The sequence below is a fragment of the Schistocerca gregaria genome, chromosome 5 (genome assembly GCF_023897955.1).
Source record: "Schistocerca gregaria isolate iqSchGreg1 chromosome 5, iqSchGreg1.2, whole genome shotgun sequence".
Taxonomy (NCBI): domain Eukaryota; kingdom Metazoa; phylum Arthropoda; class Insecta; order Orthoptera; family Acrididae; genus Schistocerca; species Schistocerca gregaria.
Genome location: NC_064924.1, coordinates 291,174,223 through 291,246,311, shown reverse-complemented (window position 1 = coordinate 291,246,311; position 72,089 = coordinate 291,174,223).

Below are 72,089 nucleotides of genomic sequence, written 5' to 3'. Positions count from 1 at the left end.
CTGATCATCGTACGGGTCTTTTGGTTCTCTTCTATTATACTGCATCACGGTTTGGATTTCTGCCGTATAATAAACAATGACGCCCTAGGAATTTCAACATTTTGGGAACATGTTGTCACAGCCACCTCTCATCATGATACAATGATCAAAAGGAACTGCACGCAGGGAATAGGATGGAGGCAAATAGCCATTGCTGGTAGTTCTCAAATTTAAATTCTTATTTATAATACTTAGCAATCTTGAGTTGATGAGTAGGGTCGACAGAAACATCCCTTCACTTCACCCGTATCTGGGACGCAGAACAATTTATAAAATATTTTGTCATTGCACTCTTTTATTACACTTGTGCCAATATTTATAAACTAGTACCTCCATTTCATGCCTATTTCACTCTCAACAATATCGATACAGAAATCGACCCTGCATTACCCTTTGGTCCTACAATAAGTTTTCTTTACATATATCATCCCACCATAATGTTATCACGTTTTTAATTCTGAAATTTAACTTTTTGCGACAGGTGTCTCCAGTGACCTGCCTGGCAACCACGGAGGCTCAACACTCCACGCCACGCAGCTATTCGTAGTCACCAAACCTTATGCTGCCTGTTGGGGTCGCCGCCGTCAACTCGGCGCCTGGAGAAGAGTCACTCCAGTGGCCTCCCTGCCAACCCACGGAGGCTCAACAGTCCACACCATGCAGCTCTCCATAGCCGCCAAATGTCATGCTGCCTGCTGGCGGCGCCGTCGTCACACTCGGCGCGTGGAGAAGACCATCTGGCTGCTCAACTGTTCGACCCCGATACCGTGCTCAATACCACCTGAAACCAAAGTTGACGAGTCAATAAAACGTCGGCTTAATGGGATAATACAATCTCGTTATTTATTTTAGTTCTAGTGAGATGGCATTATAGGAACACATGAGGCTCGCATTTGGATTCACAGTGGTACAAGTCAATAATCAACATCTAGGGTTTCGGTGGTTTCTCTAAGTAGATTATGGAAACCATAACTATGGTTCCCTCGTAATACGGCTCATACTATTTTCTAGACAATACGAGCCCTCTTAGCTATTACCTCTTCTTCGGTGGACGTTAGGTCCGAATAACTCCTACATCTTTTCTTTATTGAATAAGTGATTCATTTGAGCAATACTTTTTTTAAAAAAAGCTATTGTGGTATTGGTGTGCCAGTAAAAGCATTTAGAACCCACAAAACTTGCCTTTCAGTATTTGCTAAGTAAGTTCATCTGCAAACTCATTGAAAAGAGTAATGTGACTAAAAGTCCTCTGCATCTAAGAATAACAAGTTAGTGCCTGTCATCCCGACGGTTACATAATAACTCAGTGCGCTACATGTAAAATAACCATAACTATGCAGAAACTAAACCATAATCAACATCATCATTATACACAGTTATCGGCAATCGGTTAATTTGTTTTCATTAGTGACCCCACACTCGTACCTGCAAAACTATATGGGTGAGAAATAGAAGATATGTTGACACATTTAGCAACTGGTCATAAAAGTAGCATTTGCAACTAGGAAACATAAACTAAAGCACTCTTAGCGTAATCTAACTGATGCTGCATTTCATTGTATTCCATCGTGCGAACAATAATTGCTTAGCATTGTGACGCAACTACAGACGCATGGCTCAGCCGTAATTCCTATAAACAATTCACAGAGCATGCGTGACCATTGCCGCTTATACCGCGGGCGTCGCTTCTTATTACGTACGCCTTCCCCTGTGGTTTCTAATACTTTACCTTTCACTGTAGTAGTGTCTGAGAAGAAAACTATATAGCAGGAGACTCATTTTTACTTTTTATTTCCATTTCCTCGAAAGTAATGTCATGGTGCACGTCTACGGAAAATAGCAAGTATCAAATGTGGTGGGGAAATGAATATGCTATCGATCTGCGCAATCTCAAGGAATAAGTGGATCAATGTTAATCACAAGAGAGCTCTACGTTCGATATACTAACACTGACCCACGTACCTTTTCCCATATTTTAATTAAAAAACATTGATTAACCTACTTTATTCCATGAACCAAAAGAAAAAAAGAAAAGAAACAAAAACATTGATCCACACAGTTCTTCCCACGATTTAATTAAAAAACATTGACTTAATTAAAAACATTGACTTCATTAAAAAACATTGAGCCACATACTGAGTGTGTTCACACTATTGCGTAGCAATAGGAAGCACAGAAATACTTCACAACATTTTATTGCATATCTTGGGTTTTGACGCTTTCCTTGGTGTGGAGAAACCAGCACCGTTTAAATAGCTACGACTCAAACACTGAGCAAATAAATCTATAATCCCCTTTTAAGGCAATGCTTCACCCTTTCTTCCGAAAGTATTACCTTGAAACACGTTTTCTGCCTGCTAGTCTCTCATTGGCTGTGTAACATGAACAGCTGACACACCTTCGTTTGCTCCCATACTACATCATGGCAAGCACTGGCAACATTTCTGCTCGAAACACGTAAGTAGAGCACTGGCACTATTCTAAACTTTTCCTGCAGAAACATCAGTCGACATATATATAACTTAACTGAAAAACCAGTCACCAATACAAGGAGAAGAAAGTGATACCAATACAGAAAGCCAAAAATTGATGCCACTACATATGGCTAAAAGTGGTTGGAATTGACGGAACGCGGTAAAAAGAAGAACATTTGGGATTACCGCGCGTTACGATTCCACATGTCTACTTTGACCAAAGAAGTTATATCGGGGATATAAAGCGTAATTTATATATTATGACAACCACAGATTTAATGCTGTAAGACTAACATCATTATAAGAGAGTCACATAATAGAAAAATAACTCTCACTCTCACTCTCCAGAATAAACCCAATCAAAAAGTATAGAATATCTATCTAGACCACGGTAGCTAAAACGAACACAGTGATACAAGCCCTCCCCCTTCCCCCACCTTACGTCAATGAAGGAAATCCATTATCATCAGTATTCGAAAATTGCACCTGACATACATAGCTGAAACGAAGACAGTGATGTAGACAGTTCCCAACCAACAAAGCTAATAAGGATAACGAATTTTGCTATTTCTACACAGCGCTTGTGAAGGCATCAATACCATAACTCCCTTCTCCCCGCCCCCCTCCCCCCCCCCCCTGCCCCCACTCACCAAAAATAAAACTAAACAGACACAAATCTAAGAACATCATTTCAAAGAAAAGTCCTTTCCATAAAGCAACTTCAATCTCACACTAAACAGAAGATATCGTAAAAACGTTCTTCACAATCACAGTTCAGTATTGCTCTATATTCAGTTGGTATTAGTATATTTGCTTCTGAAAGTCCTGCGTCGTATTTTGATGTATCAGAAACGTCCTAACCATTATTTAAGCAATGAAAAATGTTACGTTGTGGTGTAAACCATTTTAAACCTTATCCGTGAAGATGACTGAAATCAGTCGAAATATGTGGGTTTAAAATAAAAGCAGCTAATGGTAAAACATTTTATACATTTATTTACGGCCATTAATGGTCACGTTCCAAAAATGTTTAACCAAAGTGTGCCCAAAACACACACACACACACACACACACACACACACACACACACACACACAAACACAAACTATACTGCAAACAACAAATTATCTAAACACAAATCCAAGGAAAAACTCCACCAAAATACACAACTTTCACTCCAGAAAACCAAAATGTAAATTAAAAGAAACAGTTCAAAAACCAAAAACAATTAGATAACTAGTAATTACTAAAGACACGTTCTCATTGAACTGCACCTTTACTGTAAACCGAATCACAATCCTAAACGTCCACCACAAACATTCCTGCAACTGCTTACAACATGTCTCTTACAAAAACAATCCATTTGGAATATGCCGCGTGTCCATGACGTCACATTCGAAAAAAAATCTTTAAGAATCAAGATTATAAATATAATCACCACTCGTTTCTCTCGTAACAATCTAAGCTGTGTTCCTAGGTTCGTATGTAACATCTCCATCGACAAACGTGCCAAATTTAAAAAACAACTAAATATTTCTCGGAATTATGGCAAAAAAATCACGAACCGTCTCTCGCGCAACAATTTAAGCCCTGCCCTTCGTTTCCTGCCTAACCTTACCTTTGGAACTCGTTCCACATACGGAAAGAAACAGCCAGACATTTGGGGATTGGCGCGTGGTCTGATTCTACGAGTTGGCATTGAAACATGACTTCTTCTTTGGAATAAACAGCATATACAGTTTACACGAGTCACTAAGCCCAGGCCAGTCACGTCCTTCGCATCCGAAACTCAAGTGTCACACACAACGTCACTGGTCAAAGCAATGGAAAAAACGCTGTATCAAAAACATGGCTTCACCAACACAGGGCAATTTAAAACAGCAAAATGACTTAGATGGGAGCTGTACGCCCTAATTCGGACCTGGCAATGGTGAATTACTTTATTCTATCACTCTTTACCGGATTATTGGCTGTCTTACTCAGGTAACTATGGTGCAGCGCTATAGACAACTTTCAGTTATTTATATCACATTTTTTACACTTACGTTAAAGTAGCCAATTATTATTTAGAATGAAATCTCTGCAGACTTACGCATTTCGTACTCATCAAAGCATCACCTTTTCTATTTGAGTAGTATTACGATTAATGTTGATTTGAAAAGTTGAGAAAAATAAATAACGCACGAAAATGCTTTTACAAGTAATTCCTAGTACACATATGTTGTTAATCATTGTTTACTCTCGTTACTAAGATAATAATAATAAGATCAAAGATAATGTTTAAGCTCTGTCTGATTAGGAGTGCACGCAGAGTCACAATCGAACATACACAGTCGTGACACTCCACCTCTTTCCTGTTGCGCACTGTGATTGCAGTGCCCCAAGCGGCCACCAAGTTAAACTGTTGAGTTTGCCGTGATTTTGTGAAGGCGAAAGCGAAAGTTAACTGTTTATATTGGTCTGTAGAATGGGTTTTACAAACAGGAGTGTCTGCACCACAATAAGTTGCAGCAACAAGAAGAAGAAGGCAATATGTTTGCCATTTTTTAGGTTTCTTATCAACCCTAGTAGGTGTGAATCACTATGTCACAGAACAGTTTATTTACGGATTTCTTCTAACCTAAAGATATTTTCTTGAGAATGTCGTGTTACTTAAGAGCAGAAAAAGCACTAGTAAACAGCAGTAGACCTGAACTTTTGCCGAAAAGTGTCGTCTGTTTGATCAATAACTTACGTTTTCTTCGCTACGCTTCCATCCAAATCAGTGAATATGGAACAAAAGAAACCAGTATGGAATCCATTTATGTGTTAAACAATCGATGAAGTGTAAGACTGTACGAAACATTAGGTTCCACAAAAAGTTGTTACATGTCAAGGAAAGTGTCTGGCATATTACGAACAGACAAATAAAATATCGTTTTAATGCGTAAAATGAGTGTTTGTATTGTCTTGTTTTCAGTGAAGTAAGCTGCAATTATACAAATAATCAAAAGTATTTCTTTATTATTATGTTGTAGCTAATGTCACTGAATCAAAGAGATTCGGTCGTTTTTACATGTATCAAATGATCATTCATGTCTTATAATAACTTAATAATTATTCAGCTAATTAACCAGAAAAATGATTAAAAACGAACTATAATTTTAACGCTGCTTTGTCGCCTCTTGGGGCGCTAGAGTCGCACAAAATGTCAGATGGTAACAATTTTCTCAGCAGTGAGTGTAGTGTTAGACAGTGGCAGAGTAAAGTGTAAACTCATTATTTTCTGTCAACTGAACTTGTGGATTTAAGAACGTGCAAATATCATCAGAATTTGCAACGCTCTCTATGAACCCAATTCGCACTACAAGCAGGGTATAAGCTGACACTACTAGCACGCCTAAACGAAACAAACCCTCGCTCCGCACACGTATGTTATTTGCCACGCCAGGACATCACAGCTCAAACCCGACGGGCGACATCGAAGTCTTAAGCTGAGCCAATTACTATGCTGTCGTATTGCCTACATCCTATCTTTTCTACGGCAAATGATTGTACCAGTCAAGCTAAAGCGAAAATTCTGTAGCTCAGCACTGCAAAGAGTTTGATGACTGCTGCGTGTCGACGGAAGGTTCTATCCTGAAACAACCCCTATTCTTTGCAGCTCACGCACTTTTTCCTTTTAGACCGCTGTAGACCTCCCTCGCTTTTGATTGTTTGAGGATAATGGGAGGCATATGATGAGAACGATGAGTCCTGCCGAAATTCCTAGGGCAGGCCGTACAATTCTGCCATTCCCCTGCTTATCGCTTCGATCTACATGTTACCGAAAGGCTCTCTACGCGTAATTTTGTTTCTGTATGCTTAATGCCAATTTTTTATTTATTTTTTGTTTTTGTTTTTGCGTCATGTTGCTGTTGCTTCAACCATTTCTAGTGTTGCATCTTACTAAGAAGTGAAGAATTCCAGAAGCAATAAACCAAATCAACTTTTCTAGTTTCATATAATCGCTCAGCTTCAATATAAGCTTCCCCATTGGACCATTTTTTTTACAACTGCGCAGAGCGGTGAGAACTTTCATATCGGAAGGAACCAAGGGATATCTTTACTGCATGCAAATTTTTAATACTTCAAGAACAGAAATCACACACGGGAACACATTCAGTCTACAAGTTAATTACAGACGATAGTACCTATTCTAACAGCAGCTTATCGCAAGTCGCTGGAACAGTGAAAAGTACTATTCCACTGAAAAAAGGGCTGGTTAAACTGGTTTGCAAGAAAACACCCACAACTGTAGGCCAATATCACTGACGTTATTTCGTCGCATTATTGTGTGTGTAACGTTTTACGATCAGTTGTTACTTCCATGTTGGGCATCAGGAAACTCTTCTCTAGAAATCAATATGCATTCCGCAAACATAGATGTTTTTGTATCCCGCCAGGAAGGCGGCGAGTGAGTCTGCTCCTGTAAACGGAATGGTTAGGCCGAATGTAGGAAGTGAGTTGGAGCAGGTGAGATGAAATTCTCGGTACAGCTTTTTACGTGAAAGTACATTTAATTCCGTATTCCCGTTGTAAGTGGATACATAATCTCAACAGCAAGCTGAGGTTGAAGCGATGTTTCCAGGCCGTCTGCTATTGACGAAATGGGCAGAATCTGGAGCGGATCTCTTAGAGCTCTCCCGCTCTTGCTAGAGTGCGCTGTCTGACCTAGTTCCAACCTAGCAGAGCACATTTACGTTGTGACATCGTTGCTATCGATGCCACAGATGTAGTGAAATTCATCTCGCTATGATAGTCCGTGAGATCCAGAGCGCCGAAGAATACGGTGCCTAGTGAACGCCGTTTCCCTCGACTTCGGTACAGCCCAGCACTGTACTTTAGTGAAGAAAGTAGAGCTTGTCGAGCAGCGGACCAGAAGGCTGGTTTCAGGATGTGCTAGGAGATGGAGCCCCAAACGTTTTGCTTAAGGTCCAAGGGAGCTCCACAGGGCCGTTACTGTTTACAGTATAGAGGGTGAAACGGGTGCAAGTCCAGGTATTTCTATTGGTGACTGTGGATGGTGTGCTGAATGGCATTACATCAGTGCATGCATCATTTACAGACTCGTAATTATAGTTTGTAATAGTAAAAGCCAAGATCGCTCCATGTGAAATAGTATATTTCATCACCAAACTCGACAATAAGTAGCTGTCACCCTGAGATTCTCAGATCGCCCAGAAGTATAATTATTCACGATTCAGTCGACGTTCTGAGATCACGCTCAATTACAATGACAGGTCCACATTTGTTTGTAAAATACATAAAGCAAACCGGTATATAGCTTTATTATTATATTTGGAGAAAGTTCGCAGTATATCGATTAATTATGTAGCCGAGCGGTACTAGGCGCTACAGTCTGCAACCGGGCGACCCCTACGGTCGCAGGTTCGAATCCTGCCTCGGGCATGGATGTGTGCGATGTACTTAGGATAGTTAGGTTTAAGCAGTACTAAGTTCTAGTGGACTGATGACCTCAGATGTTAAGTCCCATAGCGCTCAGAGCCATTTGAACCATTTGAGCCATTTTTTTCTACGACGCTGTTTGTAGGCTATGCTGGTTGTCTATGGACAGGCTACATCACCAGGCAACTTCAATTAATGGAGTAAGACCTGCAAATTATTGAAGATTGGTGTAACTTACTCTGATCACACAGAAATGTAATGCATAATTCCAGATATCCATTACTTTTCTGTTGCACCTCTGGCTACAAATCAATGGATACAGGAAAAAATGGAAAATACCAGAGAATAGCCAGCAGATGACAAGCTGTCTGTTGGAGCAACTTGAAGAGAACGTAACTCTTCAGTGAAAGAAGTGACTTTCAAAACAATATAATGATCATTTCCTGTGTATCGTTCAGCAACATTCGAAATGGCTCTAAGCACTATGGGACTTAACATTTGAGGTCATCAGTCCCCTAGACGTAGAACTACGTAAATCTGACTAACCAAAGGACGTAACAACACACATTCATGCCAGAGGCAGGATTTGAACATGTGACCGTAGCAGCCGCGTAGTTCCTGACGGATGCGCCTAGAACCGCTCGATCACAACGACTGGCCATCAATATTCGATCACTACCAGTTGCTAGGAAAGAGAAAGAAGATGCAGTGAAGAACGACGCGTTTTGCTGGTAAGCGCGAGATTTAACTGAAATACTTAGAAAACTGAAGTGGAAGGCATTATAAAAGAGTCCTTCTGTGGCACAGAGAAGTTTGCTGTTGAAATTCTGAGAGCATACATTCGAAGAATAGTCGTACGCCATATTTTTTTTTCAGATAGAAGCGCCACGAAACGATGGAAAAGCTAGAGAAATAAGGTTTGCAGCAAGGTGTTCGTCGCACGTACCATTCGAGAATAGATCAAAGAAAGAGAGAAATGATAGATGTACCACAGGTACCTTCCGCCACACACGATAACTTAGTTTATAGAGTACAGATGTAGCGGTAGATGGTTCGTTCAAGTTTCTTTGAATTTCCCGCGTTTCGCAAAGAGCATTCAAATGATCAGATGACGAGGGCTCAGAACGCCACAGACACGTAGTTTTGTTTAACGAATGTTACCTGGTGATGTCCGAAATTATCTTCCACACTTCAGCGGTAGTATAAAATACAAAAAAATAGAGGGTATCATCAAGTGTTAAAAATCACACATATAAGATTAATGTTATTAACTGAGAATTTTCTCTGTATTGGTTAGTTCACTAATTTCAATGGTACATAATATAACACACGACACCGTACTACTTTTACAAGTTCAGTTCGTCACAAAACAATCCCGACAATCCGATAGTATAAAACATCTCAGCAGTGTCCTTCACTGCTAGTTCTCGTAGTGCGTTAGCCAGAAACGTGACGACGACAGTCAACGCAGCTTGCAGCTGTTTACGGACAACAGCCAATTTTCCTTGTGTCCACTCACAATAATCACATTGACTAGCCTTATTGTAGCGTGTAAAAGAAAGACATAAGATCTCAAATGGGGCTACTGAGTTTGAAATATATGTTAATAATAAAGAGGAGAATAAAGAACACCAAAAACTGCTGTGAAGATTCCTCGTTACACTCTGAGACATCAAGCTCTTGAACAGAAAAAAAAATTTCTACTGAAGTGGACGTGTCTACAGCTACCTCTTACTAGAAGCTCTGCTTACCAATAAAGCAAGTGCACGAAATAGGTATGAAAACTAGAAAGCAATGATCAAAACTATTTGCCCTGTAACATCACGAGATTGGAACTTAGTGGCTTGACGTAGAGCTTGTGGGGGGGGGGGGGGGGGGGGGATAATATACACTAGCATGCCACCTCTTAAAGGGATATAAACCAAAATTTACGCAAAAGCAAAAACTTAGGTTTATTTGTAAATCACTAGTCTACACAGAAAACTATACAGGTATAGATAACAACATTGCGCATGCTTGTGAAAACAAAAGAAAACAGAAACTAAACTAAATTTGCAGACCGTATTCATGTTGTACGAGAGAATTAGCTTTCAACAGAATCAACAAGTCTTGAGCGGCACGATGCTATATATCTTTCATGATGGCCTAACTGCACAATTTTAACATTTTCAGCCATGCAGTTGCTGTATCATGAACTTTTAGTGTTCTGCTGGTGTTCGTTCTTATTTTTCAAGTTTTTTTCCCTTAAACCACTACCCATTCTTGAAGCATTCACGACTTATTCTGGTGATTATACTTTTATTGTGTTCACTCACCTGAGGCAAATACAACCATTCGTTTATTTATTTTGTGTTCACTACTCAGTGAGTAATTCATATCTTGATGCTTCATGGTAATAAACCTGAGTCTTACAGTGATTGCATGTTTCTGTTACAGATAAAGAGCCCCGCACAGTAATATATCCATCTGTGGTGTGATACCGATACAGACACAAGAGTATTTTTTATTTACTTGCTAGTTTAAATGTAATTTATATCTTTTTGGAAAATATATAATATAGAATATGTTGAAAATATTATCAGTTACAATGCAGCGGACCAGGGAGAATGAAACGAACGATCTTTCTCAAATTAATATTCGTGTTTTTACTAACATTCTTCATCTGTCACCTTCCTCTTCATCCATTCTCCTCAAGGCCATGGTGAGCTAAGATGTATGTGCCATTGTAAATGTACTGGCGCAATTAACTGTCTATTTTGCACCAGTAGTGAGTGGGAGATTTTACATTGTTGCGATGATGACAGCCGACAAAGCTAACGACTAACCGCGCTTTTGTTCACTGTCAGGTTTAGATAGAAATCTGTAAGCAATGTCCTGACATTCCAATAAAAGAAACCCACTGACAGTATACTGCCTGAAATGCACCTACGTTATGGCCACTGTTTTGATGGCTGCTTTTACCCCTGCGACCTAAAGGAACTACACGAAACTATAGGGGCGGGAGTGGTAATATTCCACAATGTTCCACAATAACTTGCACATTTTTAAAATGAAACCGGCTGTAAAAAATGTATTGCATTGCTTACTTAACGCCCGTCGAAAATTTTACGAGTTCTTTGTTTCGAGGCTGGTTAGTACCGAAAAATATAGGTGGCAAGAGAAGCCATTAATGTCTATGTCCCAGTGTCAGGTGTTAAAGTGTGGACACGTGGACGCGAAACGAGTTATCAATATGACTGGCGATGTACGTTTTGTGGTGTAGTTACTGCAAGCAGAAAACATCAGATTGTAAAGTTTGTTACGTGTTTGTGGACAGAATATGTGATTCAGAGAAAAAACAACCCACACGTTTATGTGTGGACGTATTAAGGTATCGCACATAAAATTATCTGTACTTATACCTGTTACACCCTGTATGTAAATGGTATAGTCCATAACGACGAAAGATCTACTAGGCTGTTTGCAGGCGATGCTGGTTGTCTATCGAAAGGCTGCATCGCCAGGAAACTTCAATTAATGCTGGAAGACATGCAAAGTATTGAAGATTGGTGTAACTGACACTGATCACAAAGAAATTTAATGGGTAATTCCAGATATCCATTACTTTTCTATTGCACCTCTGGCGATAAATCAATGGATACAGGAAGAAATGGAAAATACCTGAGAACAGCGAGCAGATGAGAACGTGAGGTCTGTTGGTCCAACCTGAAGAAAGCGTCAACTCATCGGTGAAAGAAGTGGCTTTCAAAACATTATAATGATCATTTCCTGTGCATCGTTCGTCTATATTCGAAATGGCTCTAAGCACTATGGGACTTAACATCTGGGGTCATTAGTCGCCTATACTTATAGCTACTGAAACCTAACTAACCTAAGGACATCACACACATTCATGCCCGAGGCAGGATTCGAACCTGCGACCGTAGCAGCCGCGTTGTTCGGGATGGAAGCCTCTAGAACCGCTCGAGCACAGCGACCGGCCATCAATATTCGATCACTACCAGTTGCTAGAAAAGAGAAATAAGATGCAGTGAAGAGGGACGCGTTTTGCTGGTATGCGCGAGATTTAACAGAAATACTTAGAAAACTGAAGTAGAAGACATTATAAAAGGGTCGTTGTGGGTGGGGTTTGTTGTTCAAATTCTGAGAACGTACGTTCGGAGAATAGTCGTACGCCATATTTTTTCAGGTAGAAGCGCCACGAAACGATAAAAAAATCAGAGAAATAAGGTTTGCAGCAAGGTGTTCTTCGCATGCACTATTCGAGAATGGAACAAAGAAAGAGAGAAGTGATAGATGTACCACAAGCCCCCTCCACCACACACGATAGCGTGGCTTACAGAGTATAGATGTAGCGGCAGATGGTGCGTTCAAGTTTATTTGGATTTCCCGCGTTTCACAAAGAGCAGGCGAATGATCAGGCGATGTGAACCTCAGCAGTGTCCTTCACTACTAGATCTCGTAGAGCATTAGCCAGAAAGCCAGAAACATGAGGACGATAGTCAACGCAGCTTGCAGTTGTTTACGTACAGAAGCCAATTTTCCTGGAGTCCGCTCACAACAATCACATTAACTAACCGTATCGCAGTGTGTAAAAAAATAGGTATAAGATCTCAAATGGCGCTACTGAGTTTGAAATATACGTAAATAATAAAGAGGAGAATAAAGAACACTAAAAACTCCTGTGAAGATTCCTCGCTACACCCTGAGACAGCAAGCTCTTGAAGAGAAGAAAATTTCTGTACTGAAGTGGACGTATCTACAGATATCTGTTACTAGAAACTCTGCCTACCAATAAAGCTAGTGCACGAAATAGGTATGCAAACTAGAAGGCAATGATCAAAACTATCTGTCCTGTAACATCACGAGATTTGAACTTAGTGCCGTGACGTAGAGCAGGTGGCGGGGAGAAAATTACACTAGTATACCACCTTATACAGGTATATGCACCACGCAAAAACAAATAAAAATTGGGTTTATTTGCAAATCACTAGTCTACACAGAAAACTATACAGGTGTAGATGACAACATTGCAGACGCTCGTGAAAATAAAAGAAAACAGAAACTAAACTAAATTTGCAGACTGTATTCATGTTGTACGAGAGAATTAGCTTTCAACAGAATCACCAAGTCTAGGGCGACACGATGCTAGTTAACTTTCATGATGGCCTAACTGCACAATTTTAACATTTTCAGCCATGCAGTTACTGTATCTGTAACTTTTATGGTTCTGCTGGTGTTTGTTATTATTTTTCTAGTTTTTTCCTTTAAACCACTACCCATTCTTCAAGTATTCACGACTTATACTGAGGATTATACTTTTATTGTGCCCACTCACCTGAGGCAAATACAACCCTTCGGCTATTGATTTTGTGTGCACTTGCTGAACTCAGTGAGTAATTCATATGTTGATGCTTCATGGTAATATACCTGAGTCTTGTAGTGACTGCTTGTTTCCGTTACAGCTAAAGAGCCCCTCTCAATAATACACTCATGTATGGTGTGATACCTATACAGGCACAACAGTATTTCTTGTTTACTTTCTAGTTTAAATGTAATTTATTTCTTTTTGGAAAAGATATAGTATAGAATATGTTATCTGGCTTTAAAATGTTAAAGTCATAAAAATGGTATCAGTTACAATTCAGAGGAGCAGAGAGAATGAAACGAACCATTTTTGTCAATTTAATATTCGTGTTTTACCCCCACTTCACCTTTTCTCCTCAAGGTGAATTAAGATATATCTGTCATTGTAAATGTATTGCTGCAAATAATTGTCTATTTTGCACCAGTAATAAGTTTACTTTTTATTATTTCTTAATATTAATCTGTCTATCATATTATTAACAAGTTACCGAGTGCAAAACTGGGTTAGTGTTGTATAAGCCTCACGACACGCAGTTAAGTTTTCATTTATGGTTCCTGCGGTATTATCTATTGCACCACCACGTTAAATTATTTTATCCGTATTTTCAGAATAATAAGGATATTTATTTAGTGAAACTTTATATATTTTCTCTGGGGGCCAATGAATGGCTGGCAGGAGTATATATTTCGTTTTCATTCGTAAGTATTTAAGAACTTTGCCCAACAACACAAGGTAAACCTGTGAAATATATACATATAACTATAAAGTTGTCATCAACCCCAAAGGTGGTTCGAACTGCTTTCAGCTGCGTGGGAGTGCAGTTGTTTGTTTGTTTGTTTGTGTGTGTGTGTGTGTGTGTGTGTGTGTGTGTGTGTGTGTGTGTGTGTGTGTGTGTGTGTGCGTACATGTCTCTGTCATCTGTTGTATCTTCGCTACATGAATAGCAACTTTCCTTTCATAATATTGTTAAACATGGTAAAGCTTGAGCTTGAATTCCTTACGTATAATGATTTCCGTAGTAGACTGACGACTGATTGGCTAAGGTCAAGTTTGTGGAAATGAGTGTTTAAGTTGCTGCTCTCTGGCCAAATCCAGGACATTTTTCTTGAGGGAAATTCCATCTTAATTAAATTTGGCAGCCATTCAATCAGAGCATATGATGATGAAAGTGAGAAAACTGTCACCTCTATAATTATGGTGCCATGAGAAACCTTTCCACTAACATTTGTACTTGACATTGAATGTCGACACTGTCGGTTTAGAATTGAACGTGTACGTAAGATGGCACAAACAGAAAGATGTAAAAAATATACTTTTAGGAAAGATCAGTCACGTCAAATAGTGGGTCGTTCTGTGACAGGTTTCCGTTCTTTGTAGTTACTCGTTTGACTAACTACTACGAACAAGGGGAACCAACCGCGAAGGAGAGAAAAAGATGAGAGCAATGTCGACCCCCAGTTGAGATAATGTTGCCGTCCCTTCCAGTGTATGTAACGCAGCACCACTGCCGCAGGGTCCTAAACGCTTAACAGGGATATGTGAACTAGTCAGGGCACCACACTACTATCTACGTCGACTGCTGCAGCAAATACTCTGCAATTGCTAAATGTAGACGACATGTACGTGGACGTATAGAGCTTTCCAACATCATTGAGATGCCTGGCAAATAAAACGAAATAATCAGGAAGGGGAACTTAAAGTAACTTAGTGTGTTTCATTTGAGATTAATAACTCGAGAGCAAATTCAGTTAAGTAAGGAATGACGTACTGTAAATACCCTTACTAAAGAATAACGAAAATGTTAAAAATAGATCATTAGTGGCAGTCATGCACCGTCAAGAGAATTACTGTTTCATCATGTAACGACGAATTTTGAACCTTGCAGACTAAGGAATTATTAAAAACATTAGTTGCCTACACAGCTGATGCAAATCGTAACAGTAATTGGATAAGAATAAAAAAAGCCTACATGACAACCACAGTGGTATATAGCAAAATGTTAGGGCTTGTCAAGCCCTAATTCTCCTGCTCCATCTCCATTGCAACCCTACACTTACCGTCCTATCTCCAGTTCTACAAAAATTTGCCTGCAGTGAAATGTTTCATTCTCATCATAAAAATACCGCCAACATTTCATTTTGGAAAATCCACCAAGTGTTTTTAAGGTTATTAATGTGCGACGGACTGTTTCAGTAACTAATAAAAGTGTCAATACTATCATTTCAAATTTGCTATGCGTTTCAGTGAGTGTCAAATCACTAATCACAACGGTCCAAGTCCTAATCCGTTATTGGTCCACAAACTTCTTTTACACGTTACTGTTCTTACACGTTCGACAATGATTGGTTAATGTGAGTAATGCGAGGCCGAGCCATGGCTCGTATTCCGTGTTAAACTACAGGGCCTCTTACAACAGACTGGCTACATCAATTGAGAGGTCGGAGAAACCAACAAGACCGTGGCTAGAACATTACTGTGGTGTTCGAACCACCTATCGTGTTGATGACAGTTTTATCGTTATATGTATACATTACATAGATTTCCATTGGTTGACATTATTAAATACTTGTTCAAAAGAGATCTCCACCCACTAGCACTCTAACGGATTTATGGACAGCCCAGATGGATTCATGGAGTCAGTTTCCTGTAGCACTACTTCAGAGAACTGTAGAGTCCATGATGACCTCATAAGTTAAGCCCCATAGTGCTCAGAGCCATTTGAAACGTTCTTTTTGTCTGGTCCATGACACACCGTGTTTCGACACTTCTGTGGACTCGCGGGAGCCCTGCAAGGTGTTGGGCAGGTGTACAAATTTCTTTGGTTCTTCAAGGCATATAGTGTGTGTTTATCTGTTCAGAACATCCCACATCTTTGCATCCATGTCGGCTACCTGATATTACTTGTAAAGCACTGAAACACTGGTATTTGACAATATATGACAAATGAAATACACGTAGAACCATAACATACAAGTATCTTGTTTAATGAAGCTACCAAATACAGCTGTATGGATTCATTTATTTTTTATTTTGATTTTAGGCCTTCAAAAATTGTAAAAATAAACTGCTTATTACTCTTCAAACGTGACTAGAATCCAGGGCTTTTAAAACTGAAATATCGAGCCTAAGCTTTCTGGACGTCTTAAACAATGAAAGAAAACATTTAACGAGCGAAATATAATATTGGCTCTATAATAATTAGGCTATTATAACTGTTAGTGATGAGGTTCACTGGAAGAAAGATGACAAATCAGGGGAGTTAATAGCAGTTAGCAGATACGCAGTTAACGAAGATCACATGCACTTGCTAGTTAGTTTTCTGAGGTATGAACGGATGCTAAACGGAATTTCGTGAACATATTTTGTGTATTCACGATATCTAAATTATTGGCGCTCCCTACAGCTAACTATAATATCTCACTCTTTCTTTCTCTCTCTCTCTCTCTTCTGATGCTTTCTTTTGTTTATTGTCCTTGACAAAAATATTCTGTTTGATCTGCATCTCGTCTCACTTTTCTGAAACACACAAGGATACATGAGCATAAGGTTGATGCTATAACAAAGCATAAGCCTTTATCATGGTATTCATTTAAATTTCAAAATATTTACGTATTGGACCATACCTGCAAATGTGAGCTCATGTTACCTCCATGTTTTACATTAAGGAGTTCCTCAGTAACGCATTGCATCCACGGGATGAATTCTTATTGCTGCAAAACTCTTTTAACATCACAATAGTGGACTTCCAGTGGATGACAGTCGCATCACCTGTGAACAGTTCATACAAAATAGCGAAGCAAGTCCTGCACCTTGGGCTGCTTGATCTCATGAACCTATATCTAACGTGGCATGTTATTCTACAGCCGCTTGCTACGTAATACTATAGGTGTATTTTACACTAACAACCCTCTTTGACACGGCGCTCCATCTTGTCTGGCTAAACCTAATAACCTCGGCACTCCATAGCTACCGGTTATTATCGCGCAGTGCGTCTCAGTACTGGCATCAAATATTAACTGCAACACGCAAATCGTCCTTATAAAGCAGAATCATCCAACGTCTCATACAATGCACTCATTATCTTCCATTACAGCCTCAACTATTTAAACACCATCCAAAAGTCGTCCACAAATATTCGTCTTCTTCTTCCTTCTGCGCTAGCCCATAATTATGAAAGTGGTTGTCATGCATTCAAGGAATCTCTTGAGGTGCGAAATTTATAGTGATCCTTTCGATTTACGACTCCTGAGGGGTCTGACTCTCAACTGCGATATTATGAATAAGTTTCCTCACTCTGTACGGACGACAGTGTACGTAAAAGAACTTATATCTTGCAAATCAACATCAGGTATGACGTTTTGATTTATTACTTCTTTACTACCGATTCGAAGACATTTATGAGACGGTGTCCACATATACCACTGAATGAACCTGAAAAATTATATCATACATATAGTTCGGAAGATACACCGTCAAAAACATGTTTTTGTTTAAAATGGGGTGCAAATTACCCTAGGCAACTTTAATTCAGTGCTTCATAATAAGAGCATATAGCTACTTCCCAGAAATTTTAAGCCTAATATCAAACCTTTCATGAACTCTTTCCCATTTGCCTGCTTGAACCCAAATATTTAACCCATAAATTCATTTGTAAAGTAATCATCAATGTGACGTTGTTTTGTACATGGTACTTCTATTTTTCAAAGAATCGGGGGTGTTCTGGCAGTACCACAAGCAGATGCAGTGAATATATGTTAAATATATCATTATCCTTGTTTTTACGTTAGCCGACTAAGATATTTTCCCAAAGGCAAAAGGAACTGAGTTGAACATCTGCATATCTTAGTGTTGGCTTTTTTTAACTTTTTATCCTGCCAGACTTCTGGAATTTTACGCAGTGTGTTCGATTTAGCACGCGACCATCACTGTGTACATATAGTGCTATCAGGATTTCACGCGATTAAGACTTGAACTGTTCACTGTGATCTGCTAGGGGACTATTGAACTCTCATCAGAATTGTATCCACTAAGCGAGACGAGCCACTGTGCCCACACAGAGTCGTGTGCCGATAGTGGGAACAGAGCGTCATGAAACGGTACAGGGAAGCTCGTGAAATACATATCGGCTCTCATGTATATCTACGTTATACTCCGCAAGCCACCTAATGGTGCATGGCAGAGCGTACTTTTTCAAGCACTAACTGAGCCGTCCAACCCTGTTCCACTACCCGGAAAGAATTAGTATCCGTAAGCCTCATTATTGGCTCTAATTCCTTCAATATTCTCCCCGTGGTCATAACGCGAGACGAATGTGGGGGGAAGTAGCATATTGTCCGACTCTTCCAGGAAAGTGCTCTCTCGACATTTCAATAGTATATCTCTAAGTGATGCAAAATGCCTTTCTTGTAACATCTGCCAATAGAGTTATTTTAACTTCTGCGTAGCGCTCTCGCGCCGGTTGAGCGATCCCTTCACGAAAAAACCACTTCTCTATCTCTTCTGTCAGACCTATACGACAGGAACTCCAGATAGATGAATAATACTCCAGAAGCGATCTAACAAGCGGCTTATAAGCTACTTTCTTCATTGATGAGCTGTATTTCCTTAGGTTTCTTACCATAAATCTTAGCCTGGCATCTGCTTTTCCCGCTATTTGTTTTATGTAGTCTATGCACTTAACGTCGCTCTCAATAGTTCCTTCTAGGTATTTTATAGTACGCACTGCTTCCAGTATAGGCGTACAGCAGGAATTTCTTTGCCTATGTAAGTGCAGTATGTTATCTGTATTCAAGTTCGGTATAAACTGTCTGAGCCTGCAGTTAAGATGTATGTGCAGTATATTATATTTATTTAAATTCGGTGTCGACTGTTTGAGCCTGCTCTGTCCATCAATTCTCTGGTGTCATTCTGCTTATCGTTATTATCTTCTGGCGTTCTACTTAGTAACAGACTAGCGCATCATCTGCGAACAGCCTTCAACAGCATCCGACGCTTTCTATTAGTTCATTTATGTATGCTGTAAGCAGTAACGGTTCTATCACACTTCCTTTGCGTACTCCGGGAATTACCTTTACATCTATCGATTTTGTTCCGTTCTTAGTGACATGTTGATTTCTGTCTGACAGGAAGCCTAGAATCTAGTCGCAAATATGATCCGATATGCGCTAAGCTCCTCTTTTTTCACCAAATAGCACTGCGGGACGCTCTCAAACGCCTTCCTGAAGTCAAGGAACACCGCATTAACCTGAGCCACATTGTCTACAGTACTGTGGTTCTCATGGAGGAACAAATCGAGATGAGTTTCGCAGGGCCTCTGTTGCCTTAATCCATGATCATTTTCACAGGGAAGATTTTCATTCATCGAAAGCATCGTAATCCTTGAGTTGAAATATGTTCCATAATTCTACAACATATTGACGTCAACGACATACTTATATAATTGTGTGCATCTGTCCTAAGATCCTTCTTAAAAACGGGACTGACCTGCACGTTCTTCCAGTCGCTAGGTACCTTTAGATTTTCAAGTGATCTACGATACTTTACTGCTAGAATCGGAGTAAATACTTTCACCTGATCTTTCTAGACTCTTATAAGTAACTCCTATGGTCGTGACGCCTTTCCACTACTAGGGGATTGTAGTTGTTTTTCTGTTTCGCTATCGATTACCTCAATATCTGCCATTTTGAAGTTCCTACGACGGGTGAAAGGAGGGACAGTGTTACGAACTTCCGTGGTGAAACAACATCAAAACACAAAATTAAGTATTTCGGCTTTTTTCTGTTACATTCCTTTTTGTTACTAGTATCGTCACTAAGTGAATGAATAGTTGTTTCTGAAACGCTTATTGATTTTACGTACAACCAAAAACACGTAAGTTTTTTTTTTCCACTGTGATGACGAAGTCTTACTTTTTAATGTCATTGAATGCTTCTCTCCTTGCTCTCCTTACGCTCGTTTTCGCTTTATTCAGGTTTTATTTTTCAGCTAGGTTTTTACTTTCCTTGAATATGTGAGGAATCTCTATATGTTTACGTAACAGTTTCCTAACACGGCTATTAATTCATAGCGGATCCTTCCCATTCCTTATGAACTTACTCGGTACGTACTTGTCTAGTGTTATTGCAGAATCTCTTTGAATTTCTCCCATTTGTTCTCCACATCTCCCTCCTCATCGCCAAATATTTTATGCTGACTATTCCGGTTCTCTTAAATTTGTATTCTTTCTTTCTTGCTAAGAAAATATACCTTCCTACCATCCGCCGAAATGAGCAGAGGAAGCCCTCAGAACCTACGGGCCGTTTAGATAGATGCTACCACAGCTTAATGATCGCTTATATCTTCATCGACTGTAACTGATTCGATAAATACAGGTGTGTTTGTTTCCTGGAGGACTAAGACGTTGGGCTCACGAGTTGGTTCCCTATCTGCGCAAAATAATTTCGCACAAGACATCCAGAGCAATGTGACACGAATCCCTGACTCTGGCTCCAGTTTTGACAGAATGGCACTCCCAATCAATTCCAGGCAACATAAAGTCACGTCCTTTTACTACTGTACGATCAAGAAAATTTTTGAACGATATTCTGCAAGTTCCGTCTGAAGCGCTCAACCACTAGAGCTGCTAATCCCATTACCATTTTTGACCGATTTTTGTACTGAACTTTACCTACATAAAACCACAATCGGAATCGGTGATAACTTTGGTAGATTTTATCGAATTCCTTATTTCAATAAATATGCCACCACCATTCGCGCTTACTCTATCTTTACGTCAAACTTTACAATCTGAATTTAGGATTTTGTTGTTATTAACGTCAAGTTTCAACTAACTTTCGATCCAAATACTATCTGTGAATTATAACCTTCATAAACGATACTAATTCCAGAACCTTCATTAGATGCTCCTCCAGTTTACTAAAATCATATTAAACTTTTCTGTCGCTGATTCCCAGCGACTAACATCCAATGAAGACGTTGAGGCAAACTTATGTGGCAAATCGTCCTTTATCCCACGGGAAGGTTCATCTAACCTAAAAAAGCCCCATGTGCAGGCAGCATGTACTCCGCTACCCTAATATCCCTTTCCTGCGTGTAGTTCATGCCTGACCTACTAAAGAGAACCCTACAATTCTGCACCCTATAGCAGTGGTCAAGAAATTCGCAGCCGATTCCGTCACACAGACGTCTGAGCCTCTGGGTTAGACCTTCCACTCTGCTCCAAACCAGAGGACCATGAACATCCCTGGGTACGATGCTACAGACAGACATCACGGCCTGCACCCTGCTTCCACCAAAACAACCATCAGCCGAAACGAGCCGAGGATGTCCTCAGAACCCAAGTGGTAGGCGTCATCCATGCCGACATGTGCCACTAAATGCAGCCAGTTGCACCTAGTGGGCTCGAAAGCTGGTAGGGCCTCTGCCAGAACACAGTCGTGAACCACCGGCAAACATAACGAGTTCAAGCTGGCATTCTTTGCCGCCTTGCCTGCTATTTCATTGAGGGTCTCTACCACCCACATAATATTGGAGCTCCCAATCACAGAATTAACCACCCCCTGTCCGGAGTGGGCAGGGGAACTGGTCGCTAGCCCAACATGAGAAGCATCCCGTGATGGCTCAGAGCTGTCATCAACACTGGGCAGCTAATTGTACCCACTGCTGAGGCGCTGGGAGCCAGCCACGCGACCTGCTCTCTCCTTCGCCTTGCTTCCAGTGACACGCTAACCCACCACAGTCTGCCACACGCCATCGAATGAGGACGGACTGAGCAGATGTCAGCAGGAGATTCGGACGACACCAAAGATCTCTCAGGTCTCATCACCAGCGCTCCGATATCGCCGCAATTTTGAGCATCAGCGAGAAGCATGACGACGGTAGCCAAAGCAGCTTGCAGCTATTTACGGACAGGAGCCAATTTTCCTTGTGTCCTCTCACAACAATCACATTAACTAACCATATCGCAGTGTGTAAAAAAAATATAAGATCTCAAATGGTGCTACTGATTGTGGAATATATGCAAATAATAAAGAGGAAAATAAAGAAACATTAAAAACTGCTGTACAGATTTCTCGCTACACCCGGAGAAAGCAAGCTCTTGAACAGAAAAAAAATTCTCTATTGAAAAGGACGTATCTACAGCTACTTGTTACTAGAAACTCTGTTCACCGATAAAGCTAATGTTCGACTTAGGTACGCAAACTAGAATGCAATGATCGAAACTACACTCCTGGAAATTGAAATAAGAACACCGTGAACTCATTGTCCCAGGAAGGGGAAACTTTATTGACACATTCCTGGGGTCAGATACATCACATGATCACACTGACAGAACCACAGGCACATAGACACAGGCAACAGAGCATGCACAAAGTCGGCACTAGTACAGTGTATATCCACCTTTCGCTGCAATGCAGGCTGCTATTCTCCCATGGAGACGATCGTAGAGATGCTAGATGTAGTCCTGTGGAACGGCTTGCCATGCCATTTCCACCTGGCGCCTCAGTTGGACCAGCGTTCGTGCTGGACGTGCAGACCGCGTGAGACGACGCTTCATCCAGTCCCAAACATGCTCAATGGGGGACAGATCCGGAGATCTTGCTGGCCAGGGTAGTTGACTTACACCTTCTAGAGCACGTTGGGTGGCACGGGATACATGCGGACGTGCATTGTCCTGTTGGAACAGCAAGTTCCCTCTCCGGTCTAGGAATGGTAGAACGATGGGTTCGATGACGGTTTGGATGTACCGTGCACTATTCAGTGTCCCCTCGACGATTGCCAGAGGTGTATGGCCAGTGTAGGAGATCGCTCCCCACACCATGATGCTGGGTGTTGGCCCTGTGTGCCTCGGTCGTATGCAGTCCTGATTGTGGCGCTCACCTGCACGGCGCCAAACACGCATACGACCATCATTGGCACCAAGGCAGAAGCGACTCTCATCGCTGAAGACGACACGTCTCCATTCGTCCCTCCATTCACGCCTGTCGCGACACCACTGGAGGCGGGCTGCACGATGTTGGGGCGTGAGCGGAAGACGGCCTAACGGTGTGCGGGACCGTAGCCCAGCTTCATGGAGACGGTTGCGAATGGTCATCGCCGATACCCCAGGAGCAACAGTGTCCCTAATTTGCTGGGAAGTGGCGGTGCGGTCCCCTACAGCGCTGCGTAGGATCCTACGGTCTTGGCGTGCATCCGTGCGTCACTGCGGTCCGGTCCCAGGTCGACGGGCACGTGCACCTTCCGCCGACCACTGCCGACAACATCGATGTACTGTGGAGACCTCACGCCCCACGTGTTGAGCAAATCGGCGGTACGTCCACCCGGCCTCCCGCATGCCCACTATACGCCCTCGCTCAAAGTCCGTCAACTGCACATACGGTTCACGTCCACGCTGTCGCGGCATGCTACCAGTGTTAAAGACTGCGATGGAGCTCCGTATGCCACGGCAAACTGGCTGACACTGACGGCGGCGGTGCACAAATGCTGCGCAGCTAGCGCCATTCGACGGCCAACACCGCGGTTCCTGGTGTGTCCGCTGTGCCGTGCGTGTGATCATTGCTTGTACAGCCCTCTCGCAGTGTCCGGAGCAAGTATGGTAGCTCTGACACACCGGTGTCAATGTGTTCTTTTTTCCATTTCCAGGAGTGTATTTGTCGTGTACCAGCACGAAATTTGGACTTAGTGGCGTGTCGTGGAACTCGTAGCGAAGGAAACATTACACTAGGTTGCCACTTTACACAGGGATATGCACCAAGATCTACGCAAAAACAAAAACTTACGTTAATTTCCAAACCACTAGTTAACGCAGTAAAATACACACGTATAGATAACATCACTGCAGAAGCTCCTGAAAAAAAAAAAACAGAAATTAGACTAAATTACTGCGTACCAGGCTAATACTGCTGCTGCTATCGCTACTGGCGCGTCCACTCGGCTCGGCGTCTGTCATAGCACAAGTACTTCCAAATGATACTAGTTGCTTCTCGCTTCGCAAGTCAGATTTTGTCGCATTGGACTGTGTAATATGTGAGTCATATTTGTCTATTTTCTGTTCTTATAAAAACATTTTCATCAAGTGATTTATCCTTGAAAGACTTCAGCCAAGGACCTCCTACATAGCTTTATAGCTTACCGTCTTCAGGCCACTAGTGACCCATCGTGACCACCAGACTGCCGTGTCATCCTCAGCTGAAGATGCGGATATTAGAGGCTTGTCGTCAGCACACCGCTCTCCCGGTCGTTATGATGATTTTCTTTGATCGGAGCCACTACTATTCGGTCGAATAGCTCCTCAATTGGAATCACGAAAAAATGGCAACAGTGCATGGTCGCCCGGATGGTCTCCCATCCAAATGACAGACACAGCCGACAGCCCTTTTCTTCTCTGATCTGACGGGAAATGGTGTATCCACTGGGGTAATGCCGTTTCCCCTCCTATATATCATTACACTCCTTAAATTTCAGTTATCATTTATATAAGTCGATGTACGAGATTTCAGTATCTTGTCTTCACTCTGTCTGCCACTGGGATTGCAAAGAGCAGGCTGCCATTCTCGACTGTTGTCGTTAGTTACATGTTTTTCGTCGTTTCATATCGCATCTATCCGAAAAAAATTATGTCGCACGACTATTCTTCGAATGTAAGCTCTCAGAATTTCAATAGAAAAGCTCTCTGTGGCACACAACGACTCTTTCATAATGTCTGCCACTTCAGTTTGCTAAGTATTTCAGTTAAATCTCATACTTACCAACAAAATGCGTCGCTCTTCGCGGCACCCTCTTTCTCTTTTCTAGCAACTGGTAATGGTCGAATATTGATGAGTGATATACAGCAATGAACGGATGAATTAACATTCTCTTCAGGTCGCTACAATAGGTCTTAGCTTGTCATCTGCTTGCTAGTCTCAGATATTCGTTTGGTTCTTCTTGTATCTAGTGATTTATCGTCAGTGGCGCAATAGAAAAGTAATGGATATCTGGAATTACTCATTACATTCGTTTGTGATGAGAGTCGCTTACAACAATCGTCAATCCTTTGCAAGCCTTCCTGCATTTAGATACAGTTTGCTGGTGTTGCAGCCTTTCCGTAGACAATTAGCATCGTCTGCAAACAGCCTCGTAGAACTTTGTTCGTTATCGAATACACCATTTAAATACGGGGTTTAACGGGTATAAGTCTAGATAATTTTATATGTGATCCCTTAATATGTCCAATTATCAATTTTTTACTTGTTTTTTCTCAGCGCCGCACAGTCTTTCCACAAACATGTAACAAAACTTCACAACCTGATGTTTTCTGCTTGGCAGCAACTATGCCACTAAATGGACATCACCTGTCATGTAGATAACATTTCTGATCTTATCCAATTACAGTTACGATTTGCATCAGCAGTTAGGCAACTGATGTTTTTAGTAATTTCGTAGTTGGAAATGTTCAAAATTCGTCTTTACATGATGAAGGATTAATTTCATTGAGTTTGGGTGAGTGCGACTAACGATCGATTATTCACATTTTAGATGTTACTTAGAAACGGGTCTTACGTTAAGTTACTTTCACCTTTCGTTACTTAACTGAATTTGCTTTGGAGTTAATAATCTCGTTAGAGAGTGTTCCAAATGAAAAGACATTCCTTTTTTTTTAGTTCACTTTTCAGGATTGTTTCGTTATATTTACCAGGCATCTGAGAGCAGTTGTAAAGCTCTACACGTCAGTGTACATACTGTCTACATTTAGAAGTTGCGTAGCACTTGCTGCAGCAGTCAACGTAGATATTTGTGTGATGCCCTCACTAGTTCACATATCCCTGTTAAGCGTTTGAGACTCCTGTGGCAGTGGTGCTGCGTTACGTAAGCTGGAGGAGATGACAACATTATCTTAGCTGCGTGTCGACACTGCTATCATCTTATTCTTCTCCTTTTCCAGGCGCGGCCGGAAGATCGTATGGCGGTTGGTTCACCTTGTTCGCAGTAGTTAGTCAAATGAGTTACTACAAAGAGCGGGATATTGTCACATGGTGACCCAACATTTGAACTGACTAACCTTTCCTAAAAGTATATTTGTTACACCTGTCAGTTTCTGGTGATTTAATTACACAATCAGTTCAAAACCGTCAATGTTGACATTCAATTACAAGTAAAATGTTAGTGAAAAGGGTATTCATACCACCATGAATATAGAGGTGACCGGTTCTCATTTCCATCATTGTATGCTCTAACTGAATGGCTGCCACATTGATGAAGGTGAAACTTACCTCAAGACAATGTCCCAGCTTTGGCCACAGTGAAGCAACTTAAACACACGTTACAGCTCAAAGATTGGATGAAATGGCTCTGAGCACCTGGGACTTAACTTCTGAGGTCATCAGTCCCCTAGAACTTAGAACTATTTAAACCTAACTGACCTAAGGACATCACAGACATCCATGCCCGAGGCAGGATTCAAACCTGCGACTGTAGCGGTCGCGCGGCTCCAGACTGTAGCGCCTAGAACCACTCGGTCACTCCGGCCGGCCGTTACGGATCACTTGACCCCAGCTACTCAGCTATCAAGCTACTATGTAAATTATTATACGTGAGGAAAAGAACCTCAAAAAAGAAGTTTTCCGTCTTTAGTATGACGGCAACTGTTGCGATTGGCTTAGGTGTGATCAGACCTAGCATCAACTGCAACTGGTGGCGTGGGACGGCGAAAGAGAAAGCACTGCTCCGTGACATTCCGACTTCGTAACGCGACTGACTGCTTCTTTCTGCTTCTGGTGTGCATAGGATAGTTCGTACTCTGTCCTTGAAACGTTCTGCAGTTTTAATTCCTCTCTACACCGTATTTCCCTACATTTAATGACCCGTCGGTAGTATCATCTTCATAGGATCTCTCATGTGGCAATAATAACATCGAGACACAGAGAGGCCTCGACAACGCAGGGAACGGCCTGGCAGAGAACCACCGCAGTATCTTTCTTTCTTGCCAGTGTTCCTCCTCATGCGAACTCAAGAAAAATTTCCAGGATGTACGGCTCACTTTCAAAGCGAATGTTACGCCTTTGTTCTCTAAGTTAGCCTAGCTTAGTTAGCCAGTGAAAGTTTGCCCTCTAAAATGATTCATATCAGGATAATGCCAACTGAAATATATAAAACGAATCATACTTTCATTTTATAAGTTAGATGTATTAATAAAGCTTTAAAATAAACTGGCGGGTAAAACATCTCAACACTAAAATATAGTTAGTGTAGATTACAGAAATTCCAGAAATACTTTTGTCTAGGTAATATATTTAATTAATTAGCAATGAAAGAAGACAGATAACCCATGGCAAATGTAATATACGGGTACATTAGTAAAAGGTGTAACCGCCAGAATGTTGAATCCAAACGTGCATGAATTGCGTAATACAGATGCCGGAAGTCAGCTTGTGGGACGGAGCTCCAATCGCTGCTGCTACGGTCGCAGGTTCCAATCCTGCATCGATCATAGATGTGTGGGATGCCCTTACATTAGTTAGGTATAAGTTCAAATGGCTCTGAGCACTATGGGACTTAGCATCTATGGACATCTGTCTAGGTATACGTAGTTCTAAGTCTAGGGGACTGATGACCCCAGACGTTGAGTCCCATGGTGCTTAGACCCATTTGAACCATTTTTGCTCTTGCTCGGTCAATACACGGACGGTTAGTCCTGGTTGAGGAATGGCGCCGGATATGTCGTCCAGTGATATTCGGTATTGCTCGACTGGAGACAGATCTGGTGATCGAGCGGGCCAAAGCAACATGTCGACATTCTGTAGAGCACTTTAGGTTACAAAAGGGGTATGTAAGACAGAATTATCGTGTTGGATAACCCATCCTGGAATGCTGTGCATGACTGGCAGCATGACATTTCGAATCACCAGACTGACGTACCGTTCTGCAGTCAAGGTTCATTGAATGACCACAAGAGCGCTCCTTCTGTCATACCAAATAGCACCCCAAAACGAACAACCAGATATTCGTACCCCTACTACACTGCCTAATCCTTGCTCATTGTAGAGCTGATAATGTCTTGAATAACATAAGCTCCTCTCGTTCAATCTCAAAGGTAACTAACGGTCACGAAATTTGCTGTGTGTACTTGAAGCATACCTGATGTACATTCTCATAATGGTGCTACAGGGTTGTTTCAATTTCATCCGTCATTGTATGTGGAATAAAAGTTCTTATTACCCATGTGAGCCCTCTCATTGTCAAATCTTCCCTTTTCGTGACGGAGAGATTCAGCGAAAGATATAGGAAGTTAATACACCACAAAATGTGTTAGTCGTTTAACAGAAAGAGACGCAGAACAAAGGCGGAAGTTCGATGGACTTAGAGAATTAATCTTTGGGCGTGTGAAAACATTGAAACGTACTACGTGAATGCGTGATCGAGGACACAAATGTGCGACGTTGCTTCGAAACGATTCCATAATCTGAAAAGCTGCAACATGTATTTAACTTAATTAAAATTTTATTTCAGGGGTCGTTTCACTTTTCTTGTCGTCGTTCCTATACGATGTTGTGCTCTGTTGTCTCTATGGTTACTGCTTGATCTTGGTCACGGGGTATGCTAACAACAATGCTGTGTCACCTAAACCGTCGAGGACCGTTGCCTAGCAATTACTTCCGTATTCTCTCGAGTACTAGAAGTGCCTATCCGAATTCGTTACGTGAGTTATTGAGTTAAAGAAGCTTCAGCTTTGAGCAAAGTGCTGTAGAGTTGAATTTTGTGTTTCGAGAACAACTATCGGAACGTTTTAAAGTTCTTGGGGAGCTTTAAAAGCTTTGAGCGAAGCGAACGCCCAGCTTCAGAAGCGAGGAGCATTGTACCCGCAAGAGGTATGAGGCATTCGCTTATCTGTCAATTATTTGTTTACCTTGCGGATTCGTCGGTAGTTAGAATATCGTAAAAGCTTTTAATTGTCTGCGTACGTATTGGAGAAATTTTAGCAGATTGAAGCGTGTGATGGAGTGTGATGTGACTACAGAACTAGAAGTATTTATCGTAGAACTTGAGTCAATTTTTAATGGAGTTTCAAAGATGATGTGCTTGCTTTTTCAGGTAGACCTCTATACTTACTTTTTGGCGTAGTTCATGCGCTTACATCTTGTATTCTCTAAGAGATTTCTTGGTTCCAAAATGGCAAACGTGTCAAGCGCAATAATGTTTTCCTCCCGTTTGCTTTGACCCATGAAATCTTACGTGACGTTATGACTTTATCTTGAATTGTATGCAAGCAGATTATTATTAGAAGTTATCCTGTGGCTGTTTTACTTACCACTGAAACCTGTGATGTCTGTAAGCTGTGTTGTTATTTCAAATACGTCGCGAAATACGAGGGTTTAGTTTAAGTGGGACTTGAGACATCAGACTAAACTGCCGTAGAGAAATTAGTAACGATTATATTTTTGTTATGTTTTCTGGCAAATATTTGTCTGTTTCTTCCTCGACTTAATTCGACTTCCCAGGTAAAACTTGGCAGGACCTTCAGAGCACAAGGTAAATTTTTGTGAATGAAACTATTACTGATTATGATTATCATTTGATTCTTACAGTTATTTATCTGTGTTTATAATGTGGGAATTTCGTCGAGGGAGAGGTTAACCATAACCAAAGTGCATTGCTCAAAATGTTGTGAGTGAAACGAGTGGTAATGTTATTCATAATTTTTTAATTTACAACTATTTGACCGTTTTTCTAATGTGATTCAGTCGCTGTGCATATGAAATCCATTGTTCCTAAGAGGCACAATTTGTTTTTACCGGTCGATCACTCATGTTTTGCATAACTGTTTTTTTTTTTTAGCTCTTGTTCGTAGAATTAGTTTAGGTGAACTGTATCGTGCTTTTGGTACTAATTGATGACTTATTGGTTTTCGGTTTGTATTGTGATTCCCGTTTTTTGTTCTTATTATCTTTCGGTTTATTCTAAAGGAATTTGTGTATATAATTTTTCGATTAAGTTGATCTTATGTGGGTGGTGTTTTGTATCTCTGTCCTCGGTTTAGGAATAGAGTTCACAAGACATATGATACCAACTGTCTATGCGTACGTCTTATTGTTTCTTTTGTTCGGTTTATTCTGGAGAAATTCGAGTGCGACATTCTTGCATAATGAGATTCGTGTGTGTGTGTGTGTGTGTGTGTGTGTGTGTGTGTGTGTGTGTGTGTGTGTGTTTTGGGAGAGAGAAGACTCTGGTATGTACTCTGATGCCATTTGTGTGTTAATTTTTATATTTTTAGGTTTATCACAAAAAAGTTCCACTGCGATATTTATCGATTATGTCGTTTTGTGGAGCTGCGTCTGACATCCCTGTCTTCCTTTGATCAAGCGAAGAATTCGATTCCATTTCTGCCATTTTTGCATTTTTCTCTATTTATGTTAAAGCGATTTTTGGGTGATCTGTTATAGCTGTCTGTTAAAGCTATATAGGTACAGCGTACGCTGAGATTGAGCTTCTTTTAATTTTCGTTTGAATCATTCCGAAAGAATGTGTGTGTGTGTTATTTTCCAGTTATATTGTTTTGTTGAGGTGTCTAGTACCACTGTCTTCGTTTCATCTGTATAGGTCAAGCCAATTATACGAATCCAATTTTGGATATACTTTATATTTTCTTTTGGTTTATTCTAGAAAAGCTCTTAAATGTTCTTAGGTTTTTTAATCTTTTTTAATAAGTCCTCACCCATAACTCTCCCAATCCTCTGATTTTCTCGATACTTTCTTTTCATTTGCTGTTTCAGATACTTCGCATGGTTTTTTGCTTTTTAAGAACAGCATTACACGATATATAACGGTATATTTCAACAAAAACGATCGAATTCGGTCTAGGATCAGACCATCATTGGGTCTAAAAACCGTCTCAGCTATCCGTCTAAGTAAATGGAATCGCTGTTAACGGATGTACATTGTTCCGCAACTGATACTAGCTGTACATACGTAGCATAACGTCTGTTTAATCTAGACAACGTTCTTACCCAATATTTCCTGTATAAAAATCATATCAATGATCGAGTTTTGTATATCTGCTAACTCACAATTAAGTAAACGCATAGGACAGATAGGTTTTGGACGAGATGATTTTCTGATTCTAGACCGAAATCGATCGTCTGTAATATAATAGGCCGTTACAGCTGTGTTCTGATTACGACAGTTCTTAACTTTCATTAAAGCTGTACAACACAACCTCCACAAAATGTTTTATGTTTGTTTTCAAATGTAATGTTATATATTGCGGTCGCCTTGATGAAGAATGCGTCTGTATTGCGGACGCCGACTTGAAGAATGTCATCGGACTCTTATCAAATGTTATCTGTGGTTGTCGTAGTATCTCGTGTAAACTATCATCTTTCTCCAAATATGACCCCGTGGTTTGGAGCAGACGCAAAGAATTGTAGCAAACTCTATTCTATTCAACTGCTGAGATTCACAACGACAACGAAGTAGCGATCTTTCTGGCTTGTCGATTACACGTACATAGTGTCAATGGTCATAACAAGGTCATGCTGCTGAAATTTACTTCCGTCTGTGAAAACAAACACATTTTGGAATCTGATGCCAACTGTGTCGTGTTATACTGAGTTGACTTTTCACTGTAACAAAGAAGTATAACTCTGTTGAAGTATTTTTAACTGGTAAAGGATTTGTGAGTTTATTAGCTATTCGGGGACTTTCAGCCTTTAGACACTGCTGTATATTCTTCAGTAGCAAGGCATGATTATATCGTCCTCCATAGATTTTAATTACTTAAACTTTTACTGCAGTGCTTGTTTACCTATTGATATCGACGTTCCTATAAAATGATGTGCTCTGTATTTGCTGGGGTAGCGATTATTGAGGTTGCTATTGAATGCTGATCACACGGTACGCTAGCACGAATCTTTTGTTACCTCAGGCGTAGAGGTCTGTTGCCTCGCAGTTATTTCCCCATTCACTCGAGCACTTGAAATAACGATACGAATTCATTGTGTGAGTTGTTGAATTAACGGATGTCCAGTTTTAATTCATATATTGCACTGTTACACTTTGTGTTTCGAGTTCAAGTACGGAAACATTTTAAAGTTCTTGAGGACTTCTAGAAACTTTGAACGAAGCGAACGCCCAGTTTCAGAAACGAGGAGCACTGCGAGGAAAATAAAAGACAGTTCCATACACATTCCATTACATTGTTTCAATACGTAATCAAACTACAAAGGTTACGAGCGAGCTTGATTTGTAGGCACAGATCTCTTTGCTGTGTTTTTGAGCATTTCAGTTGCTGGAATCGTCGATTCTCAAATTTATTATTTAGTTTCACAGCAAGAACGGCGTCACCTATCTCTGTCACCAAATCTGTTATATTCTATCTTCTATGAAGAAGAAGACAATAAGTCAATAAGTTCCAGCTGCGTAGGGTCATAGTGAGTTGACATAGCACCATAGCACGAGTATTTTCTCTTTCTCAACGAAATCAAATGGAAACCGTGAAGCATCGTTTAATGTTAATTCCGTTGGGAGTTTATAAGCTTTACTTGTACTTTCTTCGTTCAAATATCACTGTTAAAATTTCATAGCAAATATGGTTCTTACATCGTACTTGTTGTTCTTTAGTTCACATGGGGATGAAGAGTGATTCTAGGTTTAGTGTTGAACTTAGGATGTTGATGACTCTGCCACAAAGAAGGAAATGCGCAGCCCGCTTAGAATGCACCGACTCAGACAACGGATATTTGTGAAAATCGTAATCTCGTCAGACAATGCGGAGCGATTTGGGATAGAACCAACATACTATTGCATAGATTATTTACCAGTAATTTCGTATCACCATCAGGATGTTCGCTTATGAACACACTAAATAAATTTCCGATCCTGCGTCAGTAACGTAGAGTAGTAACCAAATCGCGGCGTAATGTCTGTCCAAAGGCGAAGTTTAAATAACTATACTTGGTGAATATCTGAAGCTAGTGTAGCGTTGCACTCTCTTGCTAATAGTACTGACTGTCTGTCTAATACCGATAGCTTTAAATAGTTGCTATCAAAACAAAATTATTCCTTGTAGAAAAATGTACCACATAATGAACACACCTTTGACTGTCATCGAAGAACTAGCATTATTTTAATTCGTCTATTAGGAATTAGTAAAAGGGAATGACAATAATTTACTCCTCACCAATCAAAAATGGATAAACTATTTCAAGTAAATCAATGATATTTAATCGGTCTGGACGTTATAGATCGTTTGTAACACTGACAGCTCTTATTATTACAGAGGATTAATTTAAAATCATGACACCACGGTCTCAAGTTTTCCCTTGGGATAGACTACTTAGACAACGCAATAGGATTTACTCGTGGACATGCTCTGGTCTTATCTAACATGCTGCCCGTTATCATTGCAGCAATGTTCCGACGAATCAAGACGTTTTTCTCCCGGTGTGTGGGAGGGGAGAAAGACGAAGGTCTGCGACTGGACAAGACCTTGGTCGCTGCTCGACGTACCTTTGAGGTGAGCCACGTCACGTTGCATTACTGATATGATAATAAGCAAAGCACTAAAGTTGTAGAGCTACTTCACTGTCGATAGGGTGATCAACAGGTATTACAGACTGTCACGATTTACTGTAAATGAATCTGCGTTTCGATATAAACATCCCATGTGCCAAGTCATTATGAATTATACATCTAGAAAGGAGTCTCACTAGACTATTGACTATGACGTTTGTGTGTTGGTTTCCGTGCAAGAAAGCAATATCTCTAAAAACCTTACTTACACACACACACACACATCCATACATGATTACAAAAAAAAAAAAATTAAACCATATCGATAACTGGTGGTAAAAGTGACAGCGTTCCATTAGTTTAGTACAATATTCTAAAGCATGAACTAAAAAACTTGTTACGTATGAACAATATGGAGGGATCGTTGTCGGTTTTTGGGGACGGACCTAAAATACAGCCTCAGATTAATGTCACTGGCGAATGGATAGACTTGTTTATTGCCGGAGCGAAATGCAATTTGCTGGTCACTTAGCAACAAACTAAAGTCTTCAACCTCGTCTCCAGAGACACACAATTTTTTTAAAGTTTACTATATCTTGACTTCAAATAATAATAATAATAAGTGGCTGGTCTCCACTTCAATTCACTTCTGCCTACTGATCAAAAGATAACGTGCACAGAAAATATAGGATATAAGAATATTTACACCACAGCCATTACCGATTTATCTCTCTTCTCACCAGACTATGGAGACATTAGTTAGAAATGTATCCTATTAGGATACGAGTCAGGGTAACTTTAGTGTGTGAAGTTATATATATAACGTCGGACTTGGCCTGATGATTGGCCAGTCACGCCTTTTCCAACAGTCGTATGTCTTTCTCACCTGCAGAATAATGGCGCGTTGTCTCGATGGGTTGGAGGCTCGTAGGCCTCCTTGGATGCATGATGTGCTTCCACATCCCACAGGCTTCTGCTTGTCTCCTCCATGTTGCTAGCATATTATGTCCCCACTTCTCCCATTAGATAAGACGAGGTTGATAGTATAGCTGAAAGCTGATTAAATAGTTGCAACAACTCTACTGATGGTCATTAAAATTAACACCGACCGACCGGGAGGTTGTGTCTGGAATGACTTAAGAATTCCTCGACTATGATGCTGATACGGAGGTGCTTGAGAATGGAAAAGACCCTAATAAGTTGTAGAATTAGGCTGAAATTTCTTGAAAGAGCAGAGCTTCACATAAAATGGGACCAAGACAAGAGACAGGCTGATGAGAACATCACAAACCATCTGGCTGCTCTACGAGTTACCTGCTAACTGGGATTAATACCTGATGACCAACGGAAATGTATTCGTGAATTCCACACTTCGAAGCCTAATGTTGTCTTCGGAGGAGTCAGAGAATAGAGAAACTGGAACTGCCAGTAAACATTATCACAGTCCCACTTACATTCCTTGCAAGAGAAAGCACACACCAGAATAGAGAAAAATAAGGTCATGGGGACGCTGTAGCTTGAATAATTCCCCTGCATCCCGCTGTCGTTCCAGCTTAACAATTCGCCCATAGCATAATGGTAGCTACTACAGCAAAACAATGTATTCTCACCATCGCTATCTATAGGCCCAGACATTCTTAATAAGTGTTACACTCCGTAACACCTGTACATGTTAAGAAGTAGCGCTATATCTGAATTAAAACGTGCTCTTTATGATGAAACTAATAAGTTCTTTTCCAACAGGAACGTCAGTACACACTCGACATGTTCTTCGCCGAGCTGCTGCAGAAACGGCTGCAGGAAGAAGAAGAAATCCGTGTTGCTCCGGTGAGTGTAAGTTAGTTCAGTATAGGAAATAATGGCATTAGGTTTCAACGTGTACTATCCGTTTTATGTTCAGATGAGTCCTATCTTCCGAACGTGATAGTAGTTAGTGCTCTGCTTCGGGTGTTTTGCCGAGTTGTTGTCTGGATTTGTGCCAAATGCTTCGATGACCGTGACTGGAGTGCAGCGAGCTTTGCCGTTATGTGCACTCGATCCCTGGACTCCATCTAGTCAGGGAATGTCAAATGACCTGAAGGACTCGCCTCGATCAGTCGTTGAATTACTCTGCATACAACAGGAACAACAGCTCGGCACAACTCCCAGAAGTACTTCAATAACCAATCGCCCAAACAAAAAACTTGTACATCGTAGAACACTAGTATTTGTTTAGTATTATTAGTTGGTCAGACAAGGACTGAGTAATGATGTTACTTGAATATTAAAATCTATATATAAAGATTATCAATAAATGTAGCTAGCAAAATGATTGATAAATGTAGCACTTCGGAAATTTCGGCCATGTTAGAAACAAGCACATATTCTGAATTACTCCACAGTTTGGATATCAGAAAACTAATAAGTTCTTTTCCAACAGGAGCGTCAGTTTACCCTGGACGCGTTTTTTGAGGAGCTACTGCAGAGACGTCTGCAGTGAGAAGAGCAAAGCCACACTGCTACGGTGAGTGAAACTTCGATCTGTAGATTTTAGTTTCTAAGTGTATTTCTGGTTTCGTGGGTACATTGCAACTCCCTTTCAGAACGGTAACCTGCGCTGGCGTAATTTTTCCGACTGTACAATTGTACGTTTTTAATGTCACTGTCAGGTTAGGTACATAGACAAGTCCACAACATGCAAATTTCTATGGTCGAACCGTAAATTTTGTTGTACTGATTTGTGGTTGGTTATCACGATGCTTGCAATCCTCTTCTTCTATAAGAGTCTTGAATTTTGAGAGGATACGTAGCCTACTTCGACAGTGTATTCTCTCGCCCTACTTTTGCTAGGTTCTACTTAATATTAAAAATGAACGGTACAATATGCTTGCCTACCCTTTCACAGTATGGAGGGAGCTTCAGAAAACATTTTTATCTCCTGCTGCCCATGAAAGACGTATCAAGTCTTCAGTATAGTTTCATGGTCTTTTGGTTTTCTTCTATTATACTGCATCAAGGTTTGGATTTCTGTCGTATAATAAACAATGACGCCATATGAATTTCAACATTTTGGGAACATGTTGTCACAGCCACCTCTCATCATGATACAATGATCAAAAGGAACTGCACTCAGGGAATAGGATGGAGGCAAATAGCCATTACTGGTAGTTCTCAAATTTAAATTCTTATTTATAATACTTAGCAATCTTGAGTTGATGAGTAGGGGCGTCAGAAACATCCCTTCACTTCACCCGTATCTGGGACGCAGAACAATTTTTAAAATATTTTGTCATTGCACTCTTTTATTACACTTGTGCCAATATTTATAAACTAGTAACTCCATTTCATGCCTATTTCACTCTCAACAATATCGATACAGAAATCGACCCTGCATTACCCTTTGGTCCTACAATAAGTTTTCTTTACATATATCATCCCACCATATTGTCATCACGTCTTTAATTCTGAAATTTAACTTTTTGCGACAGGTGACTCCAGTGACCTCCCTGCCAACCACGGATGCTCAACACTCCACACCACGCAGCTATTCGCAGTCACCAAACCTTATGCTGCCTGTTGGGTGCGCCGCCGTCAACTCAGCGCCTGGAGAAGAGTCACTCCAGTGGCCTCCCTGCCAACCCACGGAGGCTCAACAGTCCACACCATGCAGCTCTCCATAGCCGCCAAATGTCATGCTGCCTGCTGGCGGCGCCGTCGTCACACTCGGCGCGTGGAGAAGACCATCTGGCTACGAAACGCTTCGACCGCGATACCGTGGCCAATACCACCTGAAACCAAAGTTGACGAGTCAATAAAACGTCGGCTTAATGGGATAATACAATCTCGTTATTTATTTTAGTTCTAGTGAGATGGCATCATAGTAACACACGGGGCTCGCATTTGGATTCACAGTGGTACCAGTCAATAATCAACGTCTAGGGTTTCGGTGGTTACTCTAAGTAGATTAAGGAAACCATAAGTATGGTTCCCTCGTAATACGACTCATACTATTTTCTCCACAATACGAACCCTCTTTGTTATTACCTCTTCTTCGATGGACGTTAGATCCGAATAACTCCTACATCTTTTCTTTATTGAATAAGTGATTCATTTGAGCATTACTTGTTTTAAAAAAAGGTATTGTGATATTGGTGCGCCAGTACAAGCATTTAGAACCCACAGAACTTGCCTTACAAATTTGCTAAGTAAGTTCATCTGCAAATTCATTGAAACTAATGATAACACTTAAAAGAGTAATGTGACTAAAAGACCTCTGCATCTAAGGATAACAAGTTAGTGCCTGTCATCACGATGGTTACTTATTAACTGAGTGCGCCACATGTAATATAACTCTAAGCTATGCAGAAACTAAACCATGATCAACATCGTCATTATACACAGTTATCGGCAATCGGTTAATTTGTTTTCATTAATGACCCCATACTCGTACCTGCAAAACTATATGGGTGAGAAATAGAAGAGCTGTTGACACATTGAGCAACTGGTCATAAAAGTAGCATTTGCAACTAGGAAACATAAGTTAAAGCACTCTTTGCGTAATCTAACTGATGCTGCATGTCATTGTATTCCATCGTGAGAACAATAATTACTTAGCAATGTGATGCAACTACAGACGCATGGCTCAGCCGTAATTCCTATAAACAATTCACAGAGCATGCGTGACCATTGCCGTTTATAGCTCGGGCTTCGCTTCTTATTACGTACCCTTTCCCCTGTGGTTTCTAATACTTTACCTTTCACAACGAGCACTGTAGTAGTGTTAGAGACGAAAACTCTGTTGCAGGAGACTCATTTTTACTTTTTCTTTCCATTTCCCCGAAAGTAATGAGTTTTTCAAGTCTCACAGAAAACTGCCGGTATAAAATGTGGTGGGGAAATGAATATGCAATCGATCTGTGCAAGCTCAGTGAATAAATGGATCAGTGTTAATCACAAGGGAACTGCACGTTCGATATATTAACATTGACCTGTGTACCTTTTCCCATATTTTAATTAAAAAACATTGATTATCCTACTTCATTCCATGATTCAAAAGAAAAAAAGAAAAGAAACAACATTGATCCTGCTGTTGAGGCACAGAAATATTTCACAACATTTTCTTAAATATCATCAGCTGTGACGCTGTTATTGGTTTGCAGATACTAGTACAGTTTAAATAGCTACGACTCAAAGAAGGAGGAAATAGATACATATTCCCCTTTTACGATAATGTTTCGCTCTTTCTTCCGAAAGTAATTACTTCGAAACATGTTGTCTGCCTGATGGTCTCTCATTGGCTATGTACCATGAACAGCTGACACACCTTCTTTTCTTCCCATAATACATCAAGGCAAGGTCTGACAACATTCGTGCACGAAACAAGTAAGTACGGCACTGGCACCATTCTAAACTTTTCCTGAAACATCTGTCGACGTATGCAACTACACTCAAAAAACCAGTCATCAATGCAAGGAGCAGAAATTGATACCAATACAGGAAGCCAAAAATTGATGCCAATACATATGGACAGAAGTAGCTGAAATTGCTGGAACGCGGTAACAAGAACAACATTTGGGATTACCACGCGTTACGATTCCACATGTCAACTTTGACCTAAGACGTTATATAGGGGATATAAAGCGTACTTTATATACTTTGACAACCACACGTTTAATAACAGGCATGTGTCATACTTCAAGATAGCTACCACAAGATAAACCATTATGGTCGTAAATGAACACAAGAAAGATGCGAAATATTTCAGTCAGTTAATGAAATGAAACTAACGCGACAACCACTGGAATTAGGGAGTTCTGGGCGGGGAAAAACTAAAAATACTACAATAAGACCAACATCATTCCAAGAGACTCATATTGTAAAAAAACAGCTCTCACGAATTCCTCCAGAATAAACCCAATAAAAATTAAAAGAAACACATAACTGGAATAACATATACATCTAAATCTATGTAGCTGAAACGAAGACAGTGATGCAAGTCCCGTCCCCCCTCCCCCCCCCCCCACGTCAAAAAAGGAAATCCATTATGATCAGTATACGAAACTTTCACCTGACATCCATAGCTGAAACGAAGACAGTGATGTAAACAGTTCCACACCAAAGAAGCTACTAAGGATAACGAATTTCGCTGTATCTATACAGCGCCAATGAAACATCGGCACCATAACTCTCCTCCACCCCCACCCCACCACTCGCATCAAATGAAACTTACCAGACACAAATCTAAGAACCTCATTGCAAAGAATTACCTTTTCATACACAAATACAATCTCACACTAAACAGAAAAGATCTTAAAAACTTTCTTACCAATCACAGTTCAGTATTGCTCTGTATTCACTTGGTGTTAGTATATTTGCTTCTGAAAGTCCTGCGTCGTATTTTGATATTGCTGACACGTCCTAACCATTATTTAAGTAATGAAAAATGTTACGTTGTGGTTTAAACCATTTTAACCCTTATCCACGAAGATGACTGAAACCAGCCATGATATGTGAGTTTAAAATAAATGTAGCTGATGGGCAGACGTTTTATACATTACTTGACGGCCGTTGATGGTCATCTTCCGAAACTGTTTAATCAAAGTGGCCCCAAAACAAACAAACAAACAAAACACACACACACACACAAAACAATCTTGCAAACAACAAATTATTTAAAAGCAACTCCAAGGCAAAACTCGGCAAAAACATACAACTTTGACTTTAGAAAACCAAACTTTAAATTAAAAGCAACAGTTCAAAAACCAAAAACAATTACATAACCAAATAAATACTAAAGACTCGTTCTCATTCAACTGCACCTTTACTATAAACCGAATGACAAATCTAAACGTCCATCACTGAGGCTCAGCAACCACCTACAACATTTCTCTTACAAAAACAATCCATTTCGCGTTTCCCCGACGTCAAATTCGAAAATAAGCTTTTTCCGGATCTAGACTGTAAATATGATCACTACTTGTTTCTCTCGTAACGATCCACGCTGTGTTCCTAGGTTCGTACTTAACATCTCCATCGACAAACGTGCCAAATTCAAAAAACAACTAAATATTTGTGCGAATCACGGGAAAAAATAATCATAAACTGTTTCTCTCGCAACAATTTAAGCGCTGCCCTCAGCTTCCTGAATAACCTTACCTTCGGAACTCGTGCCACATACAGAAAGAAACAACGAGACATTTGGAGATTGGCGCGTGGTCTGATTCCACCAGTCGGCTTTGATACATGACTTCGTCTTTGGAATAAACATCATATACAGTTTACAGCAGTCACTAAGCTCAGGCCGGTCACATCCTTCGCATTCTAAACTCAAGTTTCAAACAGAACATCACTGGTCAAAGCAATGGAAAAAAACGCTTTTTCGAAAACATGGCTTCACCAACACAGCGCAATTTGAAACAGTAAAATCACTTATATGGGAGCTGGCAATGGTGAATTACTTTATTCTATAGCTCTTTACCGTCTTATTGGCTGTCTTACTCACATAAGTGTGGTACAGAGCTATAGATCACTTTCAATTACAAATATCACATTTTTTACACTTACGTAAAGTAGCCAACTACTGTTTAGAATTAAATCTCTGTAGTCAACGAAGCATTACGATTAATGTTCATTAAATAAATTGAGAAAAATTAATGCCGCAGGAAAATGCTTTTATAAGTCATTCCTAGTACACATACCTTGTTAATCATTGTTTACTCTCGTTACTAAGATAATAATAATAAGATCAAAGATAATGTTTAAGCTCTGCTTGATTAGGAGTGTAAGCAGAGTCAAAATCAAACATATACAGTCGTGACACTCCACCTCTTTTCTGTTGCCCACTGTGATTGCAGAGCACCAAGCGGCCACGAAGTTAAACTGTTGAGTTCGCCGTGATTTTGTGAAAGCGAAAGCGAATCTTACCTGTTTATATTAGTCTGTAGAATGGTTTTTACAAACCGGAGCGTCTGCACCGCAATAAATTGCAGCAACAACAAGAAGATGGCACTATTTTTTCCGTTTTTTAGGTTTCTTATCAACACTTGTAGGTGTGAATCGCTATGTCACACAACATTTTATTTACGGCTTTCTTCTTACCTAAATATATTTACTTGAGAATGTCGTGTTCCTTAAGGAGAGACAAGGTGCTAGTAAACAGCAGCAGACCGGACCTTTTGCAGTAAAACGTCGCATATTTGCTCGTTGTTGTTGTTGTTGTTGTCTTTAGTCCTGAGACTGGTTTGATGCAGCTCTCCATGCTACTCTATCCTGTGCAAGCTTCTTCATCTCCCAGTACCTACTACAACCTACATCCTTCTGAATCTGCTTAGTGTATTCATCTCTTGGTCTCCCTCTACGATTTTTACCCTCCACGCTGCCCTCCAATGCTAAATTTGTGATCCCTTGATGCCTCAAAACATGTCCTACTAACCGACCCCTTCTTCTAGTCAAGTTCTGCCACAAACTTCTCTTCTCCCCAATCCTGTTCAATACCTCCTCATTAGTTACATGATCTAACCACCTTATCTTCAGCATTCTTCTGTAGCACCACATTTCGAAAGCTTCTATTCTCTTCTTGTCTAAACTAGTTATGATATTTGCTCAATAACTTCTTTTCTTCTCTACATTTCCACTCAAATCAGTGAATATGGAACAAAGGAAACCGGTATGAAATCCAGTACTTACGTTATTTTACGGAGCAGATGAGCTAACACAACTGTGCCTGAACAAAAAAAACCCAAATGTTATAATAAAAGAAAAAATAGCAATAAACTATTTCCCAACACAAGAGAATTCAGTTCACAATTGTTGCTGCATCTGAGCCACAAATGGCAAGAATCATCAACACATCCGCGTTTGAAACAAAATTAATTACATTTACAATATATTTATGTGTTAAACAATCGATGAAGTGTAATACTGTGCGAAACATTATATTGCATAAAAAGTTGTTACGTATCAAGGAAAGTGTCTGGCATATTATGAACAGAGAAAAAGAATTTATTTTCATGCATGAAATGTTTGTTTGTATGGTCTTGTTTTCAGTAGAGTAAGCTGCTATTATAAACATAATCATAATCATATAGTTTCTACATAATTTTGTTGAAACTTATGTCACTGAATCAAAGAGATTCGGTCGTTTTTACATGTATCTCATAATCATTTACGTCTTATAATAACTTAATAATTATTTAGCTAATTAGCCAAAATAATTATTAAAAGCGAACTATAACTTTACCCTGCTTTGTCACCCCTTGGGGCGCTAGAGTCGCACAAACTGTCAAATGGTAATAATGTTCTCAGCAGTGAGTGACGTGACTGTATGTGTTAGACTGTGGCAGAGTGAAGCGTAAACTCATTATTTTCTGTTAACTAAACTTGTGGATTCAACAACGTCCCCATACCATCAGAATATGCAACGCTCTCCATGAACCCAATTCAAATTATAAACATGGCATAAGCTGACACTGCTAGCACGCCTAAGCAAAGCTAACCTTCGCTCCTCACACGTATGTCATTCGCCACGCCAGTACATCACAGCTCAAACCCGACGGGCGATATCGAAGTCTCAGGCTGAGCCAATTACTATGCTGTCGTGATGCGTGTATACTATCTTTTCTATCGCAAGTCATTATACCAGTCAAGCTAAAGCGAAAAGTCTGTAGTTCAGCACTGCAATGACTTTGATGACTGCTGCGTGTCAACGGAAGATTCTGTCCTGAAATAACCCCTATTCTTTGCAGCTCACGCACTTTTTCCTTTCAGACCGCTGTAGAGAGATACCTCCCTTGCTTTTGATTGTTTGAAGATAATGGGAGGCATCTGATTAGAACGATGTGTCCTACCGAAATTTATAGGGCCTTTCCCGTAATTATCGCTTCGCTGTACAAGTTGCCGAAAGGCTCTCTACGAATAATTTTGTTCCTGTATTGAATGCTTAACACCAAATTTTTGAGCCTTTTTTGTATCATGTTGCTGTTTCTCCAACCATTTCTAGAGTTACATCTTACTAACAAGTAAAGAATTCCAGAAGCTGTAAACCAATTTGACTTTCCTAGTTTCATTTAGTTTAAATATAACTTTCGACATTCGACCAGTTTCTTACAACCGCGCAGAGCGGTGAGAACTTTCATATCGGAAGCAACCAATGGATATCTTTACTTCATGCAAATTTTTAATACTTCTAGAAAAGAAATCACACACAGGAACACATTCAGCTGACAAGTTAAGTACAGACGATAGTTCCTGTTCTAATAGGAGCTTATATCAGGTCGCTGGAGTAGTGACAGGTACTATTCGAATGAAAAAAGGGCAGGTCAATCTGGTTTACAAGAAAACACACATAAATGTAGGCCTATATCACTGACGTTATTTCTTTGTAGAATTGTGGGTCATGTTTACCTATTAAACGTTACGTCCATCCTCTATAGCGGACCAGAAGGCTGGTTTCAGGTCGTGCAAGGAGATGGAGCCCCAAACGTATAGCTTGAGGTCCAAGGGAGCTCTACAGGGTCGTTGCTGTTTACAGTACTCAGGGTGTAAGTCCAGATATTTCTATTGCGGACTGTGGACCGTGTGCTGAAAGACATTACATCAGTACATACATCATTTACAGACTAATAATTATAGTTTCTAATAATGATAGCCAATACTGCTTGATGTGAAATTTACAATATACTATACAATGTTTTATCACCAGACTCGACAATAAGTACCTGTCATTCTGAGCTTCTCAGATCTCCCAGAAATATAATTATACATGATTCAGTCGATGTTCTGAGAACACGCTCAATTACAATAACAGTTCTGCATTTACTTGTAACATACGTAAAGCCAACCGGTATATTGCTTTATTGTTATATTTGGAGAAAATTTGCAGTAAATCCATGAAATTATGTGTAATTATGTTTCTGGGATATCGGAGGATGACGGATAGGTAATGTAAAAATTGGTCTTGAAATATACTACTTCAAATCAAGAGATCTTTGCTACCAATATTATAAATTACAACATTATATCGCCACAAAAACATGTGGAAAATATTTAATAACTGTAGAAGAGACATTTAATAAGTAATGCAATACTTTCTTTCTGAAAACAGTTTTTTTATTCTGTATCCCAATACACCATATTATTTTTCCCTCTTTTGGCTACAAAATCATACTGCGCAACATAATTTCCGTCCAGTATGGTGGCCTCACGCCACCTCATTTGAAGAGCCTACATAGACATATGGTACCACAGCCAACGTCTTCCTGCACCAGTAACCTCCCCACCGTCCACTAACTGCTTCACGCAGAGTGCCAGAGTGCATCCTACATTGGGCCAAACAGATGGAATTTGGGAGGTACACGATCTGCGCTGGAGGATGGATGAGAAGATACAACGAATTGTTTGTGAGTTCCTCTTCGTTGCACGGCCATTTTGAGCCCTTAAATTCTTACGGAGAAGGAGAATATCGTTTGCATTTTTGGGGCGATGAACATCCTGATGTCGTTTCTTCAAGCATTCACGACTTATTCTGATGATTATACTTTTATTGTGCCCACTCACCTGAGGCAAATACAACTCTTCGGCTATTTATTTTTGGTCACTTGCATTCATATGTTGATGCTTCATGGTAATATAACTGAGTCTTACAGTAACTGCTTGTTTCCGTTACAGATAAAGAGTCTCTCTCAATAATATACCCATGTATGGTGTGATACCTATACAGGCACAACAGTATTTCTTGTTTACTGTCTAGTTTAACTGTAATTTATTTCTTTTTGGAAAAGATATGATATAGAATATGTTATCTGGCTTTAAAATAAAAAAAAACATGGAAATGGTATCAGTTACAATTCAGAGAATGAAACGAACCATCTTTGTCAATTTAAAATTCGTGTTTTTACAGACATTCTTCACCTATCACCTTCCTCTTCACCTTTTCTCCTCAAGGCCATGGTGAATTAAGATATATCTGTCATTGTAAATGTATTGCTGCAAATAACTGTCTATTTTGCACCAGTAATAAGTTTATTTTTAATTATTTCTTAATATTAATCTGTCTATCATATTATTAACAAGTTTCCAAGTGCAAAACTGGGTTGGTGTTGTATAAGCCTCACGACACGCAGTTAAGTTTTCATTTATGTTTTCTGCGGTATTATCTATTGCACCACCACGTTAAATTATTTTATCCGTATTTTCAGAATAATAAAGACTTTTATTTAGTGTAACTTTATATATTTTCTCTGGGGGCCAATGAATGGCTGGCAGGAGTATATATTTCGTTTTCACTCATAAGTATTTAAGAACTTTGCCCAACGACACAAGGTAAACCTGTGCAATGTATACATATAACTACAAAGTTGTCATCAACCCCAAAGGTGGTTCGAACTGGTTTCAGCTGCGTGAGACTGCAGTTGTTTGTTTGTTTGTGTCTGTGTGTGTGTGTGTGTGTGTGTGTGTGTGTGTGTGTGTGTGTGTGCGTATATGACTCTGTCATCTGTTGTATCTTCGCTACATGAATAGCAAATTTCCTTTCATAATATTGTTAAACATGGTAAAAGTTGAGCTTGAATTCCTTACGTATAATGATTTCCATAGTAGACTTATGACTGATTGGCTAAGGTCAAGTTTGTGGAAATGAGTGTTTAAGTTGCTGCTCTCTGGCCAAATCCAGCACATTTTCCTTGAGGGGAATTCCATCTTAATTAAATGTGGCAGCCAATCAGAGCAGTGTCGACACGCAGTTAAGATAATGTTGCCGTCCCTTCCAGTGTATGTAACGCTGCACCACTACCGCAGGAGTCCTAAACACTTAACAGGGATTTGTGAACTAGTCAGGGCACCACACTACTATCTACGTCGACTGCTGCAGCAAATACTCTGCAGCTGCTAAATGTAGACGACATGTACGTGAACGTATAGAGCTTTCCAACTGCAATGAGATGCCTGGCAAATACAACGAAATAATCAGAAAGGGGAACTAAAAGCAACTTAGTGTGTTTCATCTGAGATTAATAACTCGAGAACAAATTCAGTTAAGTAAGGAAAGGTGGGAATAACTTACTGTAAATACCCTTACTAAAGAATAACGGAAATGTAAAAAATAGATCATTAGTGGCAGTCATGCACCGTCAAGAGAATTACTGTTCCATCATGCAACGTCAAATTTTGAACTTTGCAGACTAAGGGATTATTTAAAACAGTAATTGCCTACACAGCTGATGCAAATCGTAACAGTAATTGGATAAGAATAAAAAAGCCTACAAGTCAACCACAGTGGTATATAGAAAAATGTTAGGGCTTGCCAAGCCCTAATTCTCCTTCTCCATCTCCTTTGCAACCCTCAAAGAAGTCTTTCTACAAAAAATTGCCTGCAGTGAAGTGTTTCATTCTCATCATAAAAGCACCGCCAACATTTCATTTTGGAAAATCCACCAAGTGTTTTTAACGTTATTAATGTGTGACGGACTGTTTCAGTAAGTAATAAAAGTGTCAATACTATCATTTCAAATTTGCTATTCGTTTCAGTGGGTAAGTGTCAAATTACAAATCACAACGGTCCACGCCCTAATCCGTGATTGGTTCACAAACTTCTTTTACACGTATCTGTTCTTACACGTTCGACAATGATTGGTTAATGTGAGTAATGCGAGGCCGAGCCATGGCTCGTGTTCCGTGTTAAACTACAGGGCCTCTTACAACAGACTGGCTACATCAATTGAGAGGTCGGAGAAACCAACAAGACCGTGGCTAGAACATTACTGTGGTGTTCGAACCACCTATCGTATTGATGACAGTTTTATCGTTATATGTATATATGACATAGATTTCCATTGGTTGACATTATTAAATACTTGTTCAGAAGAGATCTCCACCCACTCACACTCTAACGGATTTATGGACAGCCTTGCTGGATTCATGGAGTCAGTTTCCTCTAGCACTACTTCAGAGGACTGTTGAGTCCATGATGACGTCATAAGTGGTGCTCAGAGCCATTTGAAACGTTCTTTTTGTCTGGTCCATGACACACCGTGTTTCGACACTTCTGCGGACTCGCGGGAGCCCTGCAAGGTGTTGGGCAGGTGTACAAACTTCTTTGGTTCTTCAAGGCATATAGTGTGTGTTTTTCTGTTCAGAACATCCCACATCTTTGCATCCATGTCGGGTGCCTGATATTACTTGTAAAGCACTGAAACACTGGTACTTGACAATATATGACAAATGAAATATATGTAGAACCATTACATACAAGTATCTTGTTTAATAAAGGTACCAAATACAGCTGTATGGATTCATTAATTTTTTTTGATTTTAGGCCTTCAAAAATTGTAAAAACAAACTGCTTATTACTTTTCAAACGTGACTAGAATCCAGAGCTTTTAACACTGAAATATCGAGCCTAAGCTTTCTGGACGTCTTAAACAATGGAAGAAAACATTTAACGAGCGAAATATAATATTGGCTCTATAATAATTAAGCTATTATAATTATTAGTCATGAAGTTCCTTGGAAGAAAGATGACAAATCAGGGGAGTTAACAGCAGTTAGCAGATACGCAGTTAACGAAGATCATATGCAGTTGCGAGTAAGTTTTCTCAGGTATGAACGAATGCTAAACGGAATTTCGTGAACATATTTTGTGTATTCACGATATCTAAATTATTGGCGCTGCCTACAGCTAACTATAATATCTCACTGCTTCTTTCTCTCTCTCTCTCTCTCTCTTCTGATGCATTCTTTTGTTTATTGTACTTGAGAAAAATATTCTGTTTGATCTGCATCTCGTCTCACTTTTCTGAAACACACAAGGATACATCAGCATAAGGTTGATGCTATAACAAAGCATAAGCATTTATCATGGTATTCATTTAAATTTCAAAATATTTACGTATTGTACCATACCTGCAAATGTGAGCTCATGTTACCTCCATGTTTTACATTAAGGAGTTCCTCAGTAACGCATTGCATCCACGGGGTGAATTCTTATTGCTGCAAAACTCTTTTAACATCACAATAGTGGACTTCCAGTGGATGACAGTCGCATCATCTGTGAACAGTTCATACAAAATAGCGAAGAAAGTCCTGCACCTTTGGCTTCTTGATCTCATGAACCTATATCTAACGTGGCATGTTATTCTATAGCCGCTTGCTACGTAATACTATAGGTGTATTTTACACTAACAACCCTCACTGACACGGCGCTCCATCTTGTCTGGCTAAACCTAATAACCTCGGCACTCCATAGCTATCGGTTATTATCGCGCAGTGCGTCTCAATACTGGCATCAAATATTAACTGCAACACGCAAATCGTCCTTATAAGGCAGACTCATCCAACGTCTCATACAATGCACTCATTATCTTCCAATACAGCCTCAACTATTTAAACACCATCCAAAAGTCGTCCACAAATATTCGTCTCCTTCTTCCTTTTGCGCTACCCCATAATTATGAAAGTGGTTGTCATGCATTCAAGGAATCTCTTGAGGTGCGAAATTTATAGTCATCCTTTCGATTTACGACTCCTGAGGGGTCTGACTCTCAACTGCGATATTATGAATAAGTTTCCTCACTCTGTACGGACTAAAGTGTACGTAAAAGAACTTATATCTTGCAAATCAACATCAGGTATGACGTTTTGATTTATTACTTCTTTACTACCGATTCGAAGACATTTATGAGACGGTGTCCACATATACCACTGAATGAACCTGAAAAATTATATCATACATATAGTTCGGGAGATACACCGTCAAAAACATGTTTTTGTTTAAAATGGGGTGCAAATTACCCTAGGCAACTTTAATTCAGTGCTTCATAATGAGAGCATATAGCTACTTCCCAGAAATTTGAAGCCTAATATCAAACCTTTCATGAACTCTTTCCCATTTGCCTGCTTGAACCCAAATATTTAACCCATAAATTCATTTGTAAAGTAATCATCAATGTGACGTTGTTTTGTACATGGTGCTTCAATTTATCAACGAATCGGGATTGTGCTTGTAGTACCACAAGCAGACGCAGTGAATATATATCAAATATAACAATATCCGTGTTTTTACGTTAGCTGAATAAGATATTTTCCCAAAGACAAAAGGAAAAGATCTGAACATCTGCATATCTTAGTGTTGGCCTTTTTTAACTTGTTATCCAGCCAGCCTTCTGGAATTTTACGCAGTGTGTTCGATTTCGAACGCGACCATCACTGTGTACATATAGTGCTATCAGGATTTCACGCGATTAAGACATGAACTGCTCACTGTGACCTGCTAGGGGCCTGTTGAACTCTCATCTGAACTGTCTCTGCTAAGATGACACGAGCCACTGAGCCCACACCAAGTCGGGTGCTAATGGGAACAGAGAGTCATGAAGCGTAACAGGTAAGCTCGTTAAATATATGTTGACTCTCATGTACATCTACGTCATACTCCGCAAGCCACCCAATGGTGTATGGCAGAGGGTACTTTTTCAACCACTAACTGAGCCGTTCAACTCTGTTCCACTACCCATTACCGCTTGGAAAGAATTATTATCCGTAAGCCTCATTATTGGCTCTAATTGCTGGAACTTTCTCCCCTTGGTCATTACGCGAGACGAATGTGGGGGGAAGTAACATATTGTCCGACTCTTCCCGGAAAGTGCTCTCTCGAGATTTCAGTAGTATATCTCTAAGTGATTCTAAATGTCTCTCTTGTAACATCTGCCAATACAGTTCGTTTAGCATCTGCGTAGCGTTCTCTTCGTTGGATCTTCTCTCTCTCTTCTATCAGTCCTATCTGCCAGGATCCCAGATAGATGAACAGTACTCAAGAATCGGTCGAACAAGCGGCTTATAAGATATTTCCTTCGTTGATGAGCTACATTTCCTTATCATTAATCTTAGCCTGGCATCTGCTGTTCCCGCTATTTGTTTTAAGTGGTCTTTCCATTTAACGTAGCTCTCAATAGTTTCTTCTAGATATTTTACATTACACACTGTTTCCAGTGTAGGTGTACAGCATGATTTTCTTTCCCTATGCATGTGAAGTATGTTATTTTTATTCGAATTCGGTGTTAACTGGCTGAGCCTGCAGTTAAGATGTATGTGCAGTATGCTATATTTATTCAAACTGCTTGAGGCTGCTCTGTTCATCAATTCTCTGGGGTTATTCTGCTTACCGTTATTATCTTCTGGCGTTGCTATTTAATTATAGACTACCGCATCATCTGCGAACAGCCTTCAAGAACATCCGACGCTTTCTATTAGTTCATTTATGTATGCTGTAAACAGTAACGGTTCTATCACACTTCCTTTGGGTACTACGGGAATTAACTTTACATCTGTCGACTTTGTTCCGCTAATAGTGTCACGTAGATTTCTATCTGCATGGGAGTCTAGAATCCAGTCGCAAATCTGCTCCTATACTCGATAAGCTCGTCTTTTTTCACCACATGTCAGGGCGGAACGGTCTCAAATGCCTTCCTGAAGTCAAGGAACACGGCATCAACCTGAGCCACATAGTCTACAACAGTGTAGATGTGATGGAGGAACAAAGCGAGATGAGTTTCGCAGGGCCTCTGTTAACTGAATCCATGACCAATTTCACAGAGAATATTTTCATTCACCTAAAACGTCGTAATTCTTGATTTGAAACATGTTCCATAAATCTACAACATATTGACGTCAACGGCATATAAGCGTGTGCATCTGTCCTAAGATCCTATTTAAAAACGGGAGTGACCTGCACTTTCTTCCAGTCTATACGTACCTTTCAATGCTCAAGCGACCTACGATAATTTACTGCTTGAATCGGAGTAAGTTCTTACACTTCTAGACTTTTATAGATATCTCACCTGGTACTGACGTCTTTCCGCTACTAAGTAGTTATAGTTGTTCATCTATTCCGCGATCGATTACCTCAATATCTGCCATTTCGAAGTTCCTACGACGATTTAAAGGAGAGATCGTGTTACGACCATCCGCGGCGAAACAACTTCGAAAGACCAAATTCGGTATTTCAGCCTTCACTTTGTCAGCTTCCGTTTCGGTACCAGTGTGGTTACTGAGTGAATTAATAGATGATCCTGAACCACTTACTGACTTTACATACGACGAAAACATTTTATGACTCTTATTCAGGTTTCCTGAGGAAGTTTTACATTTAAAGTCATTGAACGCTTCTATCCTTGCTCTCCTTACAGCTTTTATTTTTCAGCTAGGTTTTCACTTCCCTTGAATATGTGATTAATCGCTCTTTGTTTACGTAGCAGTTTCCTAATACGACTATTAAATAATGGCGGGTCCTCCATCCTTTAAGAACTAACTCGGAACGTACTTCTCTAGTGCTATTGCATGACGTCTTTGAATTTTTCTCATTTGTTCTCCACATCTGCCTCCTCATAGCCAAATATTTTATTCTGGCTGTTCAGGCTCTCTTAAATTCGTATTCTTTCTTACTAAGAAAAATATATTCCTACCATTCGCCGAAATGAGCAGAGGAAGCCCTCAGAACCTATCACCCGTTGTGATGGATGCTACCACAACCTAATGATCTCTTGTGTATTAATCGACGTTAACTGATTCGATAAATAAAGGTATGTTTGTTTCTTGGAGGATTAAGACGTTACCCTCAGGAGTTGGTTATCTGTCTGCGCAAAATAATTTCGCACAAGACACCCATACCAAAGCCACACGAGCTGCTGTCCCAGGTGGTCTATAAATATATATCTCATTAACATTCTTGATCGATGTTTAGTACTTAACTGCACCCAGATTAAATCACAATCGAAATCAGTGGAAACTTCGCTGGATTTTATCCAGTTTTTTACTGCAATAAATACGCCGCCACCATTCTCGTTTAGTCTATCCTTACGACAAACCTTCCAATCTGAATTTAGGATTTTGCTGTCACTAACGTCAATTTTCAACCAACTTTCTGTTCCAAATGCTATCTGTGAATTCCAACCTTCCAACCTTCATAAACGATACTAATTCTGGAATCTACATCAGATCCTCCTGCAGTTTACTAAAATCATAGTGAACTTTTCCATCTCCTGATCCTCGTCGACTAACATTCAATGAAGACGTTGAGGCAAACTTATCAGGCAAATCGTCTTTTATCCCATGGGAGGGTTCATCTAACCTAAATAAGCCCCATGTGCAGGCAGCAAGTACTGCACTTCCCTTATATCCCCTTCCTGCGTGTAGTTCACGCCTGACCTGTTAAAGAGAACCGTGCAATTGTGCACCCCACAGCAGTGGTCGAGAAATTCGCATCTGATTCTGTCACAGAGACGTCTGAGCCTCTCGGCTAGACTTTCCACTATGCGGACCATGAACATCCCTGGGTACGATGCTACAGACAGATATCACAACCTGCACCCTGTTTCCATCAAAACAACCATCCGCCGAAACGAGTCGGGGATGTCCTCAGAACCCAAGCGGTAGGCGTCATTAATGGCGACATGTGCCACTACATGGAGCCGGCTGCACCCACTGCGCTCTAAAGGTATTAGGGCCTCCGCCAGAACACAGTCGTGACCCACCAGCAAACATAACGACTTCAAACTGACATTCTTTCGCGCCTTGCCTGCTATCTCCGTGAGTGTCTCCACCACCCACGTAACATTGAAGCTCCCAATCACAAGCCTAATCACCACCTGCATTGGTCGCTGGCCCAACATGAGAAGCATCCCGTGATGGCTCAGAGTTGTCATCAACGCTGGGTAGCACCTCGTACCCATTGCTGAGGCGTTGGGAGCCAGCCACTTGATCTGCTCGCTCCCGCGCCTTCCGTCCAGCGACACGATAAGGAAAAACGGGCTGCCACCCGCCCTCGAATGATGACGGACTGGTCAGATGTTGCGTATCAGAAGAAGCAGAGACACTCACGTCAACAGGAGATTCGAAAGGCAACATATATCTCACAGGTTTCGTCACCAGCGCTCCGATGTCGCCGCAACTTTAAGCATCAACCAGAACCATGACAACGGTAGCCAAAGCAGCTTGCACCTGTTTACAGAAAGGGGCCAATTTTCCTTGGGTCAGATCACAATAATCACATTAACTAGCCATATTGTAATGTGTAAAAGAATGATATAAGATCTAAAATCGCGCTACTGAGTTTGGAATATATGTAAATAATAAAGACGACACTAAAAAAAACTCTGTTTACAGATATGCTGCTGCACTATTTAGGTAAGCAAACTATAATGCAGTGAACGAAACTATTTGCCAGGTAGCAGCACGAGATTTGGGCTTAGTGGCGTGTGGTGGAGCCGCTCGGCTATGCGTCTGTCATCGCACAAGTACTTCCAAACGATTCTAGATGCTTCTCGCTTCACACGCCAATTTTTGTCTCATCGGAGTGTATAATATTTGAGTCATAGTTCTCTATTTTCTGTTACCATAAAAACATATGCATCAGGTGATTTATCGTTGAAGCACTTCAGCTAATAGGTCCTACATAACATTATACTTTCCCGTCTTCAGGCCACTAGTGGGCCCATCGTGACCATCCGACCGTCGTGTCATCCTCAGCTGAGGATGCGGATAGGAGGGGCGCGTGGTCAGCAAACTGGTTTCCCGGTCGTTATGATGGTTTCTTTGATCGGAGCCGCTACTATTCGGTCGAGTAGCTCTTCAGTTGGCATCACGAGGCTGAATGCACCCCGAAAAACGGCAAAAGCGCGTGGCAGCGCGGATGGTCACCCATCCAATTGACAGCCATGACCGAGAGCGCTTAACTTGTGTGATCTGACGGGAAGGGGTGTACCCACTGCGGCAAGGCCGTTTTCCCTCCTAATCATCATTATACTCATTAAATTTCAGTTCTCATTTATCTAAGTCAATGTTCGAGATTACATTGTCTTGTCTTCACTCCGTCCGCCACTTGGATTGCAAAGAGCAGTATGCTAAACTCGATTGCTATCGTTAGTTACATGTTTTTCATCGTTTTGTGGCGCTTCTACTTGAAAAAAAAAATTATGGCGCACTACTATTCTTCTAGTGTACGCTGTCATAATTTCAGCAGGAAACCTCTCTGTGGTACACAACGGCTCTTTTATAATGTCTGCCACTTCAGTTTGCAAAGTATTTACGTTAAATCTCACTGTTACCAACAAAACGCGGCGCTCTTCGCTGTATCCTCTTCCTCTTTTCTAGCATCTGGTAATGGTCGAATATTGATGAGTGATATACAGCAATTCGCGGATGAATTAACATTCTCTTCAGGTTGCTACAATAGGTCTCAGCTTGTCATCTGCTTGCTATTCTCAGATATTCGTTTTGTTCTTCTTGTATCTAGTGATTTATCGCCAATGGTGCAATAGAAAAGTAATGGATAACTGGAACTACGCATTACATTCGTTTGTGATGAGAGTCAGTTACACCAATCGTCAATCCCTTGCAAGTCTTCCTGCATTTAGATACGGTTTGCTGGTGTTGCAGCCTTTCCATAGACAACCAGCATCGTCTGCAAACAGCCTCGTAGAACTTTCGTCGTTAACGACTACACCATTTACATACCGGGTGTAATAGATAAAAGTCCAGAAAAGTTCATATGTGATACCTTAATATCTCCACACACCAATTTGTCAGCTGTTTTTCCACTGCATCACACAGTATTTCTACAAACACGTAACGAAACTTTACAACCTGATGTTCTCTGCTTGGCAGCAACAACACTACTAAATGTACATCGAGTGTCATATAGATAACTTTTGTATTCTTATCCAATTACAGTTACTATTTGCATCAGCTGTGTAGGCAACTACTGTTTTTAGTAATTTCTTAGTTGGAAAGGTTCAAAATTCGTCATTACATGATAAAGGAACTATTTTACTGAGCTTGGGTGAGTGCGACTAACGATCGATTATTCACATGTTAGATGTTCTTTAGAAACGGGCCTTACATTAATTTATATTCACCTTTCCTTACTTAACAGAATTTGCTTAGGAGCTTAATCTCAGCAGAGAGTGTTTCAGATGAAAACACATTCCTTTTTTTTTAGTTCACTTCTCATTATTGTTTCGTTATTTTTGACAGGCATCTCATTGCAGCTGGAGAGCTCTACTCGTCCATGTACATGCTGTCTACATTTAGCAGTTGCGTAACATATGCTGCAGCAGTCGACGCAGATATCTGCGCAATGCCCTCACTGAGTCACATCTCCCCGTTAAGCGTTTTCGACTCTTGTGGCAGTGGTGCTGCGTTAAATAAGCTGGAAGAAATGTCAACATGATCTTAACTGCGTGTCGACACTGCTCTCATCTTATTCTTCTCCCCTCGCCAGGTACTGCCGGAAGATCGTACTGGCGGTTGGTTCCCCTTGTTCGCAGTAGTTAGTGACATAAGTTACTACAAAGAGCGGAAAACTGTCAAGAACAATCCACCATTTGAAGCAACTAATCTTTCCTAAAATATATTTGTTTCATTTTTCGGTTTTTGGCGGTTTAAGTACAAATTCAATTCAAAACCGTCAGTGATGACATTCAATTACAAGTACAAATGTTAGTGAAAAGGGTGCTCATACCACCCTGATTATAGAGGTGACAGTTTTCTCATTTCCATCATCGAATGCTGTAACTGAATGGCTGCCACGTTGATTAAGGTGAAAGTTACCTCAAGCAAATGTCCCACATTTTGGCCAGAGTGAAGCAACTTAAACACACTTGAGCCTAGCTACTCAGCTATCAAGCTACTATGTAAATGATTATACGTGAGGAATAGAACCTCAAAAGAGCAGTTTTCCTTCTTTAGTATGACGGCAACTGTTGCGATTGGCTTAGCTGTGACCAGACCTCGCATCACCTGAAACTGTTGGCGTGGGGGGGCGAAAGAGAAAGCACTGCTACGTGACGTTCCGACTACGTAACGAGACTGACGGCTTCATTTCTGCTTCTGGTGTGCAGGCGATAGCTCGTTTTCTGTCCTTGAAACGTTTTGCAGTATACATTCCTCTCTACACCGTATTTCCCTATATTTAATGACATGTCTAAAGCATCATTTTCATAGGATCTCTCATGTGGCGATAAAAATATCGAGACACAGAGAAGCTTCGACAACGCATGGAGTGACCCGGCAGAGAACCTACGCAATATCTTTCTTTCTTGCCAGTATTCCTTCGCATGCGAACTCAAGCGAAATTTCCAGGATGGAAGACTCGCTTTCAAACCGAAATGATAGGCCTTTGTTCTCTAAGCCAGCCTAGCTTAGTTAGCCATTGAAAGTTTGCCCTCTAAAATTGTTCTTTTTAGGATAATACCATAAACTGGCGGAATAACATCTCAACACCAAAATATAATTAGTGTAGATTAATGAAATTCTGGGAATACATTTGGCTATGTAATATATTTAAGTAAGTAACAATGCAAGAGCACAAGCTAACGGACGACCTAGAAAAGGCTTGGTAAATGTAATATACGGATACATTATTAAGGGGTGTAACCGCCAGAATGTTGAATCCAAGTGTGCAAACGTGCATGCATTGCATAATACAGATGCCGGATGTCAGTTTGTGGCACGGAGTTCCACGCCTTCTGCCATTGGTCGATTAATACACTGACGGTTAATCCTGGTTGTGGAATGACGCCGGAATTGTCGTCCAGTAATGTCCGATATTGCTCTACTGGAGACATATCTGGTGATCGAGTAGGCCAAGCAACATGTCAACATTCTGTAGAACACTTTGGATTACTACAACGGTATGTGACTGAGCGTTATCGTGTTGGGTAATCCATCCTGGAATACTGTTCAGGACTGGCAGCATGAATGTTCGAATCACCAGACTGAGGTACAGTTTTACGGTCAAGGTTCATGGGATGACCACAAGAGTGCTTGTGCTGCCATACGAAATAGCACGCCAGACCGCAATATCGGAAAAGGAACTACAGTCTTTTCGTAAACTTACTACACTGCCTCATTCTTACTGGTTGTAGAGCTGATAATGTCTCTTGACTAACATCAACTCACCTCGTTCAATTTCAAAGGTAACTAACGCTCACGAAACTTGCAGTGTGTACTTGAATCAAACATGGTGTGCATTCTCATACTGGTGCTAAAGGGTTGTTTCAGTTTTTTCCGTCAGTGTATGTGGAATAAAACACTTATTCCCTATGTAATCCGTGTCATTGACAAATCTTCCCTTTTCATGATGGAGAGATTCAGCGAAGGATATAGGAAGTTAATACATCAGAAAATGTATTAGTGGCATTACAAAAACGGACATGGAACAAAAGTGGAAGTTCTTTGCTTGAGGGATTCAATTTTTGCGTGTGTAAAAACATGTTACGTGAATGCGTGCGACATCGCTTCGATTCGATGCCATAACTCTGAAAAGCTGTCACATACAGTTAATATACACTCCTGGAAATGGAAAAAAGAACACATTGACAACGGTGTGGCAGACCCACCATACTTGCTCCGGACACTGCGAGAGGGCTGTACAAGCAATGATCACACGCACGGCACAGCGGACACACCAGGAACCGCGGTGTTGGCCGTCGAATGGCGTTAGCTGCGCAGCATTTGCGCACCGCCGCCGTCAGTGTCAGCCAGTTTGCCGTGGCATAACGGAGCTCCGTCACAGTCTTTAACACTGGTAGCATGCCGCGACAGCGTGGACGTGAACCGTATGTGCAGTTGACGAACTTTGAGCGAGGGCGTATAGTGGGCATGCGGGAGGCCGGGTAAACGTACCGCCGAATTGCTCAACACGTGGGGCGTGAGGTCTCCACAGTACATCGATGTTGTCGCCAGTGGTCGGCGGAAGGTGCACGTGCCCGTCGACCTGGGACCGGACCGCAGCGACGCACGGATGCACGCCAAGAACGTAGGATACTACGCAGTGCCGTAGGGGACCGCACCGCCACTTCCCAGCAAATTAGGGACACTGTTGTTCCTGGGGTATCGGCGAGGACCATTCGCAACCGTCTCCATGAAGCTGGGCTACGGTCCCGCACACCGTTAGGCCGTCTTCCGCTCACGCCCCAACATCGTGCAGCCCGCCTCCAGTGGTGTCGCGACAGGCGTGAACGGAGGGACGAATGGAGACGTGTCGTCTTCAGCGATGAGAGTCGCTTCTGCCTTGGTGCCAATGATGGTCGTATGCGTGTTTGGCGCCGTGCAGGTGACCGCCACAATCAGGACTACATACGACCGAGGCACACAGGGCCAACACCCGGCATCATGGTGTGGGGAGCGATCTCCTACACTGGCCGTACACCTCTGGTGATCGTCGAGGGGACACTGAATAATGCACGGTACATCCAAACCGTCATCGAACCCATCGTTCTACCATTCATAGACCGGCAAGGGAACTTGCTGTTCCAACAGGACAATGCACGTCCGCATGTATCCCGTGCCACCCAACGTGCTCTAGAAGGTGTAAGTCAACTACCCTGGCCAGCAAGATCTCCGGATATGTCCCCCATTGAGCATGTTTGGGACTGGATGAAGCGTCGTCTCACGCGGTCTGCACGTCCAGCACGAACGCTGGTCCAACTGACGCGCGCGGTGGAAATGGCATGGCAAGCCGTTCCACAGGACTACATCCAGCATCTCTACGATCGTCTCCATGGGGGAATAGCAGCCTGCATTGCTGCGAAAGGTGGATATATACACTGTACTAGTGCCGACATTGTGCATGCTCTGTTGCCTGTGTCTATGTGCCTGTTGTTCTGTCAGTGTGATCATGTGATGTATCTGACCCCAGAAATGTGTCAATAAAGTTTCTCCTTCCTGGGACAATGAATTCACGGTGTTCTTATTTCAATTTCCAGGAGTGTATTTAAAATTTTATTTCTTCGGTCGGTTAACGATCGCTATCGACGTTCCTAAACAATGACGCGCTCCGTTGTTTCTATGGTATGCTAACAACAATGCTGTGTCACCTAAACCGTCGAGGACCGTTGCCTAGCAATTACTTCCGTATTCTCTCGAGTACTAGAAGTGCCTATCCGAATTCATTGCTTTAGTTATTGAGTGATAGAAGCTTCAGCTTAGATTAAAGTGCTGTAGTGTTGAATTTTGTGTTTCGAGAACAACTATCGAAACGTTTTAAAGTTCTTAGAGAGCTTTAGAAGCTTTGAGCGAAGCGAACGCCCAGCTTCAGAAGTGAGGAGCATTGTACCAGCAAGAGGTATGAGACATTCAGTTAACTGTCAGTTATTTATTTACCTAGTGGCTTCATTGGTAGTTAGAATATGGTAAAAGCTTTTAACTGACTGCGTACTTAGTGGAGAAATTCTAGCAGATTGAAGCGTGTTGCGGAGTGTGATGTGATTACAGGAACTGAAGTATTTAACGTGAAACAGCACTTTTTGTCAACTCTTCATAGAGATTCAAATATTAAGTGCTTGCTTTTTTCAGGCAGACCTCTATACTTACGTTTTGGCGTAGTTCATGCACTTTCATCTTGTATTCTCAAACCAATTTCTTGGTTCCACAATGGCAAACGTGTCAACCGCAATATCGTTTTCCACCCATTTGCTTTGACCCATGACATCCTATGTGACGTCATGACATCCTATGTGACGTCATGAATTTATGTTGAATTGTATGCAAGTGGACTGCTATTAAAGGTTAGCCTGTGTTATTTACCAGTGAAATCTGTGATGCCTGTAAACTATGCTGTTATTCCAAATACGTCGCGACATACGAGAGTTTGGTCTGGGTGGAACTTGAAACAACAGCTTAAACTGCCGCGGAGAAACTAAAAAGTTTGTTTTTTTGTTATGTTTTCTGACAAATATTTGTCTGTTTCTTTCTGGTTTTTTCACGATTTCTCAGGATAAGGGTAAGCAGGACCTTCTGAGCACAAGATGAATTTTTAGGAGTGAAACGATTAGTGATTATCATCTGATTCTTGTAGCTACTTAGCTGTCTTTTTTATGTGAGAAGTTCGTCGAGGGTGAGATTAGCCATAACCAAAAATGCATTACTCAAAAGGTCTTGAGTGAACGAGTGGTAATGTTATTCATAATTTTTTACATATATTTGGCCGTTTTTCGAATGTGACTCTTTGAGACACTGCACTTAGGAAATCCATTGTTCCTAAGAGGCTCAATTTTTTGCTACCAGTCTCTCACTCGTGTTGTGCATAATTGATTTTATTTATTTATTTATTTATTTATTTTGCTGTGGTTCATAGTATTTCTTTAGCTGAACTGGATCGAGTCTTTGGTGTTTATTGGTGACTTATATGTTTTCGGGTTTTGAGCTACTTATTTCCGCTTATAGTGTGATTCCAGTTTTTGTTCTTATTTTAGTTCTGTTTATTGTAAAGGAATTTGTGTATATAATTTTTCGATTAAGTTGATCTTATGTTGGTGTTGCTTTATATCTCTGTCCTCTTTAGGAATAGAGTTCACAAGAAATTTGATACCAACAGTCCATGTGTATGTCTTTTTGTTTTTTTGTTCGGTTTATTCTGGAGAAATTCGTGTGCGTCATTCTTGCATAATGAGAATCGTGTGTGTATGTGTGTGTGTGGGGGGGGGGGGGGGATGGGTGTTAGGGGGGGAGAAGAGTCTGCTTTACACTTCTTTACTATTCGTGTGGTTTTTTTTTTATATTTTCAGGTTTATCACAGAAATTTTCCTATGCAATATTTATCGATTATGTCGTGTAATATTGCTACAGATCAAGTGAAGAATTCGATTTGTAGTCTGCCATTTATGCAGTTTTTCTGTTTATGTTAAAGAGATTTATAGGTGATATGTTATAGCTGTCTGTTAAAGCTATATAGGTACAGCGTACGCTGCGATTAAGCTTGTTTTTTTTCGTTTGCAACATTCCCACAGAATGTGTGTCTGCGCTATTTTCCAGTTGTTTCGTGGTGGTGTCTAGTACCACTGTCTTCGTTTCATCTGTATAGGTCAGGCCAATTATTCGAATCCCATCTTGGACATACTTTATATTTTCGTCGGTTTATTCTAGAAAAGATTTTAAATGTTCTTAGGTTAATTACCCTTTTTTAGTATGTCGCCATCCAAAACTCTCCCATACTTGCGATTGTCCCGATACTTTCTTTTCATTTGCTGATTCAGATACTTCGCATTGACTTTTGTTTGTTAAGGACAGCATTATGCAATATACAACGGTATATTTTAACAGAAACGATCGAATTCGGTCTAAGATCAGACCATCATCGGGTCCAAAAACCGTCTCAGCTGTTCGTCTGAGTAAATGGAGTCGCAGTTATCGGATGTACATTGTTCCGTCATTGATACTAGCTGTACATACGTAACATTACGTCCATTTAACCTCGACAACGTTTTTTCCCGCTATTTGACATATAAACATAATAGCAATGATGGAGCTTTGTACATCTGCTAACTGACAATCAAGCAAACGCACAGGAGAGATGGGTTTTGGACGCGTGATTTTCTGAGTCTAGACCGAAATCGATCGTCTGTAATAAAATAAGTCGTTACAGCTGTGTGCTGAATATGGCAGTTCTTAACATTCATTAAAGCTATACACCACCAACTCCACAAAATGTTTCATGTTTCTCCGGTCGCAGGTTCGATTCCTGCCTCGGACATGGATGTGTGTAATGTCCTTAGGTTAGTTAGGTTTAATTATTTCTAAGTTCTAGGGGACTGATGACCTTAGAAGTTAAGTCCCATAGTGCTCAGAGCCATTTGAACCATTTTGTTTCATGTTTGTTTTCGATTGTAATGGTCTATATTGCGGTCGCCTTCTTGAAGAATGTGTCTGTATTGCCGACGCCGTCTTGAAGAATGTCATCGGACTCTTATTAAATGTTATCTGTGGTTGTCGTTGTATCTGGTGTAAACTATCCACTTTACTCGATATATGACGTCGTGGGTCAGAGCAGACGGATATAATCGTAGCATGCTGTATTCCTTTCAGCTATTGCGATTCAGAATGACAACGATGTAGCGATCTGTCTCGCTTGTCGATTACACATACATTGTGTCTGTGGTCATAACAGGGTCATGTTGCTGAATTTTCTTCCCTCTGTGAAAACGAACATATTTTGGAAACTGATGCCAACTGTGTGGTGTTATACTGAGTTGACTTTTCACTGTAACAAAGAAGTATAGCCCTGTTGTTGGTTAAAGAAATTGAATTTAGAGCTTGGAGTATTTTTAACTGGTAAATTCTTTGTGAGTTTATTAGCTATTCGGCACTTTCAGCCTTTAGACACTGCTGTATATCCTTCAGTAGCAAGGTATGATTATTTCGTCTTCCATGGAATTAAATTACTTAAACTTTTACTGCAGTGATTGTTTGCCTATTGATATCTACGTTCCTATAAAATGATGTGCTCTATTTGTTGGGGTTGCTATTACTGGGGTTGCCATTTAATGTTGATCACAGGGTATGCTAACACCAATGCTTTATTACCTCATCGGTAGAGGACAGTTGCCTAGTAATTTCTTCCATATTCCCTCGAGCACTTGAATAACGATACGAATTAATTGCCTGAGTTGTTGAATTAAAGGAGGTCCAGTTTTGATTCATATATTGCACTGTTACACCTTGTGTTTCGAGCTCAAGTAACGAAACATTTTAATGTTCTTGAGAACTTCTAGGATCTTTGAAGGAAGCGAACGCTCAGCTTCAGAAGGGAGGTGCAATGTAAGAAAAAAACAAAACATAAAACAGTTCCATTCTAATTCCAGTACATTGTTTTATACATAATGCAGCTGCAGAAGTTACAAGAGAGCTTGACTTGTCGGCACAGATCTCTTTGCTGAGTTTTTGACAATTTCAGTTGCTGGAATCGTCCATTCTCAAATTTATTATTTAATTTCACAACGAGAACGGCGTCACCTCTCTCTGTCACCAAATTTGTTATGTTCTACCTTCTATGAAAAAGAAGACAATACGTTCCAGCTGCGTAGGGTCATAATGAGTTGACATTGCACCATAGCACAAGTATTTTCTCTTTCTCAAGGAAATCAAATTAAAACCGTGAAGCATCGTTTAATGTTAATTCCGTTGGGAGTTTATAAGTTGTACTTCTGTTTTCTTCTTTTAATATCGCTGTGAAAATTTCAACGGAAATATGGTTCTTACGTCGTACGTGCTGTCGTTTAGTTCACATGGCGCTGAAGAGTGATTCTATGTTTAGTGTTGAACTTAGGTTGTTGATGACTCTGCCACAAAGAAGGAAATGTGCAGCCGCGTGAGAATACACCGACTTAGACAACGGCTATTTGTAAAAATCGTAATCTCGACAGACACTACGGAGAGATTTGGGATTTAAACCACCATACTGTTGCACAGATTATTTACCAGCAACTTCTTAATACCAACAGGATGTTCAATTATGTATAAACTAATTAAATTTCCGATCCTCCCTCACTAACGTAGGACAGTAACCAAATCGCGGCGTAATGTTCGTCCATATGCGAAATTAAAATGACTGTACTTGGTGTATATCAGAAACTCTCTTGCTAATAGTACTGTCTGTCTGTCTGATAGTGAAAGCTTTAAATAAGTGCTATCAAAACAAAATTATTCATTGTAGAATAAATGTACCACGTAATGAACACACCTTTGTCTGTCATTGAAGAACTAGTGTTATTTTAATCCATCTATTAGGAATTAGTAAATGGGAATTAAAATAATGAATTCGTGAGCAGTCATAAATAGGTAAAATTTTCATGTAAATCAATGACATTTAATCGATCCGGATGTTATAGATCGTTGGTAACCCTGACAGCTCTTATTATTACAGAAGATAAATGTAAAGACATGATGTCACGGTCTCAAGTTCTCCCTTGCGATAGACTTGTGAGACATTGCAATAAGATTTACCCGTGGACACGGTCTGGTCGTATCTAATGTGTTGCCCGTTACGTTGCAGCAATGTTCCGACGCATTAGGACGTTTTTCTCCCGGTGTGTGGGAGGGGAGAAAGACGAGGGTCTGCGACTGGACAAGACCTTGGTCGCTGCTCGACGTACCGTTGAGGTGAGCCACGTCACGTTGCATTACTGATATCATAATCAGCAAAGCACTAGAGTTTTAGAGCTACTTCATTGTTGATTGGATGGTCAACAGGTATTACACATTGTCACGTTTTACTGAAAATGAATCTGTGGTTCGCTATAAACATCCCATGTGACAAGTCATTATGAATAATACATCTAAAACAGGAACCTCTACTAGACTATTGACTACGACGATTGTGTGTCGGTTTCCGTGCAAGAAAGCAATACGTTTATGGGAAGAGGGAGGTTCAATGTGCTAAAACAATAAAAATTCAACAAAGAATTAAAATAAAAAAATGTCCAAAAACCTTACTTACACACGCACGCACACGCAAGCAGGCGCGACTGTACCCCCCCCCCCCCCCCTCGCCCCCCCCCCTCCCCCCCACACACGCATACGTAGCAACTAAAATTATGTTTAATACCATTTTGGAAACTGATAATATAAGTGACTGAGTTTCACTAGTTTAGTACAATGATCTAAAGTACGAAATAAGAAAATTATTACGTCAGCATGAGCCTCTGAACGCCCAAATGGTAATGACTGACCGCCATGTCACACTCAACAGATAGCCTTCACTAGCTGCAGATATGGAGGGCTCGTCGTCAGTTTTCGTGACCGCATATAAAATACAGCCACAGATAAACGTCACTGGCGAATGGATCGATTTCTTCATCACAATAGGGAAATGAAATTTGCTGGTCACTCAGCAACACCTTAAATCCTTCAACCTCATCTCCAGAGATAAACAAAATTCTTAAAATTTACCATATTTCGACCACAAGTAAAATAAATGGCTGGTCTCCTCTTAAATTCACTACTGCCTTTTTGATCAAAAGATAACGTGCACAGAAAATATAGGATATAAGAATATTTATGTCACAACCATCAGAGATTTCGCTGTATTCTCACCAGACTATGAAGACGTTAATTAGAAATGTATCCTGTACAACAGAGGTCAGGGTAACTGCATTGTGTAAAAGTGATATGTATAAGGTTGGACTTGGTCTGATGATTGGACAGTAGAGCTATTCTAACAGCCGTATGCCTTTCTCACCTGCAGGCTAATGGCTTGTTGTCTCGATGGGGAGGTTGGTCACAGGCCTCCTTGGCTGCATGATATGCTTCCTCTTTTCCCCACATCCCACAGGCTCCTGCTTGTCTCCTCCATGTTGCTAGCATATTATATCCCCACTTCTCCCATTAGATAAGACGAGGTTGATAGTATAGCTGAAAGCTGATTAAATGGTTGCAACAACTCTACTGATGGTCATTAAAATTAACACCAACCAACCGGAAGGTTGTGTCTGGAATGACTTAAGAATTCCTGGACTATGATGCTAATACGGAGGTGCTTGAGAATGAAAAAGACCCTAATAAGTTGTAGAGAATTACGCTGAAATTTCTTGTAAGAGCAGAGCTTCACACAACATGCGACCAAGACAAGAGACTGGCTGATGAGAACAATACAAACCATCTGGCTGCTCTACGAGTTACCTGCTAACTGGGATTAATACCTGATGACCAAAGGAAATGTGTTCGTGAATTCCACACTTTCAAGCTTAATGTTGTTTTCGGAGGAGTCAGAAAATAGAGAAACTGGAACTATCAGTAAACATAGTCATAGTCCCACTTACATTCCTTTCAAGAGAAAGCACACACCAGAACAGAGAAGAAAAAGGTCATGGCAGCGCTGTTACTTGAATAATTTCTCTGCAGCCCACTGTCGTTCCAGCTTAACAATTCGCCCATAGCATAATGGTAGATATTACAGAAAAACAATATATTCCCACTATCTCTATCTAAAGGCCCATAGATTCTTAATAAGTGTTACACTTCGTAACACCTGTACATGTTAAGAAGTAGCGCTATATCTGAATTAAAACGTGCTCTTTATGATAAAACTAATAAGTTCTTTTCCAACAGGAGCGTCAGTTTACACTTGACGTGTTCTTCGTCGAGCTGCTGCAGAAACGGCTGCAGGAAGAAGAAGAAATCCGTGTTGCTCCAGTGAGTGTAAATTAATTCAGTTTAGCGAATAATGGCATTAGGTTTCAACGTGTACTATCCGGTTCATGTCCAGATCAGTACTCTCTTACGAACGTGATAGTAGTTAGTGCTCTGCTTCGGGTGTTTTGCCGAGTTGTTTTTTGGAGTTGTGCAAAATGCTTCGATGACCATGACTGGAGTACAGCGAACTTTGCCGTTATGTACACTCGATCCCTCGACTCCGTCTAGTCAGGGAATGTTTTACGACCTGAAGGAAACCGATCGGTTGGTCGCTGCAATATTCTGCATACAACAAGAACAACAACTCGGCATAACTCCCAGAAGTATTTCAATAACGAGTCACAAACAAGAAATTTGTACATCATGGGACATTAGTATTTGTTTAGTATTATTAGTTGGTCAGATATGGACTGAGTAATGATGTTACTCGAATATTAAGATCGATCACTGTACAAAGATTATCCATAAATGTAGCTAGCGAAATCATTGATAAATATAGGACTTCGGAAAGTTCGACCATGTTAGAATCTAGCACATATTCTGTATTACTCCACATGTTGGATATCAGAAACTAATAAGTTTTTTTTCAACAGGGGCGTCAGTTTACGCTGGACGCGTTTTTCGAGGAGTTACTGCAGAGACGTCTGCAGTGAGAAGAACAAAGCCACACAGCTACGGTGAGTGAAACTTCGATCTGTAGATTTTAGTTTCTAAGTGTATTTCTGGTTTCATGGCCACATCGCAACTCCCTTTCAGAACGGTAACCTGCGTTTGCGTTATTTTTTCGACTCTACAATTGTACTTTTTTAATGTTACTGTCAGGTTAGGTACATAGACAAGAATACAAAATGCAAATTTATATGGTAGGACTGTAAATTTTGTTGTACTGAGCTTTGGGTGGTTATCACGATGCTTGCAATTCTGTTCTTCTATAACAGTTTTGAATTGTGAGCGGATACGCAGCCTGTTTCTACAGTGTATTATTTCGCCCTACATTTACTAGGTTCTATGTAATCTTAAGAATGAACGGTACAATATGCTAGCCTACCCTTTCACAGTATGGAGGGAGTTTCAGAAAACACTCTTATCTCCTCTCACACATGAAAGAGTTATCAAGTTTTCAATATAGTTTCACCTGGTCTTTTGGTTTTGTTCTATTACACTGCATCAAGGTTTACTTTTCTGTCATATAATTATCCATGACGTCCTCGGAATTTCAGTTCACCATTTTGGGAACTTGTTGTGGGAGCCACCTGCCATGATGTTACAATGATCAGAAGGAACTGTACTCAGGGAACAGGATGGAGGCAAATAGCCATTGCTGGTAGTTCTCACATATAAATTCTTATTTATAATACTTAGCAAACTTGAGTTGATGAGTAGGGGAGCCAGAAACATCCATTTACTATACCCGTATCTGGGACGCAAAACAATTTATAAAATATTTTGTCACTGCACTCTTTTATTACTCTTGTGCCAATATTTATAAACTAGTAACTCCGTTTCATGCCTATTTTACTCTCAACAATATCGATACAGAAATCGACGCTGTATTACCCTCGGGTCCTACGATAATTTTGCAGTTTTCTTTACATATATCAACCCACCATAATGTGATCATGTGTAATGAAATTTAAATTTGTTGACAGGTGACTCCAGTGACCTCCCTGCCAACCACGGAGGCTCAACACTCCACACTACTTAGTTCTTCGTAGTCACCAAACCTTATGCTGCCTGTTGGGGGCGCCGCCGTCAACTCAGCGCCTGGAGAAGAGTCGCTCCAGTGGCCTCCCTGCCAACCCACGGAGGCTCAACACTCCACACCATGCAGCTCTCCATAGCCGCCAAATGTCATGCTGCCTGCTGGAGGCACCGGCGTCACACTCGGCGCGTGGAGAAGACCATCTGGCTACGAAACGGTTCGACCGCGATACCGTGGCCAATACCACCTGAAACCAAAGTTGGCGATTGAATAAAACGTCGGCTTAATGGGATAATATAATCTCGTTATTTATTTTAGTTCTAGTGAGATGGCATCATAGTAACACACGGGGCTCGCATTTGGATTGACAGTGGTACCAGTCAATAATCAACATCTAGGGTTTCGGTGGTTTCTCTAAGTAGATTAAGGAAACCATAAGTATGGTTCCCTCGTAATACTACTCATACTATTTTCTCCATAATACGAGCCCTCTTTGTTATTACCCCTTCTTCGATGAACGTTAGGTCTGAATAACTCCTATACCTTTTCTTTATTGACTAAGAGATTCATTTGAACAATCTTTATTTAAAAAAGCAGTTGTGATATTGGTGCAGTTCAAGGATTTAGAACTCACAGAATTTGCCTTTCAATATTTGCTAAGTAAGTTCATCTGCAAGTTCACTGAAACTAATGATATCACTTAAAAGAGTAATGTGATTACTGCAGCTAAGGATAACAAGTTAGTGCCTGTGATCCTGACGGTTACTTATTAACTCAGTGTGCCGCGTGTAACATAACCCTAAACTATGCAGAACTAAACCGTAATGAACATTTGACATCGTCAGTATGTCCTGTTATCGGCATTCGGTTAGTTTGTATTCATTATTGACCCCCTTTACTCGTACCTGCGTAATTATGTGGTTACGAAATATAAGGACTCGTTTTTACCTTTCCTTTCCATTTCTCCTAAAGCAACGTCTTACGAGTTCATTGCAGGTATCAAATGTGTTAGGGAAATGAATATGTAATCGAACTGTGGAAGCTCAGTGACTAAGTGCAACAATGTTAATCACAAAGGAGTCGCACTTTCGATATATAAACATTTGACCCACCTACCTTCTCGCATATTTTAATTAAGAAATATTGAAGAACCTACTTCACTCCGTGAGTCAAAGGAAAAGAGAAAAGAAACAAAAAATATTGATCCACTCAGTTCCTCCCATGACTTAATCAAAAAACATTGACCCACTTATTGAATGTGCTCACACAGATAGATTCCGTAGAAACGTGAAGCAGAGAAATATTTCACTACTTTTTCTTATACATCATGGGTTTGTGAAGCTGTCCTTGGTTTGCAGATACTAGTACAGTTTAATAACTACGACTTAAACAAGGAGCAAATAAATATACAATTCCTTTTTACCGAAATTTTTCGCCCTTTCTTCCGAATGTATTACTTCGAAACACGTGTCTGCCTGCTGCTCTCTCATTGGCTGCGTAGCATGAACAGCTGACACAGCCTTCTTTTGCTCCCATCGTACATCACGGCAAGCGCTTACAACATTCCTTCACCATACACGTACGTACGCCATTGCCCCTATTCTAGATTTTTCCTTAAACATCACTCCACATATATAACGCAACAGAAAAACTAGTCACCGAGCCAAAGAGCAGAAAGTGGTACCATTACAGCAAGCCGAAAATTGATATCAATACATACGGCCAAAAGACACCGAAACTGACGGAACGCGGTAACAAGAACAACATTTGGAATCAGCACACGTTCCGACTCCAAGCGTCTACTTTCACCTATGACGTTATATCGGGAAAATAATGCGTACTTCACTCTATTTATTATGAAAAACCACAGATTTAACAGGCCGCTGGCATACCTCAAGATCGCGACCACAAGATAGACAATTACGGCAGCTAACGAACATGAGGATGTTGTGAAATATTTCAGTCACTTAATGAAATGAAACGAATGGGACAACCACGGAAATTAGGCAGTTCTGTGCGGGGGCAAACTGAAAATACTACAATAAGACTATCATCATTCCAGGAGAGTCACATAATCGAAATATAACTCTCACGAATTCCTGCAAAATAAACCCAACCAAAAAGTACAAGGAATAGAATATTTTTCTTCTAGACCTATATAGCTCAAACGAAGACACTGATACCAGCCCCCCCCCCCCCCCCCGCCCCAACCCCACCCACTTTCGCACGCCATAGAAGGAAATCTATAATGATCACTATTGGAAATTTCGCTGGACATACATAGCTGAAACTAAGACAACGATGTAGACAATCCCCCACCAACAAAGCTATAATAATGAGATAGCGACTTTGGCTAGATCTACATAGCCCCCACGAAGACAACGGCACCGTAACTCCCCCTCGCCCGCTGCACTTTCCTCGAATAAAACTAACAAAACACAAATCTGAGATACTCATTTCAAAGAAATTAACTTTCCATATACAAACTATAATCTCAGATTGAACAAAAACGATTATGAAAACGTTATTACCAGTCATAGTTCAGTACTGATCCGTATTCACTTGGTATTTGTATGATTGCTTCTGCAAGTCCTGTGGCGTATTTTGATATTCCTGACATGTTCTATAAATTATTTAAGTAATGACAAATGTTAAGATGTGGCTTAAACTATTTTAACCCTTATTCATGAAGATGGTCGATGACTGAAACCGGTTGATATTTCGATTTAAAATTAAAGCAACTGATGGTGAAACACGCATTTTATACATTATTTGACGGCCACTGATGGTCACTTTTCAAAAATGTTTAATCAAAGCTGGCCCCAAAACACACCCACACGCACACACATAGAAACACAAACCATACTGCAAAGAACGAAATATTCATACACGACTTCAAGGCAAAACTCCACACAACCAAACAACTTTCACTCTAGAAAACCAAACTGTAAACTATAAACAACAGTTCAAAAACCATAAACAATAGATAACCAATATCTACTAAAGACTCGTTATCATTCAACTGCACCTTTACTATAAACTGAATCATAAACCTAAACTTCCACCACAAAGACTCAGCAACCGCCTAAAAGATGTGTACTACAAACCAATCCGTTTCGAATATGCCGCGTCTCCACGACGTCAAATTCGAAAAAAATACTTTAAGAATCAAGATTATAAATATGATGACTACTTCATCAGAAATAGCCAGACATTTGGGGATTGGCACATGGTTTGATCCCACAAGTCGGCTTTGATCCATGACTTCATCTTTGGAATAAACAGCATATACAGTTTACGCTAGTCACTAATGCCAGGCCGCTCTCATCCCTCGCATCGTAAACTCAAGAGTCACACATAATGTCACTGGTCAAAGCCATCGGCAAAACGCGGTATCGAAAACATGGCTTCACCAACACAGCGCAATTTAAAACAGAAAACTCACTTAGATGGGAGCTGCACGCCCAAATCTGCATCTGGAAATGGTGAATTACTTTATTCTATCGCCGTTCAACGTCTTAGCGCCTATCTTACTTAGGTAAGACTGGTACACCCCTACAGATCACCTTCAGTTATTAATATTATATGTTGTACACTTACGTTAAAATAGCCAGTTATTATTTAGAATTAAATTTCTGTAAACTTACGCATTTCGTAATCATCG